Source organism: Stenella coeruleoalba (genome assembly GCF_951394435.1).
Source record: "Stenella coeruleoalba genome assembly, chromosome: 16".
In the NCBI taxonomy this organism is placed as follows: domain Eukaryota; kingdom Metazoa; phylum Chordata; class Mammalia; order Artiodactyla; family Delphinidae; genus Stenella; species Stenella coeruleoalba.
Window position 1 is genome coordinate 82,124,931 of NC_137162.1, and position 71,574 is coordinate 82,196,504.

Here is a 71,574-nt window from a genome sequence, read left to right on the forward strand (position 1 = left end):
CAGAGCTCCTCGGGGATTCCACTCGCAGGGAAGAGGGAGCTGGTGTGGGGTTGACGCAGGTGAGGGATGCCTGGGCTTCCCCGGGCTGAGCCCACAGTGCTTCGTCCCAGCTGCGTGTTGAGACCACTGGGAGACTAAAATCCCCTCCCCAGACCCCTCCCCAGGGCCACTTAGCTAGCATCTCTGGTGGGGAGGCCCAGGGCTTCATACTTTCTAAGGCTTCCCGGGTGAGCCCCCTGAGAACCGGGGGAGAGTAAGGTAGGTTGGAATCGGTTGTCTGCTCCATCCTTGCTGTATGACCTCGGGAACATTTCTCCACACCTTAGAACTCCCCTTTGTGTGTCTGCAAAGGAGGGAAACAGTTCCTTCCTTACGCGATCGTGTAATGGTTAGATAGGATGATCTATGGGAAAGGGCTTTGGTGAACTGTCACGTACCAAATGTAAGGTCTCCTTTCTTAGATTATACACCAGAGCTGGGAAACGAGGGGAACATTCCCCAGGGATACTACACAGCTGGATTGCTCTTGCCAGGCTGATTTATAACACAGGAAGAACCTCTGTGTGTGTTAGTCTTGTACTCCAAGCTGGTGTACCACCTACCCTGGGGCTTGGAGGCCCACAAAGACCTGCCGTCTGCCCCACGTTTTGTTCTCTGGGGAAAACTGATAGCCATAACCATGTGGGCATATCAGTGCCGTGGGCTGCACGAGTACCACACACCGGGGTCTTCAACAACGGAAATCTATTTTCTCCTGATTCTGGAGGCTGGAAGTCCGAGATCAAGATGTTGGCAGGGGTGGCTTCTTCTGAGGCCTCTCTCCTTGGCCTGCAGGCGGTCGGTCTCCTGGCCGTCTTCTCCTTGTATTTTCGAGCGGTCCTCCCTGTCTGTGTTTTAATCTCCTCTTCGTATAAGGACACCAGTCAGATTGGATTAGGGCCACCCCGATGGCCTCATTTAACCTACACTACTTCTTTAAAGACTCTGTCTCCAAATATAGTCACTTTAAAATATATTTTTTAAAATATTTATTTATTTTTATTTTTTTGTTTTGGCCGCATCGGGTCTGAGTTGCGGCACGTGGGATCTTTCGTTGCGGCGAGCGGGCTTCTCTCTAGTCACGGTGCGTGGGCTTAGTTGCCCTGCAGCACGTGGGATCTTAGTTCCCCGAGCAGGGATCGAACCTGCGTCCCCTGCACTGAGAGTCGGATTCTTAACCACTGGACCACCAGGGAAGTCCCCAAATATAGTCACACTTTGAGGCACTGGGGGTCAGGACTTTGTTGATGAAAATAATCAATAAACAATCTATATTAGGAATAGAAAACTCTTTGATTTGAGCCAAACTGGGGACTATAGCAGGGAGACATGGATACAGGAAGCGCTTGAATTGGGTTCCACCAGGCAACAAAATAGAGGAGGATTGTAAAGGCAAAAACTGCAAAATTACATAAGCTGTTTGTCAAGAATTAGGATGGGCACTGGCGAGAAGTAAGGGTGTTTGTTTAGCAAGGATCGGTTGGGGTCCAAAAAGGTGCATAGTTAACAAGGGGAGACCTTGAGACCATAAGGCTGCAGCTGGCCCCTGCTAGCTGATAGGATTTTGAGAATGGCTGGTGGTGTCCTTGAATCTGATAGAGTTCAGAAAATTCAAGTTCTCAGTGATGCAGGAACATGTCTGAAACCACAACCGCAGTGGCCACCCAGCTCCACTTTGGATAAGCCAGAATGACTTCCCCATACCTCAGTATGTAAACATTTCTCCCATCGACTTCAACACTTGGGTTTTTACATTTTTGCATAAATATCATGATACTTTTTTACTCAAAGTGTTCCTTTAAAAATAAGTTAAAATGTTTCCAGATTACTCTTCTGTTAAACATGTAATTATGACCAAAGCATCATATCACTAATTAGCACGAGGTAAAAATAATACAAGCCACTCACATATTCTTGAAGAAGAATTCTTGCGATATTTTGTGAAAACATTTGTTTACATTTTTTACTTGACTTCATGAGCCATTTCATATTTTTTCTTTAAAATCTACAAATGTCTTCATACTCAGGCACCCTCACCACTCTAAAATGTAAACAAAACAAAACCCAAACCCAACCCCAAAATAAAACCCCACGAAAGCACGACTCAGCCCATGACAGTGCGGTTTGCACCTGGATCATGTACATAGATATTTTCCGCAGAGCTTTGAACCACTTCCTCTCTGACATTTGTTAAGACATGGAGGGATTTCTCCTGTGCTGACTGGTTGTAGGGAATATGGCTAGAGGGCATTCAATGATCCTCTTTCACCCTTCACAAAATATTTCAGGGTCCGCAAGAGTGAGCACCCCGTCAGAGATGGTTCCTGCTGGCCTGAGCCTGGGGGCCTCCGTCCTTTGCCTCTTGGCCTGGGCTCGCCTGGCCCCTGCAGACCGGGTGTATATACACCCCTTCCACCTCCTTGTTTACAGCAAGAGCAGCTGTGACCAGCTGGAGAAACCCAGGGCGGAGTCGCCCCCAGACCCAACCTTCACACCTGTCCCGATTCAGGCCAAGTCGTCCGCCGTGGACGAGCAGGCCCTGCGGGAGCAGCTGGTTCGAGCCACCCAGCAGCTGGAGGCCGAAGAGCGGCTGCGGGCCGTGAAGGTGGGGGTGTTGCTCAACTTCATGGGCTTCCACATGTACAAGATGCTGAGCGAGACACGGAGCGCGGCCAGCGGGGCTGTGCTCTCCCCGGTGGCTCTCTTTGGCACCCTGACCTCTTTCTACCTGGGGGCCTTGGACCCCACGGCCAGCAGACTACAGGCGTTCCTGGGCGTCCCGGGGGAGGATCAGGGCTGCACCTCCCGGCTGGATGGTCACAAGGTCCTGTCCGCCCTGCAGACCATCCAGGGCCTCCTGGTGGCCCAGGGTGGGGCCGGCAGCCGGGCCAGGCTGCTCCTGTCCACGGTGGTCGGGCTGTTCACGGCCCCTGGCCTGCGCCTGAAGCAGCCATTCGTGCAGGGCCTGTCTTCCATCTCCCCTGTCACCCTCTCCCGCTCGCTAGACTTGTCCACGGACCCAGATCTCGCTGCTGAGAAGATCAACAGGTTCATGCAGGCTGTGACGGGGTGGGAGATGGGCAGGCCCCTGACAGGGGTCAACCCAGACAGCACCCTGCTCTTCAACACTTACGTCCACTTCCAAGGTAAGGCCAGCCCTCGGGGGGGCTCTGCCCCCGGCCGGTGCAGGAGGGTGGCAGGTCTTTGTCTGTACGGACTTCGTGTCCGACGTCTCGGTTCAGCTGAGCAGGGCTGGGCCTGGAGAGGGGCAGGGTAGCAGATGTGGAGAAGGACCTGGGGCCACCCTCACGGAGGATGCAGTGGCTGCCCCACTGGGCTCCGTGGATGGGCATTGGCCGAGCATCCGCCTCCCCCGCTGCTGCCCTACTATGTGCAGCTACTGCACTGCATCCTTTTACTTTCATCACTGAATCCCCTCGTGATGCGGTGAGAGGTGTGATTTGCCTTTGTTTACCAGTGAGGAAACAGACTCAGAGAAACAAAGGGGACCGGTCCCAGGTTCTAAACTCACGTCTCGTGGCCGTGGCCCAGCTCCACGCTCAGAAGGGACGGGTTCCTGTCTGTTGAGAAGATCAAGGGCTCTCGTCCTTGAGAAGGTCACTGTCCCATGCAAAAATAACCAGTGCTTACATCACTTTCATATTGAGAGAGGTTATTACCAAAAAAAATGCCTAAGACACAGGCTGTTCATTCATTCGAAAACAATCGTTGAGGATGTAGTACTTGTAGGACTCTGAGCCGGTGCCTCAGAGGGGACAAGCAGGGAGGCTGCACAGGCCCCGGCCCCAGCTTGCTGACTGCTGTTTACCAGAAAGCTGGATCCCCCGGACCAGTGCCTCAGTCCCAGAGCTGCAGGTAAGGCGCTCTGGGAAGGTGGCCCGGGGCTCAGCGCACTCGGCGAGGGGCGTCACCTGGGAGAGGACAGAAGGAAGGCCTGGGAAGTGGCACAAGGCTGCCAAGGTCAGGGCGAGGAACCAGAACAGGAGTGGCTTTGTTTGGCCCGAGCTCAGAAGGAGAGAATGGGACAGTGTTAGGCAAGGCCACAAAGATGGGTCAGGGCCAGACTTTGAGACTTTATATGTGATGCTGGGAGTTTGGAGCTGTGGGTGTCTGGGAGCTGAGTGGCAGACTTTCTGTGCAGAGGTCATCCCTGGCCTGCACTGTGGGGACTGGAGGCTGGGAGAGTGGTTGGAAGGTTACGCAATCGCCCGGCAAACTCTCCTGGGAGCAGGCCCTGAGGTCTCGGCTCTGTGAACGGAGGGGCGGGCTGAGGAGGGCTGCGCGTGAGGTGCTGTCGGGACGTGCAACCTAGCAGAGCCGAGAGACAAGGAAGGCGGTCGGAGGGCAGGGCTGTGGGGACAGGCGAAGGCTGAACAGAGCGCGGTCCTTTCCTTACTCTGACAATATCCTGGAAGGCTGAAAATCTACAAAGAAAAGGCCTCCAGCCTGCCTTTGGGAGCAGGGGGAAGGTGCTAACCCCAGGAGGGCGCAGGTCCCCGCGCTGACAGGTCCCGGGAGCAGAGTCCAGGCAGGGGCCATGCAGCCAGGGGTGGCCGCACCCCATGGAGGGTGGAGGGGGCCTGTGAGCTCGGCCCGCCGTCCCTAAGAGGAGCCCGGGAGGAGAGCTTAATGCGAAAGGCCTGCCCCCCAAAAGGCAGAGCCAGAGAGCCACTGGCGCCAGAAAGGGCCTCACCAGTTTTCCTAACTTGGCGAGACGTCCTTAATCTCTGGATGAGAACAGGGTGCTGTGTTCTTCAGTCGAGCAGAGAGTAGCGGGCAGCCACCTTCGTTTCAGACTCCCATATCTTTTTTGGAGGCAGCATCCTTCTTTCCCTTTTAGTTTGTTGGTGGAAAAAATTTAGTCCTTCTTTCCCTATACACTAACCAGCCGCCTGCCATGTCTGTGGGCCGGCGTGGAGGTGCCCTGGGGAGCCAGAGGACGGACACTGCAGCTCCTCGTGAGCAGCCCTCCCGAAGCCGAGCTTGTCTGTACACACAGGGCTCCGAGGATGGAGGACAGGGCAGAGGCTGGGTGCCCTGGCCACTCCCTCCTCACAAGACCCAGGCTCCCTGTCCCCAGCTCCCTCACCCCTCTTTCCTTGGAGACCTCGGGCTCAATAAGAAGGGACCCCTGACTCATTTAAGTCACCTCTGCTCAGATCTCCCAAGTGCCAGGTGTCCCGGGGCCACTCTGCGATGGGCTCATCTCTCAACCTCACCTGTTCTCCCAGGGACAACCACACTGGGCCATTCAAGGGCACTGGGATGACCGCAGAGGGAGGGATGTGCTGGTGCGCCCCCAGGTGCCAGCGCCTTCAGCGAGCTGCTCAGCAACAGCTCAGCTCCGCAAGCCCCATGCCACAGCCCGCCCCTGGGGGTGGCAGGGGGCAGGGAGGGCTCGGCGCCCTCAGGGCGCAGCACACAGGTAGCACGTAGCACTTCCGCTCACACCCACTGGTCACCGGATCATCTGTCCGTCCCCAGCAGCACCGAGAAACGTGGAACGATTCCGTACGCTGGTGGAACGGTGCACACGCCTTGAGCGTCTGTCCAAACCTGTAAAACATCCAGCACCAGGCGTGAACTGTGTGAACTCTGGAACCCTGGGTGACGATGATGTGGCCACATCGGTTCCTCAGTGTTACCCAACGTACCGTCTAGCGGGGATGCTGGTCGTAGGGGGGCTGTGTGCTGGGGAGGGGGGAGTAGCGGACATACAGTAAAGACCTGCCCTTTTCTCGTCATTTTGCCGTGAACCTAAACGGCTCTAAGAAATCAAGTGGTTCTTCTGGTTTGTTGTTTGTTTGTTAAAGTGAGCATGGCAGAGCCCAGGCTTGGGGCCAGGACAGCTCTGGGTCTGAGTTTACCTGGTTATTAGCGCAGTAGGGTCCTCGAGCTCAGTTCCTTTGTGGGCCTCAGGTTGGGGCCTGGTGTGGACTACGCCTTCAACATTGGCAGTTGGTGGATTTTGCAGGAGGAAGAATTGATGGTCAGGGGTCCTGGGGCTGAACTTCGGGGGCCAGGAAAGTGCAGAGCAGCCTGGGGCTGGGGCAGGGGCGAGGCTTTGGTGGGGAAGGGGAGGGGGAGGGGAGGGGAGGGGAAGGGGGTCTGCGGCCCAGCCCTGCCCCACGCCTTCCCTCTCCTGACTCTTCCCTTCCTGTCTCCTGCCGCGTCCCCAGGAAAGATGAAGGGGTTCTCCCTGCTGCCGGGGCTCCAGGAGTTCCGGGTGGACAACACCACCTCCGTGTCGGTCCCTATGCTCTCGGGCATCGGCACCTTCCACTACTGGAGCGACACCCAGAACCACCTCTCCGTGACCCGCGTGCCCCTCAGCGCCAATGCCTGCCTGCTGCTCATCCGGCCGCACCACGCTCCCGACTTGCGGCAGGTGGAGGCCCTCACCTTCCAGCACAACTTCCTGAGCCTGATGAAGAATCTCTCTCCCCGGTACGGCTCCGGGAAACTGCTTGGCCCCTCCTGGGCTGCGCCCCTGGAGTGGGGAGCTGCATGACGGCTCTGCCCGGGCGGTGGGGGGCATGGGTGGCCACTGGCGCGGTGTGGGCCGAGCCCTGGGCGCCCAGCGGGTAGGGTGGCGATGGTGCCTGAGCGCCCTCCACCCACCAGTGCACCCTCCATCCGTGGACCCAGCTCTCTGGGTCCCTCTCTGGGTGCAGGAGAGGTAGGGGAGGAGGCCCGCTTTTCCCCATGCTTCCGTTTACCTGCAGGCTTGGGTGGCCCACGGTCAGTACTCCCTCTGAGGGGACCTTTGCCGTGTGTGATCCGCTGTATTCCAACAGCTTCCTGGGGGCTGACTTTCCAGGAGCCCTGGGACCCCTTCAAGAGCCCTGGGAGTAGGCGGGCTTTCTCGGGGTGCTGCTCTTGACTCCAGGACTCCCCTAGTTTGCCGCCTGGGTCATCTGTTCCTCTTTCCTACTGCGACTGGGGCATCAGACTTGCTTACGTATCAGGCCCAGAGCAGCAGGTCCAGATTCCGAGACAGGCACCAAGGGGCACAGAGGGCCTCCTGAGGTCAACTCTTTTTAAGTCATTTTTTAAAAACTGTGGTAAACACATCACATAGACTTTACCACCCGAGCCATTTTATAGTGTGTATCTCTGTGGCATCAATACCTTCACGTTTTTGTGCTACCGACCATCTGTCTCCAGAAACTTTTCATCTTCCCAAACGGAAGCTCTGTCCCCATTAATCACTAACAACTCCTCATTTCCCCTCGCTGCAGCCCCTGGCGACCACCCTTCTACTTGGTCTCTGTGAACTCGACTCCTCTGCGTACCTCCTATAAGTGGTATCACATCGTATTTGTCCTTTTGTGTTGGGCTTATTTCACGGAGCATAACGTCCTCAAGCCTCATGCATGTTGCATCACGTGTCAGAATGTCCTTCCTCTTTGGGGCTGGGTAGTATTCCAGTGTGGCATCTGCCATAGTCTGTTTACCCAGCCATCCGCTGACGGACACCTGGGTCACTTCCACCTTTTGGCTGTTGTGAATAGCGCTGCTCTGGACATGGGTGTACTGTCAACCCTGTAAGGGTCCGGTGCATCGCTGGAAACATCTATGGGCTCTCAGGGTTGCCCAAGGAAGGCAGAGGTAGTACATGGAGGTGAACTGACTTGAACTAAGTGACATGCCCAGCACAGAGGCTGACATCGTACCTTCTCCCCCTCCCACGGGGAGCTCACCACTGAAAGGTAGTAAGACACGACACGTTATTTTAGAGGACAGCGTTTTAAAATTAACCAACGAGTATGCTTTCAATGCAGCCAACCTAAAAAAGGAGTAGAAAAAAGAATAGACAACTATTCACATCAACCCCCAGAGAGCACCGTTGTTAAATACTGTACATCCCTCCCACAGAATTTCAAAGAAAATGAAGGTTTTTTAAATTGTATTTGTTGCTGAAAATTTTCCCGAGACACCCTAGCTGGGTGAGGCTAGCAAACGCCCCCTCATTCGGGGACACATGCCACCCGGCTTCCCGGGTCTTCCGTGAGTCCGGTGTGGCCTGGGGCCTCACAGCTGGAACTTGGTAACCGTGTGTCATCTCCCCAGGGCCATCCGCCTGACCATGCCCCAGCTGACACTGAAAGGGTCCTACGACCTGCAGGACCTGCTTGCCCAGACCAAGCTGCCCGCCCTGCTGGGCGCTGAGGCAAACCTGGGCAAAATCAGCGATGCCAACCTCAGAGTTGGAAAGGTACGGTGCCGCCGGCGTCTCTGGCTGATGTGGGCTGTGTTCCCGGAGTCAGGAGGCATGGGTGGGAGGGACACAGAGGCGGCCCGGGGGCAGGAGGAGAGAGAGGAGGGCGTGGCCGGGCGGCTGGGGGCCCAGGGTGGCAGAGAAGTGACCGGAGCTCTCTGGGGCTTGCCAGGGACAGCTGGAGAGCAGCAAACCTCTTCCCACCACGTGCTCTGGGCTCTGTCCCACCTGCCCAGCCTCGGGTCCTCCCCAGATCCTACAGCAGGGTCGGGACAGGGACCCGGGGACTAGTGCCTCTAGGCCGGCTGCTGGCCCTGCCACACGGCTCCTGGCTTCAGGGACGCACTTAGCAGCAGATGGACGGTCCTGGGGCACAGGGGGCGATGGACGCCCGCAACCGAGAAATGCCTGCACGCTGGGAGGGAGGGGAGGCCGGGTGGCTCACAGACCTGGGCCCGGAGCCCTCTGCGCTGAGTTCGCAGAGAGAAGCACCTGCCCGGGACAGCAGGGGAAGGTGGAGACGGGCGGGTTTGGGGGACACTTTGGGGAGGAGCCGTCACACCGTGTGAGTCAGGCCGGGGGAGGGCGGGCAGGCTGGAGAGCGGTCCTCCCCCCGGGCCCGGGCCTTCAGGAGCAACCCCCAGGCTCGCTGCTTTGCAGGTGCTGAACAGCGTTCTCTTTGAGCTAAAAGCAGACGAGGGAGAGCAGCCCACGGAGTCTGCACCACTGCCAGCTGGGCCCGAGGTCTTGGAGGTGACCCTGAACAGCCCATTCCTGTTGGCCGTTTTGGAGCGAGACTCGGCTGCCCTGCACTTCCTGGGCCGCGTGTCCAACCCGCTGAGCGCTGCGTGAGGCCCGCTGCCCGTGTGTCACCGCCGGTGTCACCACCCGCCCCCGTTCTCTTCCACGGAGTCCACCTGGGGCCCAGAGCGGCCGCTCCTCCTGGGAGACGCGCGCTGTGTACAATGAGCATCCTTCTCAGGCGGCTGGGGGGATGCAGGGCCATGAGCCCGTGTTCGGCACAGGCCACTGCTCCTGAAAGAGCTTGAACACACCAGCTTGTTTTTGAAACCCAAAATGGTTTCCTTTTTCATCGAGGACAGAAATCGGGCTTTAAAATTAAAACATCCCTTTCTCATTGCCCCAGGCTCACCTTTGGCTTATTGAGTGTGACAATGACCTGCAAGTGGTCCATGATGCGTTCCTTTCTCTGGCTTTCTCAGCTTTTCTTTCCCCTGATACTTGTGGTTTTTGAAAAACACATTACGAAAAACAACACAAGCGTCTGAATGTACGTTAGACTGTAATCCCATGGCTGGCTATCACTGCGGTGTTAATAAATGTCTTGCAACAGTAAGCAAAAATGAAAACCTCTTTCACTCAGCAGCAGCAGCGGGACTAATGTGTGCAAGGCAGCTGACAGGCTGTACCGACAAAAGGGCCTTTTCGGCCTTGGAGCCGTGTCTGGACGGGGCTTTCGTGGAAGGCACAGGCTGTCCTCGCCTCATCTGGACAAGTTCCAGGTGCGCAGACCAGCTGCGCGGAGCCCGCTGGGAAGCACCGGGTGGCAGACAGCCAGGCCCTTCCTCCCGGACACATCCCGGATTGCTGCTTACAGAGGCTGGGCTCGGAAGGTGGAGAGAGAAACCTTCACCCGTGAACGTGGGCACATCCCTCTCCGTCTGCTGAGTGCCTGCCTGTCCCCCACTTTCTAAGTCTCAGGCAGAGCCCGAGAGGGAGGTGGGCCCTCGCAGGCTGGCCCATGCTGCTCGCCCCGAACTGTGAAATGCACGCAGAGCACCTTCAGTCCCTGCCTTCCATGAACACTGAAAGGACTAAGCTGTCTTGAAGTGTGGCCCCTACCCATAAGGGCCAAGGAGCAGGGGAGGGAGCCGGAGGCTCGAGGGCTGGGAGTGGACGGCGTCTTTGCTCTGTTTGTAGGAGCTGCCCCGCCCACCCCAGACTGGGCCCCTGCATCTGCTCCAAGGGCCCGGCTCTTCCGGACGGAACTGTGGCAACGGGGTGGGCGTCTGCTCCTCCGACCACCGAGGCCAGCAGGGGACAGCAGCTCAGCTTCTCTCCCCACACGCCCAAGCCCCCCTCTGTAGTCTAAACACCTCTCCCTAGTTTCAATGTCAGGGGAGACCGCTGTCCTTCCCAGCCGTCTAGTCTGCTGCGCCGGGCACATAAGAGGCATCCCAGAGATGGGTGGCTGGGCAGGAAGCCCAGCTCCAACACTTACGAACTGCTGTGTGCCCCAGATCCAGTTACTTTGCCTCTCTGGGCCTCCCTGCCTTTATTTGTAAAATGGGAAACACCAGAATGAATGACTGAATAACCACCACCAATACGTCAATGGCCCTCAGTCCACACAAAGGCCACGACCTCCCTGTCTGGAAGTCCTGCTCCGCAAAAGTACGGCAGGAAGGGGGTGCCTATCTGTGGGCAGCTGTGGCAGGCTAAACAATGGCACCCAAAGACGCCCAGGTCCCAATCCCTAGAACCTCTGAATGTGACCTTAGATGGCAAAGGGGGCTTTGCAGATGTGATTAAAGGTCTTCAGGCGAGAAGGTGATCCTGGATTATCTGCGTGGGCCCTGGGTGCAGTCACAGGCCTCCTTGTAAGAGGGAGGAACAGAGAGACTGGAGGAGGAGAAGGGAGATGTGACACGGGGCCACGGGGCAAGGAGTGAGGACAGCCCCGCGGAGCTGCACAGGAAGGGCAGGGTCCTCCGCTAGCGTCCGGGGGAGCATGGCCCTGGGAGCCTAGGAGAAAGGCAGGCCCGCAGGCCCCGCCCAGACCTCCTGAGTCGGAATCTGTATCTTTGCAGGAGGCCCGGGGATCACCTAGAATTTAGCACTGCTTTAAGCAATGCTCAGAACCTCCCCTCCAAGCACATGCTTCTAGACGGGAACGTGGCCACCACCCGTCAGGACCCACCACTTGGAGTTAGGGTCTCGAGGGGACAGAAGCATCTGCAAATCAGAACCACAACCATCATGGTGTCTTCCGTAATTCCTAAAACAACTTCAGACGAAAAACGGTTTTTATTTTCAAAACAGGTGCTGACTACTGGATTCAGAGCTGCCTTTCAAAACAATCCTCCCAGCACATGCCTTCCTGCATCTGCCAAATATCTGTGAGGGCCGCTGGGTGCCCAGCGTTGGCTGAAGTCGCCTGGATAGACCTGGGGCAGCCGCACCACGGCGGCCAGAGGACGAGGATGCTTGTGCTCTGGCCTTACTTCCAGAAGCAACCGGCAGGACACTAGCGGACTCGCCGCTCTCCGCTCCGGAGCTCTTTCTCAGGTGCGCAGAAGGCTCAGGATGCTGCAATACTCAGGACCGACGTCTTGTGCACCACTTGACACAAAGGATTAATGGGTTAACGGTAGGGGGTTGGTTTCTCTTACACATTTCTGCAGCCAACCGAGCGTCTTCCTGGGGTTGCGAAGTGCTTATCCAGTGACAAGGTCATCATCTGACAACTACAGGTCCCTTCAATCTGACATTCCAGCTGGGCACGAGCCCCGGCCCAAGGACGGCCAGGGAACGCACCTCACGGCCCCCAAGGGATGTCATCAGATCCCAAACCTGTTACCGACTCAACTCCTTAACTTCTGTTTCCTCACCTGCACACTGGGAACAACAGTGCTGGAGTTGGAGGGGCTAATAAACTGTATCCCTGTCCACCACGTCCTGAAACAACCGATAAAGGCAAAGCAGCCGGGGAGATGGGGACAGCGCCAGGGTCTATCGCTGACTGAGACCGGGCCACGTGGCTGCCAAGGCCCCGAGGGGGCCCGCGCGATGCGGAGGCAGTGATGCAGCGCGTGCAGCGCACCCCGTTACGCCGAGCTGCAGGCTCGCCTCCTGGCACGAGGCCGCGCCCCAACTCCCAGGTGTGCGTGCAGCTCCGGGGCGGCGCCGAGGGGCCGGCTCTCCCCACCCCGGCCCCTGCTGCCCACGGGCCCAGCACCGCACAATGGGGCGCCGGCGCCCCCGGCCAAGCGGGCTCAGCCCCTTAGCGCCAGTCCCTGCCACGGTCTCACTAGCCCTCCTGCGCCTCTGGCCAGCTTCCTAATGTTACGCAGAGTTAGGACGCCCATCCGTCCAAGGGCGGGGCCCTCCCTGCGGGGAGCGGAGGAGGCCAGAGCGCTGCCCAGCTGCGCCCGCTGCCCTCCCGGGGGCTCCCCTCCCCTCCCCTCCCCCGCCCCTGCTCTGGCTCCGCCGCCCAATCCCCGCTGATGCCTCCCAGGTCTGCTCCCTTAACTCCCGGTCACCCTTCTCCCCCACAGAGCTAACCTTCGACCAGACTGAGCCACGAGGAAACGCAAAGGCAGAGCAGGAGGCGTACCCGCTCTCGCATCGTCGTCGGGCTGAAGGGGCCCGTGCCACGGCCCGGCACGAGCGCTCGCACGCGCGTGTGAACCTGCGAACCGACGAACCAGCCACGCGCTTTCAGTACCTCTTTCCAGCACTCCCAACTCTTTTCCCTCCCCGACACGCAGGCGTCGGTTGCCAGGAAGGTGCGTCAGGTCACCCTCCCCTGGACCAGAACTGCCACGCGCCTGAAGGGAGGCTCTGGGTGGACAGGACCCTGCAGGTGCCAAGAAAAGGGGACGTGTCGTCAGAGGCATGACTGCGGAGGAGCATCTGACTTGTGCGGAATTCACACATTAGAGGTACACAGGCTTTGGCAGACTCTTCTTTTATTTAGGAGACCGATCCCCCCGCTGGTTCTTGCTCCTGACAGAGGCTTGGGTGACCTGCACTCTTCCTGAACGCCTAACGGGGGAGTGGGAGCCACCAGGACTGCGTCTTCCAGAAAGTCAGCAAGTGGGCAGTTACTTGCATCGTGGAGAAGGGCGTTTGCACACAGTATGGTCACCCCTCTGCAGCCGGCCACTTCTAACTGCAGGATCAGGGAGACGACTTTTTATATTCATATATATATTTCCTTCAATCATATTTTAGAAATCAGCTCTGCCACGCTAAGATTTACGATAAAAATAAAATAATTTGCTCTGTAAACTATAGTAGAAAGTTTCAAATGTCTTAGTTAAAAACTATCTTCCATACAACGGAAAAAGGCTTTTGTATTCTGTTTGGGTGAAAGAAAACCCAAATACGCTGCGGTGGGAGGCCGTCCTGGCGCGTTGCTGGGACCCTGTGCAAGCGCTTCGTGGCTGCAGGCCCTGAGAGGACAGAGCCGCTCTCTGCCGTGCAGGCGCCAGGCCCGACTTCCTCTCCCCTGGGCTCCTCCAAGATGCTTAAGGCTGCCCCGCCGTTGCCTGGTCCTTCGCAGCGGCAACAAGCTCTGTAAGAGCTGGAAAGCTTCTTATGTCCTTTGTCCGCAGGCCTATCTTTTCGATCTGCAAAGGCCACGGGGATGAATCAAGTTACTGCGATGTGAGCTGAACGTGGAGAAGACCCTTACAAAGAAGGAAGCAAAACACGCACCCTCACCTCACCCTCCATGGAACCAGGAAAGGGCAGCTCCCTAGTGACTGGTAGGATATTTCTTCCTTTCAAATAAATGCAGTAAAAAAAAATTTCCCTATTGTAGAATTTATTTCGGGGGGTCATTCTAAGAAGCCAGTGTTAAGTTATCTCAGTTCATTAAATCAGACTCTCACCAGGATAAGAGCCTCTTTTGCGGACTGGAAGAGAAAATTCACACTAAGAGAAATAATAAAGTGATTTTTTAACTGAAGCATTTTCAAAAAACAACCGGCCTGAGACCTTCATTTCTTAGTGTGTCATCCACAAGCCTTTCTCAGAAGCTGATGCAGTCAGAGAGCTTTGCACAGCAGCTGCTGTGGATTATTTCAGTGCCAGAGACGCAGCATGCAGCGTCCCTCCCACCTTAACCCAACAGCTGTCAGGAACTACACGCGCACGCGTGCACAAGCGGACCTGGAAAAACCCAGACGGAGTATCGAGTCTCTGCCGGCGTGCTGTGGCTCGTCTGGGGGCTGGGGTCGAGGACTGCCTTTTCCTTCCTTCCCCGGCCCACGACTCTTTTGCTTGTTTGCTCCTCATGTGTCCATAGCCAACCTTCCTGCCTGTCAAAAGACTTCTAAGTTTCTCTTGAGAAATAAAGAAACAAGGCAATGGACTTCTGCCAGAATGCATCTCTAAATTCACCCGAAAGGGGAAAAATTTAGATTTTTAGTGATGACCCTGAACTGTATGAAAGAGTGACTAGAAAACAAGGCATCTTCTGATGGGAATGTTATGATTCCACTTTTTCTCTAGCAAAAAGGTCTTCCTTGAGGATCTACTGCTATAGAAAACCTAAGCAGTTGACAAAGCCAGTTTCTGAACACCCCAAAGCTCTGACAGTCTGTGAGGACAGAAGGCCGTGCGCGGAATCCACACCTGCCCCTATGTGACGGTACCTACGTGAATGTCCACACGCCGTGACACAAAAATCTGTGTTTTATAGAAAACCTACAAAACGCAGGCAGGGAAGCAAGGAAGCTGTGCTGAAACATTTTTCAAGCACCGCACTGAGAAGTCAACGGCCTGACTCTTCTCCTGAAGTCAAACTAACAAATATCTCAAAAGACCCTCATCTGGCACAGCACGTTCCAGGCAGTGGACCAAAAGGACACCATCTCTGCCCATGGGCACAGCCCCAGTGGCTTCGGGAACATGAATGCCAGCGAGCCAAGAGGATGTCAATTCCCTGGACCTCAAAAAGCCTGTCTTTTCTTTCTCATGTTCCCTAGGGGCCCATCCTCTTCCTTCAAGCGTCTGGGGCCCTGGCCCTCATTTCCAGCACCGGGAATGGACTCCCAGCTCCTCCCAGCATCTCTGGGCTCAGGCGCACCACCAGCTGGCTGCCAGGCCCTCGGAATGTGGAGTCAGGCCCCCTGGAAGGACGGCGGCGCTCGGGTCACCTGCTCTCCTAAATATGCGACGTCCAAGGCCAACTGCAGCCTGATCTTGTCGTCGTCACTCATGCCGCCGCCACTGGGCCCGGCGGGGGTGGCGGGAGCGGTCCTCCTGGCTTGTTTCAGCCTCTTCAGGCTCTCCTCCATCTTCCTCACGGAGTTCAGGACGTCCGACACGGTCTCATAGTACCTTGAGCACGAGACACACAGACTGGTGAAAGAGACACAACGCCAAACACGCCTGCGAGCTTTGTGGACCAAAACAGGGATTTTTAAGATAAAAATTCAATTCCAGTAAAAAAAAAAAGAAAACAACCAGCCATGGTAAATACTGTTTCTCAAGACTGAAAGAAAAACAGGGTCTTGACTGTCGTCTAGCACTGCATCCTCTCGGAACATAACAACTATGTACATGAATTCTGTCTAAAATTTCAGTCCTGAACACTAAGCGAGAATCACAGGCCAAACTGTCTTTCTCATATAAAGGGTGAACAGCTGCAGCTCATTCCCCAAATGCAAGGAACAAACTCATTTACCATCAGTTCTAGGAACAGCTCATCTTCCAAAAAGTATTTCAGAACTTTTAAATAAAACTAATTGCCTTTAAATATTTTCAATATAATTTCCAAATTATAAATGAGTTATATTTCAAAATTTTGTTTACAAGCTGGTTATTTGGCATTTGGAATATATTTCCCCACAGAAATAGTATTATAACTCATTGTTACGTTCTAAGTTAACTCACAAATGCTGCTTAACTCATAACTGGTCGAAAGAAACAAAATAGTACTGCAAAATTAATAATTAAAAAAAATCCAACAATAAAATCAAATAATATACTTTCTGACATAACTCAGTGCTGGATTTGGGGAAAAGTAGGGGGAATCGGAAATGAAGAGATGCTCGACCACAGTGATACTGAACACCTCCCCTGTTCTCATTAGTTTTAGGATTTTGACACCCATCCTTCAGCAGTTGTAATTACACTGCACAATGAGTGTTTCCGCTTCCTTGATTACACGGGTCTCCCCAGCGCAAGTCTGCTGATTACGTGGCATGACTGGAGTCATCATGGACTGACAGAGCTGAAGTGAAAGGACCTGAAAGGAGAAAGCGTGCCTGGACTCGCAGAACATTCCTGCATGAAGTGACGTTAAGGACAGTCCAAGGCAGTGTGCCAGGGGGACTGTGCAATGTACCTGGGCCTCGAAAGGTGTGTGAGCTGGGAGAGGCCAGGCAGAGCCTTGGGTAGGGTGGAGCGAGCACAGTCGGGGAGGGACTGAGTGCCCGCACCCTGCCTTGTCCAGCGATGAGGCCACTGGATGTTCTTACTACCTTATCTACAAGCAGCCTGTGATGGTCCCAGTGATGTCTGACTTAGGGCTTTTCTAAGCAAGTCCAGAATAGTCCGCTTTTAAGTTACTTACTTATGCGTGCTCTCAGAGAGAGCGCCTTCTAACCACTGCTGAATTATGGCTTGTTTGAGCTTATCCTTGTGCCCGCTCTGAAGCTGGTGCAACGGCTTCAGAGCACTGTCCACATAAGAGGAGGCTGTCGTTGGCACCTCCTGGAATAACGTTGGTAGGGGTTAAAGATGAACAGAAAAAAAAAAAAAAGAAGAAAGAGAGTAAGTTACCCAAACCTCACGTTCAAAAGGGCATTACGCAGGTACCAGTTTTGAGACACATACAAGCGTTGTCCACAGAAAGACCCCTGGAGACCAAGAGGGAGCCGTGGAGAGACAGCCGGGGAGGACGATGCCCGGAGCGACTGGACTCAGGCTCCCTAACCTGCTGTCCACACAGATCACCTGGCCACCCCGTTAATTCCGGGTCTGATTCGGTGTGTGTTGCAGGGAGGGGAACGGGGCCAAGTTTTGAGATGGCACATTTCTAACAAGCTCCCACCAGCGACCGTCCGCTGCTGGCCAACAGACCACCACGTGAGAGCTTAGGATCTAGGGTGTCTGACTTTTCTTAGTTTTGGTTTCTTCATCCGTGAGTAAGGACACGGACGCTCACTCTGTAGGACTAATGAGGGTATAAAGTCTTTAGCACGGATGCAAGCGCTCGGTAAATGTAACACCCCGTTGAAGAGAAAAGGAAAAGTTGCCAGATTCCTAAAGGAAAAGTAATGAATTTGGCAAAATAAAACAGGTCTCTCCCACTTCAGACCAGAAAATCGGGAGATAAGGTACTCTTGCTAGAAATGGGAATTCTGCTGGAGTGTCCCAGATTTTAAAAGGAAAAGGAGAAGAGCCCCAGCGGAGGTGAGCTGGGTCTCAGCTCAGCACTCAGCCCAGCCGCTCGCTGCACCCAGAACATGGGCAGGGCGGGACGAGTAACCCCGACAGCAGCAGACCAGACAGCAGCAGACCAGGCCGCAGGCTCAGCGCACAACAAAGACGCGGCCCCGCCCAGGCGTGTCTGTAGGAACTCCGGGATGTTCCAAAGGAGCACAATGCTGCAGGAGATTCTCACAGTTCCTGAGAATAATTTCAGTTGTAAATGGCCTAAAATCCAACTATCAAACTGGGAGAAAAGAAAATCTAGAGGGAAAATAAGTGAGAACTGACAAGAATAAAATGAGCATAAATAAACGCATGAAAATGGGAGTTCAAGAGGGAAAATTAAAACGCTGGTAAAAACAAATCCCCCCAAATCCCCACTCTACAAAGTGAGGACACAGAACTCGACTCTGAACACCAGTGTGAGCTTAATTTTTCACCTTATAAATGCCTTTAATATTTTTTAATGCAGCTTTTTTTATACCTTACCTAGTAAAAGACAGGAGAAAGCAGGTACTTCCAATGACAATATAAAAGAAATAAGGTAAATTCAAATCTTTTCAAGTATAAGATATGAAGACCAAAAGAAGGGTCGGACTTCAAAGTATTTTATGAAAATGCTTTCTCTGAAGATACGGTTTTTCCTTAAGGCCAGAAGTCCGTGCTGTGCAAGTCCAGCTGCCTCAGCTGTGTCTGTGCCACATCTACTGAGGAGCCCCCTTCTCACGAATAGGGTTTCTCTCCAGGAGACGGATTCTCCCCCCGAGCACCTATTTCTGTCCCTCGCCTAACCAATTCCTCCCTCTCTGGCCTTCCTGATATATACTTCCCAACCTCGAAACCCTTTTCAGTGAGGGCACTGACCTTGTTGGTTCTTCGGTACAGCCTGGGAACCTCCAGGGCACTTTTCAGGTGACTGAAGCAAGACTCACTCAAGTCCTGGGTGACTCTGTCACTCAAGGCAGGCACACAGGCAGACAGAGATAGCCGGGAGTCCTCCAGGGCTGCTGCACAGACAGAAGCATGTGTTTAATCACACTATCCAGGCCCAGGGGTGAATTCTATTTTAAACACCGTCAACAGATTTAGAGAGCATACTACACCAAACCAAATCAAATCAAATCATTAGAATTAAACAAAATATCTCATTCAAGGAAGTTATAAACACAGAACAGAATACAGAAACCACCAAGGACTTACAACTAGAGAAGAAAATGGTTAGTTAAAATTTATCCTACGGTCTCTAAAATTCTATTGTAAATTATTTCTTATTCAAAGATTTGCTGAATCTAAAGATTCATTTTTACCTGAGATAGAAGAAAAATTCTTAAAGCCAATCACTTCAAGTTTTGGCCTGATTGTTTCCAAGAGCTCTGGAAGCTGAAATAAATATGCACTTTATATATTCAGTTACTTTTTATAAATCAAAGGAAGAGTCAATTCTTTATGCATCTACGAACTCTAGAATATTATTAATGAACGATAAAACTAAACTCAGAACTTCCAGTGGTTTTCATCAGAAGAAAACAAAATTCCTAATTAATGCTTTCACTATGAAAGAATCCAACAGCATGGAAAATAGCATTTTCACGGCTATTAACAGACCCAGAAAACATGCGAAATCCTTTTCTATTCTGCAGCTCTCCCCAGTACCAAAAAAACACATGGTAAAGACCACGTTTTTGCTCCAAACATACAATATCTGTCCAAGCACCACAAAATATTCAAACTTGAGAAAAGCAGAATTGCATATCACAGCGCTTAAACACATTCATCCCACAAAGTTCTGTTAATGGTAAAAGCAAGAACATGGAATCTATTTGGAGAAAACAGGAAGACGTGTTAATAGGTCAGCACTTTCAAAGTATAACTGAAGATTACATATTACCCTGAAATACTGGGTAAGTGAATTAGAAACGATTAAAATCCAACCACTAAAGGTCATGCCTGCACAGAGTAAGCGGAGCTAACGCAAGAAACGGCGGTGCCTGGCGTGCTGCTAGACTGTGGCGTCACTGCTGAAGGGAAGCCGAGGCTCCGGGCTAGCACATCCTAGGCGGGACTGGCAAGCACGGGGGAGCGAGCACGCCGGGCAGGGAAACGAGAGCAACACCCAGAAGCGAGGTGAACGGACGTGCTCTCAGGGTGCCCTGGGCCCACAGTTCTGAGCCCCGTGAGGCCAGCCGCTGCGAACATTGAAGCCGGTACTTAGAACTCCTCCGGGACACAGGCTCACCTGCTCCTGAAGCCTGTCCAGGTCTGCGACCACGTAAACAAGCTGAGTGCTGGAGACGGGGACGACGGGCTTCGTCTCGGAAGGGCCGCTTCCTCGGTCTTCGCAGTTTCCTTGGGCGACGGAAGGATCTTTGCTGCCAGTTCCCGAAGGCTTTTTAATATCCTTGGCACTTTCATTAGAGATGGGCCTGAGTAAAAGCTGAACAAAAGGGTTTCAACGATTAAATGTGTTTCCACCAGCAAGATACATGCGCACTTATACAGGTCAGTGACTCACCATAAAATGTCAGCTGTCTACAAAGGATCCAGTGAAAGTTTACTCATGACAAACACCACAGCCCTCTCCCCAGGCAGGCGTGGAAAACAGAGAAACAGGACGAACTGCAACCCCCTGTGCATTTCCCCTCCTTAGGTAACAGGCAGAAATGAAACCACAGGCCTCTAAACTAAAGGAAAATTAAGATGTGGAACATCATAGGTTTTAAAAAATTAATTAACTGCTTAAGGTAAATAATGTACGGTATCTGCTTAATAAACTTATCATCATCATAAGGGTAAAAAAATCAAAATCTAAACCTTAATTATGCTTCAAATAACACAAACGACAGAAGTGTTCTTTGCATAATGGAGTTTTGCTACAAGGGGAAAAAACCTATGAGACGTGCACTGGGATCGAGAAAAGAACGGAATATTCTGGATGTGAGAAGAACTGCTGGCTAGCATCTTGCTTGGGCGTGGCGTAGCAGGCCCAGGCCTAACAGAAGTGTACCAACCCGACCGTGCCCAGGAACGGCACGGTCTTCGTGAACAGTTTCATGGAGCACGGTGGTCTCCTGAGACCCCTCTGAGCAGAGAGAGGCAAAGGCGGAGGAGGAAAGGAAGTGCCGTGGAGCGCCCCTGTCTGCCAGGCCCCTGGGTTATCAGTTTGCTGGTCAAACCTCTCTCTACTCCTCACGACAAGCACAGACAGAAGCTGTTTTCCTCCTTTACAGATGAAGAATCTGAGACTCAATTTCCCTAAGACCACGAAATTAGATAAGGAGTGGCAGAGCCAAGGTCTGACGCTGTCACAAGCCTGCGCTCTTTCCGCTGAGACCCTCTGCTCCAGATGACAGAGTGCTTTCCTCTCCACGGATGAGGCCTTCCTCGTGTCGTCTTCCCTAAGCTTCTGCTCACATCTCTTTTACACTCATCACCTTGCCGTGGCCGGGGGGTGCGTCTGTCACTGAGCTGTCCGTGCAGCAGGCATCTCTGAGACACGGGCGCAGGGCCTGGCGGGGCTGGGGGCTCGGCAGGGGCCACACGAGCACTCCCGTGGCTTTACGCACAGTATCTAATAAGCCGTCAGAGGCGTGCGGACGCCGAATGCATCCAACTACTACTTCTGAAATGGAGGGAAGGTAATTAATTTTACTACCTTTTAATCTCAACCACTTGGAGTTTTTACACTTCCAAAGACTAGGTACTAAAGTACGCATTTTAAAAATCATTTTCATTAGAATCATTTCATTAGAAATTTTCATTTCTGTTTTAGTCTGGAGGCAAAGATCCTGGTTTTCAGAAGGGAAAAGTGAGGTGGCCGGTGAGGGCTTTTCCAAACCACAAACCACTGACCACGTGACAGCAGACGCCCCTCGAGGCCACACGCACGAGTGAAAAGGAAACCCAGAAGCGAAACTGGGTAGCAACTGAGAAGCTGGCCTGCAGTCCCCGCATCAACCTCTCATGACAACACGGCCTTTAAGACTCTCAGCACGTTCGGCTTCACCCATCTTTAATTTGTTTCAGTCTCGATTAGGGATGAGCCACCCGCCAGCCCTCACCTCCTTGACAAACACGGAGTACCGTGCGAGAATCTGCAGAGTGAGTCTCCACAGACGATGCACCAGCAACGGCAAGAACATCTGGTCAGACCAACACCTCTGCAGGCTGCTCCACGTCCTGTGAGAAGCCAAGAGGCAATACGAACTTCCAGCTAGACAAAAAACATACGGTTAAGGAATCTCAGCTGAAGGGCCAACGGCTAAAATCTTCCACGTACACCCCAAGGGTGAAGGCAGCAGCCTTCTTGTCAGCAAAGCTTTAGGGAGGTCCTTCTACTTTTACATGGCTCCCCCTCCCAGGCATCTGACAGGCATTAGACATAAGCGGCGTTCAGAATCGCCAGCCAGCAGACACTTCGTACCAGATCAACAAGCACAAGCTGGAGAGACAGCCACTGGCAAGGGTTTCACCTTCGGTTCTGAATTTGTCCTGTCTTCTCCTTCCCTCCTGAATACGCTATTTCAACACAGGATGTCGATTACATATGGCCATTTTGGGCAAAAACAGCTGGAAACTAACTTTGAGGCTAAAAGAGTGCAGTTTAGATGGAACTTGGCTGCACGAAAGGGAGCAGAAAGCGGAGTGGAGCTGCCCCAAGACCCTTGCGGCTATAGGAACAGCCACCTACTAGGTGAGTGGCTACCGGGCATGGCTACAACGTGACACAGGTGAACGAGGCTGTAGGGATGCAAATGATGCAAACGTGTCTGCAAAGTGTATCCTAACCCCGGTCACCTGCGCGCTGTCCCAGGACTGGCCCAAGGGCTCTGGAGGCCCGGGGCAAGGAGCCCCCGCTGTGAGCCATCGCCCCCCACCCCCCCCGCCCAGAGGGAAGGCCACCCTGGTCCTTCACCTCAGCTTCAGAGAGAAGTGGAGCGTGGCCACTTGGCTACAAAACGGGCTGCTCCCTAAGCACAGCAGCAGTTACATCCCCTTGACACGTTACACTGAGGAATGAAAATGAGGTCTCCTTCCTGTGTTCTTAAAGCAGCGTTTTTATCATCTCTGCACAGCAAGAAGCTCTATAAACCTTTTTTTTTTTGCGGTACGCGGGCCTCTCACTGCCGTGGCCTCTCCCGTTGCGGAGCACAGGCTCCGGAAGCACAGGCTCAGCGGCCATGGCTCACGGGGCACGAACCCGTGTCCCCTGCATCGGCAGGCGGACTCTCAACCACTGCGCCACCAGGGAAGCCCTATAAACCCTTTTTAAAAAAAGAAGTTAAAGTACACCTTTGGGTCTAACTTACTGGAAGACAGGACAAGGTGAAAGAGCCCCCAGGGTACTGAGGTCCCCAAGATGACTTGGTGAGCCTACTTAACTCAGTGACAGCCTGTCATTTGTCACTTTGAGGAAGTTACCTGGTGCGTCTTCCAGGACATCTGTAAGTGCTGCTTCTAAGGATCCCGCTATTTCTCTAAATCTGAGAGAAAAACAAGAGTGTAAACTGTTGTTTTCTCTGCTGCAGGCGGCTGTCCCACCCATCCTCCCCTCTCCCCACGAAACAGGACCTTCCTCCACTGGCTTGTTGGTGAGGCCAGCACTGTCAGAGATGCCGCACCAGCCCTGATGCCTGTTCTCCAGACTTTTTTTTACCGAGCAGGAAATAAACGTGTCTCAATTAATCCACTAGGAAGCCATTTCTGGCAAGTCCCACCAGCTATAATCAGGTAATCACTTCAAGGCCGTAAGACTGGTTTTTCCAATCCCCTTACATCAGCCGTATCAGAAGAAAGTGAATGTCCCCCAAACTAAGAAATGAGAAAGCTGTATTCTGTGTCTTTGATCGCAGCTTGAGAAAGATCACTGAAGGTAGAGGCAGTTACACCAGAACAGCTCTCTGCCTGGCGCTCCTCGAACATCTGCTGCCCTGCTGCCGGTCTCTCACGTTGTCATGGTAACTGGCCCGCCGGCCCCGAGGCTCAAGATCTGCTTCCTGATGGGTTTTCTTTTTCCTCTGCTGGCCCACTTGTCCCCTCATACCATCCTGTCACAGACTTCTATTTTAATGACTAGTGTGGACACGTTTTTATGACTCTGAAATGAAAACTTTGTGTGTGTGTGCGTGTGTATTTCCTTAACTAGCTGCTTACGTAGCATCTTTCTTCCCAACTATATAGCTCTTCCATCCTCATACTTTCTTTACCATACACTCTTCTGTCACCTGCTAGTTCCTTTGCTAGCAATAAATTCTGACACATGCTTCAATTTACTGAAGTCGTAATTCTGGTTTTTGGATAGCACTCACGTGCTTTTTAAAAGCAGTTCAGAGGCTGGTTTTCAGGAGTAAAAGCACTTCACACAAGGAGCAGCCACCCCGTCCGCCACAAAGGTGCGAGTGGCTGACAGCGGAGGACTCTGGACCGCCCTGGCCACTGGAGCTGGCCGGTGCCTGCAGCGTCCCTACACCACAGGGAGGGAAAGGACTCGCCCTCTGCCCCGCGAAGCCTGCGAAAGGCTAGTCTCTCCAAGCAGCAGGGAGAGGCAGAGAGAGAGCAAGTGATAGAAGGCAAGCGGGGAACAGAACAGAGCGCCGGGGCCCAGCGAAGGAGGCGGTGGCCCCGAGCACAGTGAGGACGGGGAGGGGCTGCCCCGCAGTGGAGGGAGCAAACCAGCACCTGCGTCAGCCTCAGACCCTCAGCCCACCTTTCCTCCAAATCCGCAAAACACGGAAAAGGCCTGACAGCTAACACAGCACCATTTACAACGGGAACACCAGGCCCCAAGGAAGGGAAGGGCCTGTAAACGCGCAGCACATCCACGCTGAGCGCAGCATGAAGAGAGGTCAGCTCGAAGCTCTGCAGCCATGGGAAGAGCAGGTATAGTTCAGTGTAAGGAAAGACACGGGATAAAATTACATGTACGTCTGTGACAATTCTGATAAACACACAAACGACAAAGCGCAAGAAAAATGCAGCAGACCCGACAGCAGTGCATTTCACACAGACGTGCTGACTGCGTGGGACCAGCTGTTGGACCCTTGAAAGGAAAGCTGTCTATGTCACGTGACCCAGCTGTCCCCTTAGCCCCAAGGGCCAGGAGCCCAGCACCAGCCCCTGGCACAGCCTTGCTGAGCAGTAGCTTCCAGGATTGAAGTGATACGTTATACTTCTTAGAAAAGAAACAAAGTGAGATGTTACTTTGGTGGAATTTGAAAAGTTGTGCTGTAGTCTTCATGTGTCTATGGGATGCTATTCTACTCTTGATAGGAGATTTGTAAGAAAGGCAACCCCAAATACAAACACTCCCAAATTCTTACACTTGGGTTTGGGGAGGGTCTGGAGACGCACTTCCCAACGCATGTCTCTACTTCGCGCAGGCACACGCTTGCGGAGGGTGGAGGGAAAGGAAGGTACGTTAGTGCCACACGGACTCCATGTCATAAAGGAGCTACACCATGCTCAGCGCGTGCTGAACGTCACAGACACAGAACACACGTGTGACCGTCCTGGGAGCATATAACATTCTAGCGAGATTTCAATTAAAAAAGACCTAACGCTTTGCCTGTGGCATTTAAAGGGCAACCAGCCCAGTTTCCAGGCAGCCACTGATTCGCTACCATTTGAGACTGCTCTGCGCACATGTACATTTAATCTCTTCCTATGAGAAACGGAGTCCTAACCCTACTTTCCGATACTCCTGTAAGAACAAATGAAGCGCAGACACAGTAGGGTACCAGGGGCAGGAGGGATGCACAAGTGCTCACAGAACGGTGTGTGTGGGCCAGGGCTGCCTTTTTCCTGAAGGTGACGGGGATGCAGGCATAGAGTCAGACCCGGGAGCATCCACCTGTTACTGAGGGTGCAATATTAATACTTCTTCCTAGAAACATGTCAACACACCATCACCCCACTGGCTTTAGGCTTACTTTAAATGACCCTGAGGTGAATCAGGTAACACTACAACTCTGACCCCAGCGGTGTTCGCAAAACATTCTGTCATCCCTCAGAATAAACAATCTAATGCCTGATAAAAATCAACAGAACGGTGTCCCATAAAGTATTACTTGAATTTATTTCTTAAACGGAAAAGCAGATGTATTGAAAGTTATGAAGTTCCACACTTCATAACTCAAGCATAATTTTTTTAAAATTTTACACATTTTAAATAAAACTGTTTACAAAGAAAAGTTAACCAATCCCTTTGAATGCTATGACTAAAATCTGCTGAAGGTGAAAACGTCTTTCAGGGAACTGGCTGAGTTCCGACAGAGTTTAAGGCTCAATCACCAGCTTTGAGAGAACGTATAATGAGAGGAGAACCTGCCGAGGCCGGGCTGTGCCGCCCCTGCGGGGCCCAGAGCTCCAGGAAGCAAGGTGACAGTGCAAGATTACCAAGCAAGGGCCCCTGGGGTCTGGGGAAAACGACTAGAAAAGAGGGGTTCGGAGGCAGTAGACTGGAGTATGGGCTGATGGCATTGGATATCTAAAGCAATCTAACTTTGAACCTGGACTACAAAAGACATGGGACAGTTGAAACATTATTTCTCTACTGCAGTCTTATGCTATAAAGTGATGCTTCACCATTTTAAATTCTTCTCACAAACCAAAAGGGCTTCTTGCCCTGGCTTAGTTTTGATCATCACGTAACGACTACTTCCCATGCAGTCCATGAGTATCTTACACAAAAAAAATCCTTAATTTCCTACCTACAGGATAATGTAACCTTGAAAAATTAAGCATAAAACCCAGTATTGTGTGTAAAAGGGCATCTTACTAACAGTCTGACAGCTACGATTTCACTATCAAAAGATGATTACATACATTCTCAATCATGGCGAGTAATTACAAATCAAGGTATCTAGTTCTTAGTATATCTCCCTCCGTAATTATTCCTTAGAACCCTGGGGAAGGACTGCATCATAATTAATGAAAACATCCAACAATTTAAACAAAAAGCCTGAGTCTTGAAAGAGCATTCCAGCTCAAATGCTCTCGTTAACGCCGTGATCTCACTCAAGAGAAGCTGCACAAATGGCTATTATCACCTATTCTTCTAAGGGAACACATATTGTTGAGAATTTATCCTAAATTTCCCCAAACAGTCTACAGAACCACTTACTGACACAGGTGATATCATTATGACATCTGGAAGAAACATGTCAGCGTTTTCCAGAATAGAGAGAAAAAATGTCACAAAGTATTATAAAGGAATCCAAAACAATAGGTAGAATTACTATCAATTGCTAAGACGGAATCAGCTACAGAGACTACTTTAAGAGAGAATACTTCTCCCGACTCCCTCTGAGGACAAAAAATGTTCCAGATGAGCAAAACAACAAATGCAGGGTAGGTCTGCTATTTGAAGCAGGTGATGAGAGAGGAAAACGGGGAGAAAGAGCTGCCAGGTGACCCGCTCTTCCTGTCTCTTCAGGACGAACAAGGACGTAGCACGTGGGAATGAAGCCAGGCCTGGTCTAGCTCACTCTGAGTCTAGTGTTCTCAGTTGTCTAATGACCAAGGAGTAAGACTTATCTTTCTGTCATACAAGCCAGAACTTTGGCAATCACGATACTTCTGTGCACTTCCACTCTACATTTTGTTTCCCAAAGAACAGTATGATGATCAAGAAGGGGCTGTTAGCTGGAGCCAACATACTTAACTGGTGCTCAAATTCTGTTTTAGAAGGGTGGAGGTGGGGGGGGGGGTAAATTACTGACCTTATTTGAAAATACACAGGCAAGTTCCACTTATTATTGAAGCTGTGATAGGCGGGATGTGCTCTTAATCTTTTTACACTGGCCTGTGATCCACATTGCCGTTCAAATGTTCTTACAAAATCCATACTTATGGTATATTTCTAAAATAAGAACAAACAGGTGGCATTTTCATTTTAAGTGAACTAACCAGAACTGGGATCATATAGCGAAAAAAGCTGTAATCAAGATAAAGATCAACACACAGAATCATAGTTTCTGGATCTGATAAGGACCTTATGGGATCTTCCTTCCAAGGTCCCCGCTTAAAGATCAAGTAATGCCCGAAGTGGTTCTGTGACGTGCTCAAGGTCCTAGGTGGCAAGCCCGTCAGGAGACCCAGGCATCCTAAGTCCAGTGGTCTTTAAGCGACAGCTCTCCCCCATCTTCTAGGGCACCCCTAACCCAGTCCATTGGAATCACAAGAGATTGCAGATTAAGTGGTATAATTTTCATTGCCTCTCCAGAAGAAGAAGAAGTAGAAAATTTTAAAAAGGAAAGAAAGACTCAAACCATGTGAGTAATTACATCCTTTTTATAGATGGCACAGCGCGAAGATTGACAGGAGGAATCTAAAAACACCATTAAGAGCAGAAGCTAACACTTACTTAATATTTATCATCCTCACACAGTGCTTAAAATTGTCTTTCTTACTTTAACCCAGAAAACTGCCCTACCCGGTAACTACTTTTATATCATCCCCTATTTTATAAATGACGCTTCCTCTTCTGCTTAGGCTCAGAGAGAATTTACCCAGAAACAAAGCAAGGAAATGGGGGAAACAGAACCCTCGCCAGTCAGCAGTGCAAAACTGCAGTTGACCATTCCTTCGGCAAGGGCTCTATTCCCCAGTCCCCAGGCTCTGGGGAGGACACTGCAGGACTTCCCATGTACTTCTCATTAAGAGGGACTCTGTTCTGGGTCACCAAACCAATCACCTGAATATGATGATGTCTGTGCTTATGTGGGAATTTTAGTGCAGTAACACTACCACAGGTGTTCAATTTCTTTCAACTGGTTTTGAGCTACACTTACTGAATCCCCTGAGTGTGGTCTACATGTGTGGAGTTGAGACAAAGAAAGGTATTACTCATCCCTTTTGGGATAAAACTATACCCCTGCAATGGGTGTTGAAAAAATACAAAAATATTTTTCTCTTCACAAAAGCATGTCCCATTAAAACTGAAAGCTGAAAGCATTTCTTGCAAGAAATGTTCGTACCCGCAAACGTTAAGTATTGGTTTAGAATTCTAAAGTCGACACTCTAGCAGAAAGCTTCGTTTCTGAGCTGAAAAATCTCCTGAGCCTAACACGATCAAAATGATTCTCTAAAGAGGAATGAAAAGGGTCTTAAACTGCTAATGCTCAAGACCTCATATTGTTCAGTACACTGTACCATGGGCCAGGAGAACAGATCGGTGGTATTTCTGGGATAATAAAGCTCCCAGTTTGTTGTCTTCCCTGTTTTGAAGTCTACCAGGCCCCAGGCTCACCACACTCACCTTGTGCCTCTCTACACTTTAAAATTTAATAGGCAATTTGACCAAGCAGAGTTAGAAAAAGAAGCAAACAGAACTTCTAGAAACGAAAATAAGGGTAAATTGGAAACAGGTGAAAAGGAGTTTAGACAAATCTGAAGAAGGAATCAGTGAACTAGGAGAAAAGTCCCAAGAAATTACCCAGAATGAGCACAAAGAGACAAAAAATTAAAAAGTGAATTCAGGAAACACAAAGGATAAAGTGAGGAAGTCTAATCAAAAGTTCTAGAAGAAAATAATAGAGGAATGAGAGAAAAGCACAACTGAAGAGTTAATGAATAAAAATGAGACAGAGCTGATTAAAAAACCACCAATCCTCAGATCCAGGAAAGCCAACAAATCCTAAATACGATAAAGAAAAAGAAGCCCACACTAGATTCTCATAATGAAACAGCACACTAGAGTCGCAGGCAAGATTTGGGAGAGACGGCATGATAACTACAAAGAAACAACAGTAACTATTTTCATAACGGAAGTCAAGAGACAATGTTCAAAGTGCAGAGAATTCTACTTCCATCAAAACTACCTTTCAAACACAAAAGGTATAAAGTTATTGTCAGACATACAAACTGAGGGTTTATCACAAAAAAGTGAAACTTATTATCAACAGGCCCTGCTAATAGATGAATTTCAGGAAGAAGGAAAATGATCCAAGAAAAAAGGTCTAACATCCAAGAAGGAACAGGAAGCAAAGGAAATGATAAACACGTGGAATAATTCTGAGAGGAGAACGATGACCACGTAAAACAATAAAAATAACGCCCAATTTGGGGGATAAAAAAAATCAAAATAGAAATAAGACCCTGGAAACAGTAATAGATACTATGGAATGGGGTGACTGGCATCAAAGTCCTCGAAGATCCCTGTGCTGTTTGGGGGGCTGAAGAACACCAGTGAGCTTTAGATTCTGTTAAGTAACCACTAAGGTTACTTAATACATAAAGAAATAAAGGGTAGAACTTCCAAATTAGTAGAGGGGAGAAACAGAATAAATGAGGAAAACAAATCCCCAAAAGTCCAAAATACAGAGAAGGCGGAAAAGGAATGAAAAAAAGAAGGGAGAAAGGAAAAGAAGGAAGAAAAATGGGACAAATAGGAAGAACCAAAGAAACCCCAAATATATCAGTCACTACGATCATTGTAAATTTAACAAATTACCTAAGCGAAAGACAAAGATTGTCATGTTGAATAAAACAATCGAAAACCCAAAAATCAAAATCCAGAGCAGGAAGGAGAGGAGAGGCACCAAGGGGCTGAGCAACACGAGTACTGAGCAGGCGAGCTGGGCACGGACTCAGGCCACCTGGCCGAGAGCCTTTATTCTTCTCCAGGACACTACGTACTGTCTTTAAAAAATGGTACAACGGAAAATTAACATACGAGTCTACTGAAATATCAACCATGAAGTCTTTTAAATGATTTTTTTTTTTAAAATGAAAATATCGAGGCCTCCTAATCTTTCAAATTATAGAGGACACTTATATATTGCATTTTAAAATCCAATCCAATACTTCGTTTTCCTTCAAAACGATACAGTAGATATCTACAAACTTAATTTTTCATGGAAAACAACTGCAAACAGCCTTGTTTTTAATGGTCCTTAGGATCTTTTTAAAAACTAGAATATTCAGATCTAGTCCCAATTGCATCTAGACTGAATTTTACTTTACATTCTAAAAAATATTCTTAGTCCTTGAAGTTATCAGAGACTATCTATGACTTGAATAAAACAGTGCGTGTTTTAAGGTAAATGCTTGCTACGTAACTCAGACTGTGGTTTTTCCTAAAACCACAGAACCAAGACTGTGCAGAAAAGATACGATTATCCTAAAGTCTCAGGTTAACATCTTCAAGAATCAAGACGATGGAGGAAAAGGTACCTGGTGAAAGGCATCGGGATTCCCAGCATTAAAAAGTGAGGGCAATTTTTCTTCTAATCCTCGTACTATTTCTGGCCAGACAGAATTCACCAAAAAATCATATCCGGGAACAGTATTGCCTTTTTCACTGTAAGATAAGAGGAAAATTTCAGTCAAATACACCAGAATCTTCCACTTCCAAAAAGCAAAATTCCACTGTGGTGCTTTTATTAAAATAAAAGTTCCTCAGGCTAAAATTTATTTCAACCTTTTTAAAAAAACGGTATCTGTCAATTAGTTTGTTCTTAGACCCAAACATCTATTTCACTCCTTGATCTCATTCTCACCTTGAACCTGACACATCCTCTGTGTCCTGACTCCTACATCTATCTATCAAGTAGTAAGCAAGCTGGGGTCAAGGGTAATGGAAAACTACATCGACTTAACTTGGCACAATTTTCTCCCCTAAAATGGGCTACCATGTTTATACTCTGTCTTGAAAAAGAAGCAGTTTAATACCACAGGAAAAGCAGTCTTTGCGGGACTTCCCTGGTGGCGCAGTGGTTAAGAATCCGCCTGCCAATGCAGGAGACGCGGGTGCGAGCCCTGGTCCAGGAAGATCCCACACGCCGTGGAGCAACTAAGCCCGTGCGCCACAGCACCTGAGCCTGCGCTCTAGAGCCCACGAGCCACAACTACCGAGCCTGTGCGCCGCAACTACTGAAGCCCGCGCGCCTAGAGCCCGTGCTCGGCAACAAGAGAAGCCACCTCAATGAGAAGCCCGCGCACCGCAACAAAGAGTAGCCCCCGCTTGCCGCAACTAGAGAAAGCCCGCACGCAGTAACAAAGCCCGAACGCAGACAAAAATAAATAAATTTTTTTAAAAAAAGAAGAATTATGTTACATCTACTCTGCCTGTGCTCTGTAAATGGAACAATAATGCCTACAGGACAGCACATATATTTTAAAAAAAAAGAAAAGCAGTCTTGTATTCAACCTTAACACCACTCAACTCTAAAGCACTATAAATCACGCTAATTGCCCAATTACTAACAACTTCAGCTATCCCTAAGATTACCCTCAGTTCTAAAGTTCTATGACTATTTTACGTAAAATCTCGATCACAAATCTTAATACAAAAAACTGATAACGGTAATGTTTTTTGTGTGTTTTTTGCGTGTGCATGCTTTATTCTGCATTTTTAGCCAAAAGGCTGGACTCTGGGTTTCTAATTCACAAACGTAGATGAGAGACAACACTGAGATAGAAGCATGCACTTGGGAGCCAGAGTACGTGAGTTCAAATCTTGGGTCATTTACCTTCTCTGTGTTTTGGTTTCTTCATCTTCAAAACAGGGATGATAATGATACGTACCTCACAGGGTCATTATATGGATTAATATTTGTAAAGCATTTAGGATGGTGCCTAGCATACAATGAGTGCTATGTTAATAGTGGTTAAATACACAAGTACATAAACAAAAAAAGCAGGTTCCTTAAGTTTCTCTTGAACTTAAAGACCTGTAAGTAGCTTTAAGCAACACCATCTCACTGATCGGCCCACTTTGACTGCTCCGTTATTGATATGCTCTATATTAAGATAACTGTCTTTAAAATTGATCATCCATGCAATATACGGTCTCATTTTTTTAGTAAAACGGGGAGTTGTGTAGCTAAGTGGGGATAACAAATTGGCATTTAACATTCTGATAAGTATTAAAAATAAACAGTAAAAAGTTTTCATAATTTTCCTGCTTAGCAGAAACTATCAAGACAAATAGCTTATTCAGCTTTACTGTTCAGAAAGAGCTATCAGATAATCTCATTCTATAATAGGTAGGAACTGATGAGAAATTACTGGTGGGATTGGAGGAGGGTCCAGGAGGGAAAGAAGATGCCTGTGTCCCACATACCCAATTCCATGTATCATATCATATACTTTTAATCATAATAAGAAGTAGCTCTATTAAGGTATCGGAAGAAAGAAGGAACAGAATTGAAGATTTTAAAATACAAATGCACATAATCTGAACAACACTGAAGGACAAGATCGCCTCATTCCCAAAGTAAATGTCTAACTAAAGCCCCGAAGAGAAAACTTAAATCTGTGAGATCAACAGTTAGAAAAGCTAACCCACATTCTTCGGAAGATAAATCTTGAACGTCGCTGGTGTCCCCAGCTCTAAAGGGCACCTGGAGGCAGAAGCTGAGCAAGGGAAGGTGAGGAGTGGCGGGACGACGGGGCCTCAAGCAAATGCAGATGGCCCACCAAGGTGCAGTTTAGATTCCTCAGATTTCTGAGGCGTCTGCATGAGCTCTGCCACCCTGAAAACCATGGAAAAGGGCGCGTGAGGCTCTGTAACTTGACAGTTCAGGACCAAGACTAGGCCTGTCAAATCTAATGACTGGTTGTTTCATAACTGTGGCTTCTTTCAATTTACCCCATGACTTCTATTAAATTCTTACCCCAAATCCAAATCCAACTAAATCTTCATGGTTACTAAGCAAAAGTGGCAAAACAAGGCTTCATCTAAAATCGTGTACTGGAAATAGGGTACTTCACAAGTCAAGCAGCGTATTTGTTCCCCAGATTTTTTTTTCTTTTCAAAGAACAAAAATTCAAGACCAAATATAATGTTCACTCCATGAAGACAGGTACCTCATCTGCCTTTCTAATGCTGTAAATAGGTTAAGTCTTTCATCCTGCAAACACTGGGTAGTTACTGCCTTCAAGACACTGTGCCAGGAGGGAGGTGTGGGCCGTGCGGGAGGGGAGCACACTGTTGAGATGGAAAAAGTGAGAGTGACGTGCAATGGCCTGCAGAGAACAGGATTAAAGGTAGACATCAGGGTAAAAGATGGTCTCTTGAAGGAAGTGGCATCTGAGCTGGGGCTTCACGTGGAGTGACAGGTCAACAAAAAGAGGGATTAGGAAAGGCGGAGGGGACTCCGAGGAAAAACACAGACCCGCCCAGCGTGTGCTGGGGTGGGCAAGTGCAGCTGTGTGCTGGAAAACTGCAGGGCGAGGGTACCACAGAGCAGAGTGCCCCACCCAAGGACCACCGGGGCCAGAGCACAAGGGGCCTTGTGTGCTGATCAAGAAGCCTGCATTTTCCACAATGAGCAATAGGAAGCCACGAAAGACTTAGGAAGACAGGGCATGAATCTCAGCACTGTGGGTAAATGTGCCAGCAGAGGGGCAGACTGAGACGCGCGAGCAGGTGGGGAAAACCTGTTACTGTGGACAGAGAAATGACAAAGGCCTGGACCAGGACAGTGGCAGTGGTGGAAGGCAGTGGGGTATTTACAAAACAGAACTGAAAACCATGGAAATCAGACAAAAGGAGGGAAAACTGAAGATGACTTTAACCACAATTAACATCTTATAAAACTTGTTGAATTAAACTGAATTGATATTTATTAACAGATTATGACATTAGGATAATGGAAGGAAACCAACTTTTATTTCAAACCTAGTTTAGGGAACTGACAGTGTAGGAAAGGGCAAAGCATGGGCTGTGGATTCAAGAGAGACACACCATTCTCCTCCGTTCCACCCACTACAGTTTCCTTCTCTGTAAGACGAGGCTAATGGCCCCTGCCCAGCTCAGAGCACTGTGCTCACACACAGACAGGAAAGGGCATCTGAACCCGGTCCACACGAGACAGCAAGAACCAGCAGGGCACGAGCGGCTCCCAGGCGCAGCCCCGGGCCGCGGGAGCTCTGAGAACAGCTGCTCAGACTACCTTGAGGTGGCTCCTCCCGTGACCTCTCGAAGGAGGCGGCAGTGGTGGGGAACGAACTCCAGGAGCTTCCTGTACATGAGCTGAAGATCACTCGGATGAGCATCGGCCATCTGCTCTACAATCACCTAGTAAAAGGAGCATCATTTTTAAAAAAGACAAGTATGAGTTACATACCACAGGGAAAAGAACAAAGAAAACCTGCAAAGTGTGTTTCCTCTCGCCCCCCTCCTCCCCAGCTGACATGTTTCCTAACAGCAACAGCCTCACTCAGAGCTAGTTCCAGGATTCGGGTGCATAGCTCTGACCTGGGGGAGACACAGGCTGGGTGCCAGAGACTGGCCTGAAGCTGAAAAGCCAGACACATTCGCCTGTTTCCCTCCTGAGCTTGAAAACGAAATAAAACGATGATTTCCCATGACAACAGCTCCTTGCTGTCTTGACCGTGGCCTTTTCTTCTAAATACCATTATTCAGATTAGGGGAAGCTTTGAGACAGAGAAAGACGGAAGGGAGTATATTTTATTTTACTTTATTATTATTTTATCTTTTGTGTTAAGGTTGAGAATCAAGAGGCGAATGACAAACATACGAATTTAAATAAAATTAAAATGTGGCCACAGTTTATTTAATATGCCACTGAAACATCAAACGTTTCTTTAATTTAGCACATTAGGTTCAGTTCAATGAAAAACAAAGGCATAAATTAGTAACCATTTTCACTTAGTGATAAGAAATAGTGTAGGTAATTTGTCTTTTTCACTCCTATAGAGGACAGCTGTGAAATACAACAGGATACAAACAGAGGAAGATGACAGATCATTTATTTTTAGTAATCCTAATGAAAGCTGACTGGACTATTGAAATTAATCCTTAAGTTTCATTTTTATCAATGACATTCAATTTTCCCCATTTATAAATGGGAGACTTTTACCCCAAAGTCATGGTGAGTAGGGCTTTGTACTTACTGGACAGAAAGAGCGTCCACACTGATGTGGCACTGAAGAAAGTCTGCAAACACTGAGGACGGGCCTGTGACTTCCACCAGTTTGAACCAGACAAAGCTGCCATTTTTGCGCGTCGGAAAATGCTGAGTATTGGCAACTTCACATGGTACAATCTGTAATATATTCTGGCTGCTCAAAGGCAGAACGTGCTTACTTCCCAAATTTTAACTGTGTCCTCGTAGGTGAAGGACACTGGATAGCCAAGTTCTGGATTTAAGGTATTATGCTGCTAATTTGCCTATGAAAGCCCTTCATCTGTGAACATTCCCTCCCTCCCACCTTCCTGGCCCACACACTCCTCAGCAGTCTGTGAAGACAGCCCTCCACGCAGACCTTCCACGCTCAGGGCTCTTGGCCCGCTGTCCCACCACGAGGCACTTGAGCTGCGGTGCTGGCATCTGCTTTACTTGTTCCACTCTACCCACCAGACCAGTAGTTGAAAGATTCGTTTTAAAAACTTTATTAGCAAATAATCTACATAGCATAAAACTGACCTAAAAATGTTGATACACACCTTCTCCCTAGGGAAGACCTGTCCCCTACTAAATTAAGATAATCCCTGGGCTACAGCATCACTAGAAAATACGAGAGAGGGTGCCTGACTCCTGCACGCTGGCTGTAACCACCAGGGACCAACCTTTTCTTACAGCTGATGCTGCAGTAACTATGAGACTCTTCACAGAAGGACCTCTGATCCACCCTCACGCCCAGTGAAGCATCCGGGACACAGCAGACGCTCTCTGAACGCCTGCCGAATGGAGGCCTGGGGATGCACAAACCTCATCGACGTATGGTTTCACCAGGACTTGACCAACTAGCGCCTCCGCGTCCCGCGCCTTGTCGATCGTGGCGTAAGTCCGTAAGCAGTGCCGGATCACATCGACACTGGAAGTCCGCAGGCCTTCCAGAAGGAGGCCTTCCAGTGACTGCTGTAACATGGCCGTAATGCCAGCTATACGCTGCAAGAAAAACAGGTAAGAAAGCAGCTGGAACAATTTCTAAAGACTCAAATACATACATAACAAATCTCTGGCGGCACTAGAAGAGAATATGTGTAAAATTAAAATATTAACATTTTCTGGAGCGTAACAATGAATCTTTCCTCCACCCCACATCTCTTTATAAGTAAATCTTTGCTATATCAAAGGAGGACTTAGACAGAATTGCAGAATGAGAAAAAAAGTTATTTTCCTCTTAAGCTACAGAGTCAATCTGACAAACATCATGAATCTAAAGCCCAGTCGAGAGTTGCAGATAAATTAACTCTGACTACATCATACGGTGTGTCAAGTTACATGAAGTTTAGAATTAATTTTACCCTTATAATTCGGAGAATATGCCTGTGTCTTCACACAAAATCTACAATGTGTGACACTTAGGGGGCAGGGGTCCAAAAAGCAAAAACTGAAGGAAAAAATTCAAAGCTAGTTTCAGAATCCCGCAGATCAACAGTTATCACAGGCATGACAGGCATGCCTTGGAGATGCTGCGAGTGTGGCTCCAGACCACAGTAAACCGAGCAGGACCACAGTGAAGCGGGGCACTGGGATTTCCTGGTCTCTCAGTGCACGTAAGAGAAATGTTTACACCATACTGCAGTACGTTGTCTGCAATAGCATTATGTCTAAAAAAACAATTAAAAAATACTTTATTGCTAAAAGATGTTAATCATAATCTGAGCCTTCAGTGAGCTGTAATCATTTTGCTGGTGGAGGGTTTGAAATACTGTGAAAATTACCAGAATGTGATACAAAGACATGAAGTGAGCAAATGCTGCTGGAATGGCACTGGTAGGCTGATAGACTTGCTTGATGCAGAGCTGCCATAAACCTTCAATTTGTTAAAAAAACAAAACAAAACAAAAACATATCTGTGAAGTGCAATAAAGTGAAGGGCAATAAAATGAGGTATGCCTGTATCAGGTAAAACCAAAATTATTTAGCAAATTCCTAAATACCAAAGTGTGGAAATCTAAAACAACACTTACTGGTCTTATTTTGTCCAAAAGAGGCATGCCTTTGCTTTGAACAGCATGAAACTGTAACTGGTTAAATTCTGTGGCAATTCTCTCCAAAATCTGTCCAGTCAGAAGTGGGCTAGTAGAGACAATTAGAGAAATTTAACTCCTAAAGGTTTTACATTTCCGAGAGAACACATCACATGATCAGCAATGCTGACGCTTTAGCCCCACTGTGTTTCCCACAGCCCCCGTTACAAGGTAGCAGCTAAGGCATCCTTCGTGCCATCAGCTTTCACAAGTCACATGCACAGCATGTTCTAGGACAGTGGGCAACTACTTCAGTATAAGCCACTGACGCTGCCTGGCCTCAGCCACAGGGTCCAAGCAAGAAGCAGGAGCTGGACCAGGCCACTGTGGGTGTGACGGGTGTTTCCACCTCCTCCCCCAGGCTCTCCTGTCCATGGCCTTCTTCATCTTTAACCTCCCTTCCCTCTCTTGCCCTATCCTATTATTTACACCTGAATCCCCTTCTACTGCTCTGTCTCATTCTCTCTTCCTCTAAAATACCTCCAGTACTTCTAAAATACCAAACACTGCTGTCTCCTTGATAAAATAAAAGCGGCCCTCTAGCGGCAATACATCAAGTAAGTCAGAAGAGCTCTACATTTTCATGTACCAAAGAGCTGAAAGAGCAGTCGACCTGTATTCTCTGGGTCCTAGTGGAAGGACATTCATTGTGTATCTGCCACAAGTGTAATAAATGCACTTCTTTCCTCTAAAATACACTGCAACAATACCACTCAAAGGGAAGCTAAACAGCAAAAGAAGAAAAATGTAAAGGCACTGAAGCGCCTGCTGGGCTTCTCTTGAGGCATCCTGTATCTAATGGTGACCTATCAGTGAATGAGGGGAAAAAGTCCACATCACAAGGAAATGAAATGCTGTCCATTTCAGGTCTATCCAGTCCTGGATCTGTAGCATTCAAACTAGTTTAGGGTTTCCCTGGTGGCGCAGTGGTTGAGAGTCCACCTGCCAATGCAAGGGACACGGGTTCGTGGCCCAGTCCGGGAAGATTCCACATGCCGCGGAGCGGCTGGGCCCGTGAGCCATGGCCGCTGAGCCTGCGCGTCCGGAGCCTGTGCTCCGCAACGGGAGAGGCCACAACAGTGAGAGGCCTGCGTACCGCAAAAAAAAAAAAAAAAAAAACACACACACAAAAAACTAGTTTAGAGGGAGAGCAATTCCCCTGCAAGACCAACCCAAAAGGTTAATCCCTCTTTCCTGAGTAACCTAGTGTGGATCTATTAATTATAAATTATCTAAACGTTTCTTGTACTAAGAAGCATGCTGTAGTTACCATTCACTTACATTGCCCTGGTTTTCCTCTCTCTACAGCTCAAAGTTGCTGATCTGAATTTTAAAAAGTACTCAAAGGTGATTCTGAGCAAGAAACAGCATAATATCTATTACATTGAAGATGGAACATTGAGGGACTTCCCTGGCGGTCCAGCAGTTAAGACTCTGCGCTTCCACTGCAGGGGGCCACAGGTCGATCCCTGGTTGGGGAACTGAGATACCACATGCCACGCGGTGCGGCCAAAAAGGAGAAAAAAAAAAAAAAGATGGAACACCGCAAAGGAATAGTATCATAGAAAAAGACATCAGTGAGGAAGGGAGTAGGAACGGACCCAAGTGGAAAGAAAACAGGGAGGCAGGTATGGCGGATGTCGAGTGCAGACAAGTTGGCAGGAGCTGCCAATGCTGCTGAGGGTGAGAGAGACGCGGAGCAGCTCAAGACAAACGGCTCCACCGGACGGGTCAGAAGGGACGGGTCAGAAAGGACGGCAGCGGAGACCCTGGCCAGCGGAGGTAAGGGCAGCAGCGCGAGGACGGGGGGGCTGAAGGGACAGAGACAGCAAGTGCTGACCACTTGTTTGTACATCTTGATTATGAAAGGAAGTAGAGACCCAGGGCAGGAGAATCACTTCCTTTTTGGATGCCGCATTCCTCAATCTATACAACGAGAGATATGGAGCGTACTGCCTTTAAGGTGCTCCCAAATCTAACATTTTGATCCCTAAAATTAAGAAATCCAACATGCCTTTATCGTGTGGTAAGACTTTGGTATAGGTATATTCAATTTGGCTTTGGTTGGCTTTGCAGCAGATTATCCAATATTACTCAGGGAAGAATGTTACGGCTGTCCACGCGACTTTAGGAGAAGCTCTTGTCAGACCCAAATTAGATGTGTGAAGGCCTACGACATGCCGGGTGCGGGCTGCCGAGCTGTCAGACAGCCCTGCCAGCGGAGTTCCTATTAGCCTTACGCTGCCCATGACACAGGGAGCTGAGGTGCCATGACTCAGGCTGCCCAATGGAAGACGCAGCACAAACTTGTGCTCCTCCCAAGGCACCACGGTGCTGGTGTGACCTACTCATTTTCTGAGCCACTCATCCACCTGGCTGATTTAGAATTCACACTAGCAAGGTAGTAAGACGGTCACAGCGTAACAAAGGAAATGGTCATTTTTTTCTAACTTCACAAGGTTTCTTTCCCTTGTTTATAAATTTTAACTAAATGTGTCCTGTACTGTTTCTTAACGCTACAATGCTAGTGCAAGATACATGAATGGTGATACTCTGGGCATGTCTACATAAATTTATGAAAGATAAAAGCCATTCCATACCTGGAAGGTCAAAGGATTTTGCCAGTGCTTACATAAGGCGATTCCAAAGATAAAAATCTTCCACTGAAAGCACACTCCTCTGACTCCCCGTAAGGTGATGTGTTGGAACAGTGGTCCATCACCACAAAGGTTTTAGAAGGATGTATTATAAACTTGACCATCTCATGCCCTCCACTTTTCATAAGCTACGTTCAAAAACACTGAGCCATAGACTTGCCTTTTCTTCTTTATCAGAAATGCGTTTTAACTGAAAAAAAAAAGTAGCCTGGGTGTGAAGTACTAATTTATGTGATATTTAGTGAAAAATACTTACCTGCTTGCTTCTAGTGCAGATGTTTCTTTAGAATGTTGAGAATTTAAGATTTTTTCAATTTTCTCAACTGATCGAATAACCTGTATAAGCCTCAACACACATATCTATAAAAATAAAAATGAAGCCAAAAAGAAGTTATCATGATGTTTAATCTTAATTATCTTATTTTCCCTTTCTAAATGCAGGGAAATACAAAGCCAAAAGTCACCTTAAAGTGTGTGGAGCACTCTACAGTTTGAATACTTCTACATAACACTGAATTCCCAAGAACGTAAAACTTAATGTTAGCTGCCCAGAAGAAGCGTATTTCAATATTCTATTACAAGGTAATAGTTAAAAAAAAAAAAAACTAGACTTCTTTTGTTTTCTCATTTCCTGCATTTTTATTTCTTCTTTCTTTTCCCCATCTTAAATGAACCCCTGTATAGGCACTACATTTATTTTCTTATGACCCTTTTCTCATGTTTTAATTTTAGTTTCCGATCATCTTTATCCTATTTACATGTATACGACACAATTATATGCCTAAGCGTCAATTCATTAAAGACATTATTACACAATAAATATTATCGAAGAGGTTGAGGAATATTATAAAAACTCTCATCCTTAAAAGAACAAAAAGAAAGTCATTCGTTAAACAAACAGTTACTAGAACCTACTGTACAGCACAGGGAACTCTACTCAATGCTCTGTGGTGACCTAAATGGGAAGGAAATCGAAAGAAGATGGATATATGTATAACTAATTCACTCTGCTGCACAGCAGAAACTAACACTACACTGTAAAGCAACTACACTCCAATAAAAATTAATTTTAAAAAAAGACAAAAAAAAAATTAAACAAATAGTTCCTGAGCACCTATTGTGCACCAGACATTCTTCTAGACAGTGAGGACATGGGTGAATAAAACAGGCAAAAATTCCCTGCTCTCACAAAGCTTACAATCTTTTCTAGAAAGGCACTGCATTCTTGAAATCTTTGGACCAAAGCTGATATTTAAAGGAGAATTAAACAGAAGGTTTCAAAATAGGCTTCTTTCCCTTGAGATTTTGAAAAATATGCTAATAAATTTAGAAAACACTGACCGAGCACCAGGCTAGAATCAGAAGACTCAAATGCTAATCCTAACTCTGCCATTACATCCTTAAAGCCAGATAATAAAATTAAAACACAGGACCAGTAAAATGTAAAAGCAGTGCATGCAGAGGTACAGTTAACAAGTGGAAACAAAAGAAGAAATAAACGTGGCAGAATGAGAGCAACACACTAGTTTTTCAACCTGCAGTAGAACACTGGAAGAGTTGGTCTTAGAAAGCCCACTTACTCCCTAATGTCTAAAATTTTAATATTTTCTTTATAGGGGTGCTGAGAAATTAGTTATATGCCTGTTAAACTGTAAAGTGTTTCACGGATACCAGTTATTACTGTTTCTTCTTTTGGAAAAATTGAGGAATGTTAATTTTGTGACCACTTGGGTACATCTAAAATTCTGTCTTACTATTTCAAACAGTTGACATGACATTATAAGTGTAAGTATATATAGATACATAGAAAAAGGCTTTGAGAAAAACCACTTTCATAGTACTGAAAAGTGTGAGAAGACATGAGGGAAGGGCTTTTAGCTGGCACGCAGCATAAGAAATCTACAGTTTTCTTTAAAAGTTTTAATGCCGTCATGAATAAATTAACGCACGAGAAGAATACGCGATTTTCTTTGTCTTTTTCTTCTATTAGTTACTTTAGCACACCTCTCTTATTAACAGGACCTTAATCAGCCCAGGAGTGAGAAGACCTGGGCTCCAGCTCTGGCTCGACCCCTCGCGAACTTTGCTGAACACTGATGCCTAAAAATAAGGAGAGACCCCACACTTCCTCTCTGCCAAGGTACCAAGAGAAATAAATCAGACCACATGCGCGGAAGTGCCGTTAACTCCAAGGTGCTACCATGAAGCCATGTACAACCTACCTTTTTTTTCCTAATGTCCTCTTGTTTAGACATTCGTTCATCTACTGCCCGAATTCCTTCACTGACAGATGACCTAAGACTCTTTAAAAGAATAAAGAAAACATACAGCAGAAACTGTTTTGTGACATTACGAAACTTACACATTTAATTAAATTCCACAGAACTTAATTTTATCTTCGAGCCAGTATTATGCAGATATTGACAAAAATACATAATATCAGATACAACTGCTGTCGAGGGCACTCATGGTTTGGGGGCAAAATGACATATAAAGCCAAGGTTATGGAGGATTAACGGCCGAAGGAATAATAATACATGTACCGTCAATGTCGTTCAAGAAATCATCTGAATCAAAGGAGAGTCTGGCACAGGGGATGGGACTTGAGTCTGACCCTGAGAACCTGTGGAAGCTGACGATGGTGGAGAGGAGGTTATCAGAAGACAAAGGTGGGAAGACACAACTGACGGCGCACACTCAGGGTGGGTGAGGCATGCACCCGGGTGCACTGCAGGCTTCATTTTGCAGAGGAGTAGAAATAAACAGGGAGGGGCTGATTTAGGAGGACGTTAGATTCTACACATTTTAGGGAACTAGAGAATCCCGAAGCACTGATATTTCCTGATGAAATGCTGTTTGGGGGATGGTAGGAATCAAGAAGTAAGGAACAGAATGGCCAGGAAAAGCCAGAGGTCATAGGTGGAGAAACATGTCCAGAAGCTAATAAATTAAGCCAAGTATGAAGAATTGAGGCCAAAACGAAGGTAATGGAAACGATCAGAATAAACTAGATAAATCACAAAAGTTTTATAGAGAGGTGAATTCATTCATTCAATAAACATTATGAAATGTCTATTAAATGTCAGCTACCGTGGTAGCCAGTGAGGCTACAATGATGAATTAGACAGAAACAGTCTTATCCCTCAATGATCGTAGAATCTCAGAGCAGCGTCGTGAGTTGAGGTCAAAAAGGCAGGTGAGGAGAAAGGTGGCTATAAAGACAGCTGCAGAATAAGGGAGGCGACGTGGTACTGGCAGGTGGCAGGGCTGGACTAGAGCCCGGAGGCGTGAGAGCAACCCAGGAAGTTCAAAGCACAGGTCAGCAGAGCGGAGAGAGCGCACAGAGAAGAGTGGGAGGTTACCACAGGCTGAGGCCCAGGAGACGCCAGCCACGAGGCTAGGAGGTGAGGGAGCACCGAGGAGGAGGCAGGAGAGCCACGCAGAAGCTGCCGCGCAGCCCAGCAGCGGGCCACAAACCCCTTTCCTTCCACTCCAAGGAAAAGCACTGTAATGAGCTTTTGTAAAATTCAAAAACATACACTTTCAAACACATCTGCTAGTTCAAGGCACAGCTCAACACTTATCTGTCTTACGAAGTCTTCCCCGCCTACCCCTCCCCTCCTCGGGACTTCTCAGCTCTGACACTCCCATTACCCTGCACTTCCTTCAGTTCTCTCCAGGCAGGGCCTCTTTACCTACGTTACCTATTGAGAGCCTCGCACGTGCCAGGCGCGGTCTCGGGGGCAAGGTGCATGAGGCCACTTGGTCTGGCGTGGTCCAGTGGTGACACACACAGGAAGCGATGGTGCAGTGCATCACAACTAAGGGACAATGGAGGTCGGGGTGCCTAGCACAGACGAGTGGGTGAGGGGAGGGCAGGCCACACGGTCTCCTGTCAGAGGTGATGCCAAAACTCCCGCTCCACTGTTCATCCAGATGGGGTCGCTGTCCTCAAGGCTTACAGGCAGACACTCCCATTCCCACGGGAGAGAGTTTCTCCCAGAAACTAGGCGTTACATGATATTTATATTATCCTTCAGTTACATACAGGGGTTGAACAGCTTTTGTAGACTGGTCCAGGAACCTAACCACATGTAAAACACTGTCTGGGAAAACACTTGTAAAATTACAAATTTTAAACTATACGTCAGCCAGTTCTAAGTTGGAGACCACTTACAGATGGGGGAGGTGGTATGAACAAGTTAAATTTTGAAATACCCTTCTTTTCCGCCCTGACATTTAAAAGTGTCTACTCTTTGACGATCTGTCGTCTTCAAACCAAACACGTTTTCAGTCTGTAATATCACATGCAAAAAGTAGAGAATCATTTTCACCAGTTTTGAAGGTGAGTACTATAATCATGGACCATTAAACCACCACCACAACAACCTAACACATTAAAGGAGTTCTTCTTGGAGAAGGCAAACGAGCGTAACGTGCTTTATACATATAGACTGTTTACCGGCACCTGGGGACTTACCAGAACCTCTTCCCGTAACTGTCCCAAAGGCACAGAAAGCTGGCTGAGGGCTCTGTCCATGCCAACCTAAAGGCAAAATCACGTTGGCACAAGCACGTCAGAGTCAGGAGTGACAGTGAAGCTTCTGTTTAACGAGCAAAGCAGTACTAGACTTAGGTTATTCTTTCCGTACAATCACATATTGCTAATAACTAGATAAATAACAGAAATGCTATCTTACCACAAATATTGCTCACAGAAAGTGAAAAAATCTGTTGATATACATGAAACTATGCAAATAGGGAAAGTCGTAATAAATCAAAGATTCCTCGTGTACAGTTTGCCTCTGGATGAAATTTTAAATGAATTAAAAAAACTTTAACAGGAAACATCGCTATCTCTGTACTTATGATGTTCAGCCAGCTGATGTGGAAGTCTGATGAGCTATATCTCTCCTAAGTATTATCAGAGCCTTTGAGAAAAATACAAATTAAATAGAATGGAAATAAAATTTTCAGGGTTTCTAATCCTACTGGAACATTTATCTTACTGGTGTACTTCCCAAAAGCAAACACAGCTCGTTATTCTTAATGCTTCCTGAAATTCCCATGGAGATGGCGACTTTCTATACTTCTTTGGATAAACAGATTTAACAAAAAATAAAGTATGAACAAGAAGACTTTTCCCAGTATTAAAACTCAAGCATTTCTAAACAACTTTTCCAAGTAACTGATGCGCTTCTCACAAACCATTCCTATGTTTTTATAAAACCAGGCCACCTAAAGGTCAATATTGGCCAACGTTTCCTCAACCTATGTCTGGCTAGCACAGTACCTGAAAGTAAATTAAGCACTTCCTTAAGAACAGTTGGTATCTGCTCTAGCAAATTAGTCTAAACCAGTGAGATTTCATGGTAATCACTTAGCAACTAACAAAAACAACCACTCTTGAGATGGTTATCCTTTACTTTTCACTACTTCTTAATAAGTCATTCAAAATATAATCAAACTAAACTCAAACACAAAAAATGTGTATCAAGAAAGTTTAGTTCTTTTATTAATAAGATTAGTAATCTCTCCAAGTTTCTGGGGGAAAAATCAACTAAAAGGTTTCTAAAAACACTCAGCACTTTTAAGAATAAACATGAGTGAGAAAGAGAGTGTGCAGCACGTATGTAAATACACTGACTGGTAGGAACTCTGGATTTAAAGTTTACCAGGTTCGTTGACAGGTTGACGAAGTCTGCATAGTCCTTGTTGATGAGCTCGACCATGGCCGTTTTAAGCAGCTTATAGTAGAGCTCCAGGTCATCTCTCAGTGCTTCCAGCTGGACCCGCTTCCGACAGTCGGACACAAAGTGATCGACATCGAAGTCTTCCTGAAAATAAAACCAGAAAAAAGAATTACTGCAACGATATCACATTTTACACACAGAAATAAAAGGAGAGAAAGAATAAGAGATAAACGCCATTCTACTCATTTGAAAGGCTACTGCCGTTGGGAGAAAGTCCTTTTCAGTACACGTGACATAAAGGTGCTTGTGCACTATCAAGGCGCCAAGAGGGTGGCCCCTGACCAAGAGCATTCTCTCCTGTCGCCTACATTCTACAAGGGATTTAATTTTTTTTAACTACACATGTTAAATAGGCTCCTCACAAAACAGAAATTGCTCCTTTTCCCTTAGTTTTAAAAGTAACAAATGTTCACTGTGAAACTTTCAACCAACAAAGAAATACAGCCATCCCGCAGCATCCACGGGGGCCTGGTTCCAGGACCCCCTAGGACACCAAAATCCGGGGATGCCCAAGTCCCTAACATAAAATGGCGCAGTATTTGCGTATACTTTAAATCATCTCTAGATTACATAATACCTAATAAGATGTAAATGTTATGCAGATAATTGTAAATACAATGTTAATACTATGTAAATAGTTGCTAACTCAGCAAATTCAAGTTTTGCATTTTGAAACTTTCTGGAATTTTTTTTCCCAAATATTTCTGATGCATGGTTGGTCGAATCCACAGATGTGGAACCCGAGGAGAAGGAGGGTGGGCTATAATGACACAAAAGACAGACAGTAAAAAAAAAAAAAAAATCACTCAGTCCTGATGCTCTACAGATACGCACTATTAATGTTTTTCTCACTGTTTAACATCATGATTCACATCCTTCCAGAATTTTTTTGACTTTCTCTTTAAAATATAAATTATATTTTAAATTGAGATACAGTTGACATATAACATTATATGGCTTTTAGGTGCACAACATAATGATTCCACATTTGTATCTATTATAAAATGATCACCACAGTAAGTCTAGTTAAAATCCATCACACACCATTACACATTTCCTTTTCTCGCTATGAGAACTTTTAAGATTACAAAGTGAAAAAAGCTAATCTGGAAAGGGTATATCCTATAGGATTCCAACTATATGGCATTCTGGAAAAGGCAAGACTATGGACGCAGTAAAAAGATGAGCGGCTGCCTGGGGTCGGAGGGAGAAAAGGATGGACAGGCAGAGCACAGAGGGGCTTTAGGGCTATTACATACAACACTGTGACTGTACATACAGGTCACTATCCATTTGTCAAAACTCATAGAATGTACAACACCAGGAATGAATCTTAATGTAAATTATGCACTTTGGGTGATAATAATTGTACCAACTCTCCGCTGCCTAGGATTTGTTGCTGTTTATCGTTGTTGTTATTGTTTAATGACTTCTCTAAACAGACTGAAAAAAAAAAAGGTTCACTCCCTTCAACTTTCAAATACACAACACGGTATTAACTACAGTCACCATGCTGTACACCACATGCCCAGGCTTACTTACCTAATTAACTGCAAGTCTGTACCATCTGCCCCCCTTCACCCATTTTGCCCACTCCCCACTGGATGCCTCTGGTAACCACCCATGTGAACAGTACCTGTGGGTCCATTTTTTCTTGCTTTGCTTTTTAGATCCCACACACAAGTGAGACCATGATCATCTTTTCTCTAACTTATGTCACTGAGCACTAACGCCCTCAAGGTCCATCCGCGTTGCCACCACAGAGGGCAAGAGTTCTTTCTTTTTCGTGGCTGAATAACATCCCAGTGTGTGGTGTGTGTATCAGTTTCTTTATCCATTCATCCATCCATGGACACTTAGGCTGCTTCCACGTCTTGACTATTGCAAATAATACTGCAATGAACACTGGGGACCTACAAGCGTAAACCTCACTGGCCACCAGAGCCAGGTGACCTAAGAGGTGTCCCCAGGCAGCAGCTGCAAAAATCAGGGCGCCAGACCAAGTACACACGTTCCTTTCCAGGAGATACTGTTGAGCGGAGCAAGGAGAGAGAGAGCACAGATGGCCCCGCCAGCCTCCAAGCCCCCAGACGTGGGCGAGGTTAGAAGCCTGCCCCTCAGGCCGATGCTTTAAGATAAACAAGCCTCTTTCACAGCAAGTCTGGGCCCTTTTCAGTTGCTGTGTCTGTGTCAGGCCCTGGGGAGGGTAAGTTCATGCTGCCCCTTCAAGAACTGTTTCTCAGGTCACTGTAGCCTCATGGGTCTTCCAGATGCCAGCTCCATCGACTTTCAAAGCTAGATGTTTTGGGGGCTCATCTCCCAGGTGCAAGTCTTGAAAGTAGGGGTGCCAGGGGTGGGGTTCACACCCTTCGCTCCTCGGGGAGCAGCCTGGGATGGGAGTTCCCCGATTGTGGGTCACCACACTGGCGGAGGGGTGTATGGTGAGACTGTGTCTCAGCCTCTCCTACCCACTCTGATGTGGGTTTTTTCTTGTTTGCCAGATGTGCAGGAGTTGCTCAGCTAGTTTTGGGGGGTTTTCTCAGAGGAGGTTGTTCCATTAAGTAGCTGTCGATTTCGTGTGTCCATGCGAGGAGGTGAGTTCAGGATCCTCCTACGTCACCATCTTCAGCGAAACCCCAGACCTCTTCCTGTGTTCACACACACACACTCTTAATAAGCCTTTTCTAAGCTACTTTTCCCCATATAGAGATATAACTCCCATGTCTTTCCATAATACATATAAACTTGTACTGACATTTTATATGGATGTGAGTATTCCACTGAACAGATGTTCAGAATCTTTCAAAACCAACTTCCAAGTACTGGTCTCACAGGTTCGCTATGCCATCTCCCTTTGTAACATTCTGATGCCCCTGGTAGGCAGACATGCATACAGCCAGCAGGTTACTGTCCATTGCACCTATGACTCTGCTACTAGCTGAGCTGTTTAGTCATCAAGAATCAGATGTGATGATTCCCGAACTTGTTAAGGTCACTTGTACTTATCATCAAAATTACAGAATTTTATTAAACATTATATAAACCAACAAAATATAAGTGCAAGAAGATAACTGTTCTCATGAAAACTATGATGCTCTGTGAAGACCCGATGCTGAGAAATTGATAAGACAATTTTTCCTCAATTATGTATCACATGACCATGAACCAGGTAGGGCAGCTGGAAGGAGGGTCATACAAATCCTGAAGGATTCTATACCAGATTCTTTGCAGATGCCTTAGGGTTCTCACCGACTTAAAGGACAATCTAGAAATCGAATCAGCAGACGAATTTTCAGAGAGAAGAGCTTGGCGCCACATCAATGGAGAATAAATGTACACATGTATGAGTGAAAATAGAACGTTAAGGACTCAAGCACCATCCCTCGAGTACTTGTAAAAACTGACTTTCTTAATTAATCACCCAGACACCTGCTCTGATAGTGTCAGATACGAGGATTTCTTACCAAACTGTAATTTCACAGCCACTGAGTGAAAACCATCTGCTTCTTTACCTAGAGCCAGAATTAGCCCAGACATCTTGCTGCTTGAGAGGACCCCAGGTAACACCTTATATTCATAGTTACACAGCAATCGCAGCAAGAACGTGTGGGCAGGCCTCAGCCTGACATCCTGGCCTTGCTATTAACCAGCTGTATGACTGTGCAGAGCACTCTGCTTGCCTCAGGTACATAATCTTTGAAGGTATGAAATTCAGATGGATGAAGTTCAGGTGTGAACTTCATGGTGACATTCTAAATCATATAACTCAACTCTCACAAACAAATGCTATTAGGTAACATTAGCGCTCAACTTGCCATTTATATATTTGTTCTTAAACAAGCGTTGCATTGCACAAGACTAAATTACTTAGAACATCTGTGAATACTGGATTAGGAAGCTTTTGCTATGACAGCAAACAACCCCAAACTCAGTGGTATGTAACAACAGCCACATTTCATTTCTCAGAAATAGTTTTACTTTACACTGTAGATTTCCTAAACATTTAAAAAGAAAGAACTTAAAACCCATACATTTATAGTCAACTGATTTCTTACAAGGGCGCCAAGACCATTCAATGGGGAAAGAAGAGTCTCTTCAACAACTGACGTTAAGACAAGAGAATATCTACACGGAAGAGAATGAATTTGGACACCAACCTCACACCATAAACGAAAATTTAAGTCAAGATAGATCAAAAGACTTCAACAGAAGAGCTAAAACTATAAAACTCTTAGAAGAAAACAGGTGAAAGTCCGTGTGACCTTGAATTAGACAGTCATTTCTTAGATATGACACAAAAAGCATCAAGATAATAGAAAAATTGAACGCGATCAAAATAAGAACTTTTATGTGTCAAAAGACACTATTAAAAAAGTGAAAAGACAACCCACTGAATTGGAGAAAATATCTGCAAGTCATATATGTGATGAGGGTCTAATATCCAGAATATACAAAAACTCTTACAACTCAACAATAAAAAGACAAACAACCCAATTAAAAAATGAGCGAAGGATCTGAACAGACACTTCTCCAAAGAAGACACACAAATGGCCAAAAAGCGCAGAAGGAAGTAACAACAACTGGACCATTTGGCTGTAATGTGGAAGAGTGTGACAGGACAGACTAGAGGCAGCAGGGTCAAGGGGAAGAGACCAAAGCAAGCGTGTTTGAAAGCCAGTGGGGAGAGTGCAGGAGGGCCTGGGCTCCAAGCACGGGCGGAAGGAAGGAAGGAAGGAAAACCCCTCTACGTAACAGGCGAGGAGGAGAAAGAGAACGGGCACAAATACAAGAATGAGCCGTCATCGTCAGCAAGATGAAGGAGTTCCCATTCGATGGCACTATTTTTGCTATAAAACAGGAAGCGAAGTCGTACGCTGGGCTAGAAGGGGAAAGCTACGATTCCAATAGCACTCCTAGGTAAAGGGATCTAATTTATCTCTGTTAGCAGGCCGCTTTCTCTCCCTGATACCAAGATCTTAGGTCCTATTTCATCTGATAGCTGGCTATCAACGCGCGCTAAAGATTTCTGCAAGGTGACGAAGCTAACGGTATGATGTCACCACCACCTCTGCCCCAAGTGATTCTTCCATCTGCCACTCCTGTCTTTTGATCACCTCCATCTTCCACAAATCTGTCCCCTCCTCTTTCTCATTAGATTTCACAAGGACCACTGAAATAACTTTTTAGTAGTCTCTTTTTTTTCTGTGTTCAGAAAGGTAGTTTGCTATTTATTAAGAATTTATTAAATACTTTCCTAAAGGTCTGAGGTACCACTAAGACACTGAGTTAGGACTGAAACACATGTGCAAGAACGGTCCATATCAAAATATTAGCTCATCAGTTCAAATCCAACACAATTTTCCCTTGAGCTGGAACCCGATATCCACCTGAAGGAACGAGTGGCACAGCGCCCTCTAACGCTGCTCCAATGCAACAGACATGCCCACATCATCTGCTTTAACCGTGAAGGCAGCTCATGGAGCACAAGGCCCTCGGTGTAGCACACAGGGCCCCGTCCAACTTGCAACCCTCCCAGCTGCCCTCCTACCTTTGCGGTCTCACTCCTGGCCAGCCTTCCAGCCTCTCTGGACTAGGTCCAGTTTCTCAGCACACACGGTGGTCTTCCTGTGACCATACTCAACAGCCCAAACCATATCTTATGTACCCTTGTACTATCCCGTCTAGACTGCTGGTTGACACAAAGCAGGTGATCAATGAATGACTGTTTATTAAGTGAGCAAGAGCAACTGCTACCACTGTCCTAACAGGCCCTCGTCATGTCTGGCAGACTAATGACACAGTTTCCAACCCAACGACTGGATTTCAAGTAATCTCAACTCTCCTAATGCAAATAGGATATTCCCTAACTTTCCCACAGGAACAAATTACAAAATGTGCTGAATGAGACATAGAGGTAGAAATATAACCCCGACAGCAAGCTCTCCACCCACCATTTCTGCCATGGAACTAAAACTTATAAAATGTCTCTTTGAAGGAAACACAAATTGCAAATAACCTTTATCTCCAGGTCTCACCTAGAAAATCAACATTTAACACAGGAGAGCTGTCCTAGGTATTTTTCTTCTACATGTGAAGTGGTCACATTTATTAGCACTACAAACTGTAGGGCACGTTCAGAGGCTTAGGAGCCGTGAAAGAATAGGGCCATTCCAGCCACCTTCCCAGTTTGCCCTCTCCTTACTGCAGGTTCTACTTTAGAACTTATATTTTGAGGTTTCTGCTTTCTGCTTTCTGCAGCTGCTCTTGCCAAAGGCATTCTGCCATCTCAGAGCAAGAAACATGGTGGGGCTAGCAAGTCCGAAAGAATGCTGGTACTGAGCCTGAAGGAAGCCTTGAAGAAGGCAAAAGTTGGACAAGTTACGTTTTCTGTATTCTGAGACTCCTGAAATCAGAAGTCAGAACAAAGCCCCTGATCTCTGCTTGTGCCTTTTCTTCTTCCAGTGCGCCTCTTCTCATCATGGTCTTTCTTTCTACCCTCGCTCCAGGGCAGCTCTCAGCCAGGGGGTGGAACAAAGCGTTCCTGGATCAGCAAGTTCACTCCGCGGTCCCTTTCACACATCCCTGACAAGTTATGCTCTTCCTTGCCGTGGTTTAGCAGAAACACCACTGTACGAGAACAAGAGTACGTTATTCCTGGGTCTAGACAGCCCCACATACTAAAAATGATATGGCCACACTGGAGAGAATCCAGATGGAAATACTGTTTTTTACCACATTAAAAAAAAAATTTTTATTGGAGTATAGTTGACTTACAATGTTGTGTTAGTTTCAGGTGTACAGCAAAGTGAATCAGTTATACTTATATCCACTCTTTTGGATTCTTTTCCCGTATAGTTCATTACAGAATATTGAGTAGAGTTCCCTGTGCTATACAGTAGGTCCTTATTAGTTACCTATTTTATACACAGTAGTAAGTATATGTCAATCCCAATCTCCCATCTTATCACTTCCCCGGCATGTTTCCCCTTTGGTAACCATAAGTATGCTTTTAAGATCTGTGAGTGTGTTTCTGTTTTGTAAATAAGTTCATTTGTATCATTTTTTAAAATTAGATTCCACATATAAGTGATATCATATGATATTTGTGTTTCTCTGTCTGACTTACTTCACTTAGCATGATAATCTCTAGGTCCATCCATGTTGCTACAAATGGCATTATTTCGTTCTTTTTTAGGAACAGTATAGAGGCGCCTTAAAAAGCTGAATATAGAACTACTATATGATCCAGCAATCCCACTCCTGGGCATGTATCTGAAGAAAACCATAATTTGAAAAGTTATGTGCACCCCAATGTTCACTGCAGCACTATTTATAATAGCCAGGACATGGAAGCAACCTAAATGTCCATCAACACAGGAATGGATAAAGAAGGTGTGGTACATATATACAATGGAATATTACTCAGCCATAAAGAAATGAGATATAAATACTTTTAAAAACCAGAGATGTGATCTGAATGCAAATAACAAAAAGATTGAGAGACTGATGAACCTAAAATGAGAAAAAGCATAGTATGACTTAAAGTCATCAAAAAAGAACAGTAAGGGACTTACACTCACTTCCTTAAAAGTTTAGCGTCTACTGAGCCAAAACGTTTACCTTTTTAACACTGAAAACAGCCACTTAGTGGTATCAAACCCCCCAATCCTTAGATATAAAACATAAATATGTTTCTTGGTAGTTTTAAGTACAGACCGAGAGGGTTACACCAAATAGGTATGCAAAGTTCCTCCTAGCTCTGATTCAAATCTTGGATATTTTCAAGGCTGTGCCTGATGAACCTTTATTATCCATAAAATGTTTTCGGTTTATATTGCTATTCTGCTTATGTAAGTTTATGTCCTACAATGACCTGCAGACCAACTTCGAGGTCACCCTATAAAGAGCAGTAGAGCAACTTTAGAAAAGGAGAATAGCTTGCTTTGTTGTATCGCAACAAAATGAGAAAATTCTCATCTTTTAAATATCTCATTCAGAAGCTTTAGACGAACGTTAAGGAAAAACTTTCGATTTAGTGCCTTTTCCCCCCACCTGATCCCTCGGTATGGGCGTGGGTTCGGAGATTTGGTCAATGCATTAGTACTGAGCTTTTAGGTGCAAGGCGCTGGTCAACAAGCTTCTGTCTGGCCAGGGGACTGGCACTCCTACTGCACTGCATGCTAACGGGGTCGGGTAATAATAGGGGCTTTTTATACTTAGCTCAAAACCACTTGCACACAACTTCGAGGCCTTTTCGCTCACTACGCACGATTTCACAGTGGTGCTTTCTCTAGGCTGCCCCGGCCACACCTGAGGCCAAGAGACCCACTGCGAGGAGCAGCGAGGTCCCGCCGGGGGCCGGTCCGGAACGGGCGCGGCCCGAGGAGGCCCCGGAGCGAAAGGAGGGCAGGCCCCCCGCCGCCGGCTCGGGAAGCGGAGCCCCAGCGCGCACCTTCATGAACTCGTCCTTGTCGAAGCAGAGCGTGTCCGGCCCCTTAGGTAGGTTCATCCTACTTTTCTCCATCCCGCCAGCCGCCGCCGCCTCTCAGCGCCGAGACCCGGACGAGGCGAGGAAGCAGGACGCCGCGCGCACGGACTCGGCGGCCGCAGCCAAGGTACAGAAGGCGCCGCTTCCGCCAACATGGCAGAGCCCGCGCCGCGGCCAATCAGCGAGCGCGCCGCGGGCCGGCCTCCGCCCGCCGCCGCCAAGAGGGGCGCCGGGACGGCCGCCGCCGCCGCCGCCGCGCTGCAGGTGCTGCTGCCCCCGTGCGGCGGAGGGCGGCCCTGCAGCTCGGGCCGGCTCCGACCGGGCGGTCTAGGCGGGGGCTGAGCGCTAAGAGCACGGGCTGGAGGACTCCGGGGCTCCCTCTCGACCCGCTGGCAAAAATCGACCTGCAAGCTCTTCCAGGGCGGAGGGAACAACCACGGCCGCAGTCGGCCATTCGGTCCTCAGGTCCAGGGTTGGGCTCAGATCCAGGTGGGCGGTCTGAGTGCAACTTTGGGTCTTTAAGGTTCTTAAAGGAGCGCCTCATCACCTGCCTAGTCGGGACACAGCCGACAAATACATGTGCATACATATTCATTTTTAATGTAAACCAGGAATGGGCAAATTTTTGTGTTTGTGGCCAGTATCGGTGCGATTACATCCCCCTCCCCCATTTCTCAGACTTTCTCCCTCCTCCTGCCCTCGTACATCCCAGTTTTATTTTGACGGTTTCTTTGTGTTTCTCTTTTTCCCATTGTCCCTCCCTCTGGCTGTGAATACCATGATCAAATGATGATGATTCATTTCTCTTTTTTCTCCTTAAGACCCTGATAACCCTAACCACGAACCTCAGTAAACACTCTTCACCCTGCCACGTCTTTCCTTCCTGCAGCCCGTTGCCTTTATACACCAGGGTGTAGGCTGTTCCTCCCAAGGCTATTTTCTCCTTGGAGATAACGCTAACCCCTAAGAGTCCTTAAAAAGGAGATCAGCTCAGTGCTTCGTGACCACCTAGAGGGATGGGATAGGGAGGGTGGGAGGGAGGCTCCAGAGGGAGGGGATATGGGGATGTGTGTATACATATAGCTGATTCACTTCGTTATACAGCAGAAACTAACACAACATTGTAAAGCAATTATACTCCAATAAAGGTGTATGAAAATGAAAAAAAAGAAATGGCAAGCCTACCGGGGGAAAAAAAAAAAAAAGGAGTGGGACAGAGGAAAGCAACACCTTAAGATAAGACACTTGCATTCAAGTTACTCCAAATAGGAAACTGGTGACATTTTTAAAATGTAGGTATAGAATCCAAAACAATATACTCCCTACCACTGGGACTGGCAAGTCTTGTCAAAGGGAATGTTCCCTGCTAATGTCTAGAGAAGCTGATGGATAGGATGAGAGGTGGGATCTATCTGGAAAATCAAAATAAATTACAATCATGAAAAGTACATCCTGCTATTCTTTTTAAAATGTGGAGCCAGAAAGGCTCATTATTTGTTTTTGGTTTGTTTACCTTATTATGAAAATTTTCAAGCGCACACAAAAGTCTGGAGAGCACAGGATACCTCACGCCCTTCCACGTATTCATCACCTTGCTTCAACAATCATCTGTCTTCTCCTACCACGGCACTACCACTCCCGTTTTTTCATCTGGAATGTATTTTGAGACAAATTGCAAACACCACATCATTTCCTGCTCCCCAAATACCTCTGTTTACAAATCAAAGAAAAAGAAGAAAAAAGATACTTCCTTACAAGCCCCCAATGCCATCATCACACCTAATAAAAATCACCAGTTCTAATACTGGCTCTGAGAGGCGTGACTTTTAGCCCAATGCCACGAGGTTACTGAGTGACAGTTGCAAAACCAGAAAGCACAGACTGCAAAGCCCACCCTTAACCAAGGCACCAAGATGGGGGGTTGCGGGGAAGGTGCTGGGTAGACCAAGTAAAAATGTCTGGGAAACCCTGCCTTTTCTAGAACTCTAAATGAACTAGAACTTGAACTCATTCCTTCCTTCATTATAATTGCCTTCTGAAATTGTTCCCAGGCCTTTAGTAAAGAAATGTACCTAAATTTATACAGGCTGGCATGCTAATCATGGGGATGCTGAAGGGATTAGGGGGTAAAGGAGAACAAGGGTCCCTGCTGCTGCCCGCCGTGGTTTTGGACGCATGCAGCAGTGAGCGAGCAGCGGCTTGAAGCGAGACCTTAGTTCCCTGACCAGGGGATTAAACCCTGGTCGCCTGGGTGGAAACCAGGAATCCTAAGCGCTAGACCACGGGGGCCAGCGGCTAGAATTTAAACCCCCAGTCCTTGTCTACCTTGAAAGGAAGAATCTGACAAGGAGACGGAAGGTATAGAGGAAAGTAAAGCGTTTATTAGAAAAGCAGAGTACATGCGGAAAGACGCACGGGCGAACTCAGCGAGAGAGTCAGGAGGGTCATGCCTTTGGGAAGGTTAAATCCTTTCTAAGGGGTCAGTCTTCTGGGTCTTTGCCTTCTTGGCTAATCATCTTGCTTTGACCCCATGGCTACTTTGTCCTGGGACCCTCCCCTAGGTGAGCATGCACCCCTCAGTCAAGAGGATTTCATCACACAGGCGTCTGGCATGGGCAAAGGCAACACTTATTATGGTCTGGCATCCCTGCCTTTTTGACCCCATGAGGCCGTTAGGGCATGGGTAGTGTCTCCCTTGCCTCAAGGACGGGAAATGTGTGATCTCTTGATCTCTTAACAGGCTTTAGCCCCTCTCTCCTCCTGCCATAAAAGTGTCCAATGTCCAGTTACCTACCCTATTCCTGTTGTTGTTTCTTATATCAACGTGCAGATCTTTAAATGCAGACAGGAGCCTGGTCATAAATACGTAGCCAGGAGCCCATTTGTCTCTTGTCTCAGGAAATGTAAATAAGAGGCTGGTAGTGAACAGTAGGCCTGCGGCCCATCTTCTTCTCACCCCAGGAGGTGTGACCTGGAGGCCGGTTGTAAATGACTAGTCTGGAGCCCATCTATCTCCGGCCTCTGCAGGAGCGGCAGGGAAGACCCCTGATGCTAGTGGAGCATCATGGGAAGGACAAAGTGAAGACGGAGATTAGGCCTGAACCTGCCCAGAGGACAGGTGTCACTCAGAGCTGATGTTCAGTTGGTACACATCATTTCACTCATGCAAATGTGGGTGCGTGGCCTCTGTCTAGAGCCTGCTTCCTGTCCCCTTGCTGCCTTGAGCCCTTCCCAAGATCTCTACTGTGGCCTGGGGAGTCGATTGATGAAGGGTTAAGGCCTAGCTCAGCAGGGGTCCTCTGGCCAGCTTCTGATTGGTTCATTGTCTGTGCTGCTAAACATTTGAATATCGTCTTTAGTGAGATAGCTATTTCATAGGAAATAGGAACTGAAAGATTAAATTAAAAGTAGATATAAAGTTCCTAATCAGTGCAAGACATAATAAGCAGTCAGCGTATCCTAATTTTCTTCTCTCATTCTCCTTTATTTAAAAATATTTATTTATTTATTTGGTTGCACTGGGTCTTAGTTGCAGCAGGCAGGCTCTTTAGTTGCGGCTCGAGGGCTCCTTAGTTGTGGCACATGAACTCTTAGTGCGGCATGCATGTGGGATCTAGTTCCCTGACCAGAGATCAAACCCGGGCCCCCTGTCTTGGGAGAATGGAGTCTTAACCACTGTGCCACCAGGGAAGTCCCCTTTTCCCTCATTCTTTGATCTGTACTTTTCGTAAGAGCAGGACTTCAATTTGACACATTTTTCTATCTTCAAGTTTCTCTCTTCTATTCCCTAATTTCACTCCTCTGCCTTTCATTTCATGCTAAAGCTCATGCCTGCTACTCCATTTCTAAGTAAATATTAGCCCCCTTTGACTTTGGATCTCAGGAAAGTTCTTAGTTCCCTATTTTCAGTGGCGTCGTGACAGGTCCCCATTTTTCCTTCCCACTCTTCCCTATTTATACTTCTCACACTTTTGGCAGACTTGCCATGGAACACTTAAAACTTGCAAAGAGAAATACTGTGCTCAGGGAATTCATATGAGCATTTTCTCCAGTAATCATCAACGTGCTTTCTTTCTGATCCCTCCTGAACTGTTGTGCTAGAGCAGTGAAAGCTTCCAACAGCAACTGGAGTCATCCTTGTCCGCTACCGCAGGAGAGGAGGGTTTCCATTTTTATATGGATCATACGCTTGAACTGAAGGCTACGTATATAGTCTGACACTCTTTCATTCCAAGAGGAAGGCAGGCATGGGCTGGGGCAGGGGCGGGGGTGGAACCAGCATCACGCTCCAGGCCTCCAACGAACTTGGCAAGCTCGCAGCGAGCTCACAGGACCATTTCAACATCTTCTGTATTTGATTGATATCCCACTACGTTCCAGAGTAGATTTGAGGTGGTTTGGTTTGAATCTTAGAATTTCCCATTCTAACTAAGAGACAGATTAATCCTAAGGTATCCCAAATTTAGCCTCATCTCCCTAATCAATTAGTACCCATGTTTGGGTATGGTAGTACTGGAGTATTCTTCCATGTGTATTTTATAACAGACCCAACTAATAAAAGTGGTAAGGCTAATTCTTTTTTTTGTTTTTAACATTATAGGGAAAAACATGAAAGACTTTGAAATAAACGTGGAAGAAAATAGAGTCCAAAGGAAACATAGGTGTTTTCTAGCACACCCTTCTGGGCCGATTCTGTGGGAGTGTTGTGTGCCTTTCTTGTCTTTGAGCTATGGACAATCCTGTAAACTGTAGCTAATTGATATCAATGCAAATTATTCTTATCTGCAGCTATACAAATGAATTTTGTCCATGGGAAGTACAACTGATCCCTTCTTTCCTTTGGAAGAATCCAGTTTTGCATCTATTTGCATCTATAAAAGCAAATTCTTTTAAGCATTCCTGTTTGTTTATGTGTCTACTCTTTGGATTCTCCCTTGGAGTGGTGGTAATGTCTTACTGACTTCCTTGTTAATTAATGAATTAAATAAAATCTTTACAAGTGTTCATTTTATATTTGTATGAAAGTCATAATTTTACCTTCAAAAAAATTTTCCCCTAGCAGCATTTCAAATAATAAGCTGTGATAGGATTCTAGCCAATGAAAGTGCGGAGAAATCAAATCAGGGTGAATTTTAGAATTAACTTCTGTGTGGCCAGCACTGCGTCAGAGGTGGGGAATGAATGAGGCTCCAGACCTGGCATCTGGCCCTGGGAAGCTGTGACCTGCTTTGTCATTGTCATGCATGACCAATGATGTGACTTTCCCACCAGGGTTCCTCCAGGCTCAGTTAACCTTCCTCTTCTGTGCTACCCTCTCCTGTAGTGATCTTAACTATGCCTTTGGTTTCAGCTCCCACCCACAAGGCAGCTCCTCTCCTATTGCCTCCCCACTATCCACTTCTTTCTTCCCCACCATGGCCAAGTAACGGACCACCTACTTGTGCTATTTCACGGTGATGTCCCACCAGTGCCTCAAACTCAGCACGTTCAAACCTTGATTCAACATCTTTTCGGAAAGACCTGCTTATCCTCCTTCATTTTGTTTCTTGATAAATGGCTTCACCAGATGCCAGCTGCATAGGCCAGGCACCCAGGAATCATTCACACAACTGAGCCAACCTGCTGTACCACGACCTCAAACGGATGCTCAGCCCTGACTGTAGACTCCTCTGTCTCTCCAGTGGTTTGCTTCCTTTCCAATGGAAATGACCATTTCCCACCTAGGGGTTTGCCTCAACACCTAACCCCGCCCTTTCTGAACAACACCCCCTCACTCTCAGCTCATGCCTAGTGTCAACTTTGAGAAAATAAAAGCAAATTAGGCAGGAATTCCCTTATCCTCACCATCAGATAAAATCTATAGCGGCATCTGTACCCATTTTAGTCTGTTTTTTTAACATTTATTCAAGAAATATTTATTAAGCACCCACTGTGTGCTGGGTACTGCCCTGAGTGTTGGTAATTCAGGGATGAACAGTACGGAAAAGTCCCTGTCATCATGGGTTTACGTTGTAATCAGAGAAATGTACCATAAACAAAGAAAAAGAGGGTGTTTGCTAAAGATAAAGCAGGTTGATGGAGAAGAGCCATGATAGACTATTATGGGGGAGCATGTTTCCCAGCTGTCACCAGGGGGGCCCTCCTTGTGTTTAGGATTCATTCCTTCCAACCCTTTCAAGGCTTCCACGCCCAGAGTTAGCATCAACATCTCCTTCCTAAGGGAGCATTCCCATCAGCATACAAACCAGCTTCCATCTTTAAAAAAAACCAAAAAGCTTCCTTTGACCCAACATCTTCTCATTCACAGTTTAACTTCTAAAATGTTTGCCTATACCTGTGGTTGCCCAACTAGAGTAACATGCACTTGAAAACTCTCTAAAGAACCCTGTGAACACAGCAAAGGAAACTATCAACAAAACACAAAGACAACCTACAGACTGGGAAAAAATATTTGCAAACTATGCAACTGACAAGGGATTAATTTCCAAAATATAGGAAAAGCTCATACAGTCTCAATAGCAAAAAAAACAAACAACCTAATAAAAATGGGCAGAAGATCTAAATAGACATTTCTCCAAAGATGACATACAGATGGCCAACAGGCACATGAAAAAAATGCTCAACATTGCTAACTATTAGAGAAATGCAAATCAGAGCTACAAGAGGTATCACCTCACTCCAGACAGAACGGCCATCATTAAAAAGCCTACAATTAATAAATGCTGAAGAGGGTGTGGAGAAAAAGGAACCCTCCTACACCGTTGGTGGGAATGTACAGCCACTATGGAGAACAGTATGGATGTTCTTTTAAAAACTAAAATTAGAGCTACCATATGATCCTGCAATCCCACTCCTGGGCATATGTTCAGAGAAAACTACAATTCAAAAAGATACTTGCACCCCAATGTTCATAGCAGCACTATTTACAATAGCCAAGACATGGAAGTAACCTAAGTGCCCATCGCCAGAGGAATGCATAAAGAAGATGTGGTACAGGGACTTCCCTGGTGGTCCAGTGGCTATCTGTGCTCCCAATGCAGGGGGCCCGAGTTCGATCCCTGGTCAGGGAACTAGATCCCATGTGCTGCAACTAAGAGTTCGCATGCCACAACTAAAGATCCCACATGCCGCAACTGAAGATCCTGTACATGGCAACAAAGATCCCACGTGCTGCAGCTAAGACCCAGGGCAGACAAAAAGAAAAAAAGATGTGGTACATATATACAATGAAATACTACTCAGCCATAAAAAAAAAATAATGCCATTTGCAGCAACATGGATGGACCTAGAGATTATCGTACTAAGTGAAGTCAGACAGAGAAACGCAAATATCATATGATATGATATCACTTATATGTGGCATCTGATAAATGAACTTATTTACAAAACAGAAATAGACCCACAGACATAGAAAAAAAAAACCTTATGGTTAACAAAGGGGAAAAGGGGGGGTGGATATATTAGGAGTTTGGGATGAACACATACCCACTACTATGTATAACATAGATAACCAACAAGGACCTACTGTATAGCACAGGGAACTATACTCAATATTTTTAATAACCTATAAGGAAAAAGAATCTGAAAAAGAATGTATATGTAATATATATGTGTGTGTGCGTGTGTGTATAACTGAATCACTGTTGTACACCTGAAACTTATACGACATTGTAAATCAACTATACTTCAACTGAAAAAGAAAGAATCCTGTGCACAGACCATTTTAAGGGAGTCCATTTCCAGATCCTCTACTCCTCTAATGCTCTTTAGTAAACCTGATATGCCCAAGTCAGACATCACAATTCTCCTTCTCTCACTTTACAAGAGAGCAGTACACCCCCTTCCTTCCAAATCTTATTACAGCGTTTGCCTTGGGGTGACCCCAAATTTGAAATATTGGTTTCATCTCAACTAACCTCCTTCAGTGGTTAATCTTGGTGACTCCCACCCTTAGGGCTTCCTCTCCTTCTAGTTAAGGTTGAAAGTTAGCATTAGAAAGAGGGCATTTGGGCCGATGTTGAAAGGCTGTGAAATCAGAAAAGCAGACTCAGTTTGGGTCAGTGACACTGATTCTTTTCAACTCTATTGTTTTGAGGGATTAAGATGTTTCCAGATACAATAGGAAAAAACCCAAACAAGCATTTCAACTGATTTCTTTCAGATTCAGTGTGGCTTAGTACATGATACAGTAGAAAACTAGGTTGTTGGTATTTTTAAAAACTCAAATTGTAACAGGAAAATTTTATTTCAATTAAGTCAATCCTTTCCTATTTCATTTTTTAATGTTTAATATTTCAACCTCTAATCAATAAGAATATGTAAACTTACGATGAAAAGTTTGTGATGAAAAATTTCAGGCGTCAACCTAGAACTGTTTGCAGTGGTGCACAGAGTCTCTTAGCAAGCACAGGGAGGCACTCGGGGCTCCAGGCACTCACGTCCCCTTCTCTCCTTAGTGCCCTCTTGTCCTGGGTTTCTCTTCCCACCATCTGGACCTTCATTCTCACCCTTCTTCTCTAACTGGCCTCTACACTCTTAAAAACCCAAAGCTTGATCCTGGGTCTTCTCCTGTAGCCGTGCTCTCTCTGGATCAGGGTTGCACAACCTGGGCACTGTTGACACCTGGGACTGGATTGTTCTTTGTTATGGGGCTGTCCTGTGCCCTGTAGGGTGTTGAGCAACGTCCCTGGCCTCCACCCACCAGATGCCTCTAGCACCTTTTCCCTCAGCTATGACATCCCAAAGTGTCTGCACGTGCCCTGCAACAACCCCCCTACCCTCAGCCCCCAGTTTAAGAACCACTGCTCTAGATGATTCCATCCAGTGTCGTTGAGCTCTAGACGATTCCATCCAGTGTCGTTGATTGAAGTACTTTCTATAAACTGAAGTTAGTACTTCAAACCCTAGCCTTTCCTTGGAGCTGAGACCCGTATGCCCCACTGCCCACAGCGCGGCTCCATGTGAATACACAGTAGCCATCTTACTTTCAACATAATTTCTAACCTGCTTCCTCCTGCTCCTGGCCTTCTCCAGTCTCCCTGGTATCCCCACCTGCTTAGTGGCCAAAGCCCCAGCCCCCGGGACGATTCCTCCCTTTCCCTTATCTTGATTTTGCCTCCAAAACAGAACTCAGACTCTGCCACTGCTCTTCATAGCCACTGCTCCCGTTCAAATATATTTTAAACTCAGATACTGCCGTCAGGCTCTGGCCCTGCTACCACGCTTACACAGGTGTTTCACAAGGTCACTAATAACCACCACAGGGCCAAATCCAGTGGCCCTGGATCTAATTCTCAGGTCTCATATGACTCCACCTGTCGGTCCTAAACGACAGGCAGTCCATTCATTTAAACTTGCTATACGTGATTATATTGTGTGCATCTGGCGCTTCTGACCCTCCCTTTGTGTCCACTTTGTCCCTTTCAGTCTTCTTTGTTGGTCTTCCTGGCCTTTAAACATCGGTGTGCCCTGGATGAGGGCCTTCAGGTTTAGTTTTCTGTGGTGTTAAAAAACAAAATTCAGCGGAGTAAGTTTTAGAGCTCTTATTGGCTTTATTCAACAATTTGCGAGCCGGACAGCATCCAACCAGGCAGAGAGAAAGGAGCTCCGAGGAGCCGTACGAAGTAAGACTTTTATAGGCAGAAGGGAGCGGGAACAAGAAGGTTATTCTAAGTAAAAATGGATCGGTTATTGCAAGGTGGCTTTCCTTTAGGGGAGGGCAGGGGTCTATCGGACAGATGACCTCACTAGTGCTGACCACGCGATTCCTGACTGACTGGTTTAAGATTCCATTTCAGGGAGAGCAGAAGTTGTAATTCCGTTGTTTTGGTTTGGTGACATGGGGCTTAGCATAAGCGACTCCATTTGGGGCCTACTGTCCTGTTTTTAACAGTTACTTCCCAACAAATGACTACAAGCTTCGTAGCTTTGAACAGCAGACGTGTATCGTCTCATAATTTCTGTATGCCAGGAGTCAGGGCACACTTAGCTGGGTCCTCAGCTCAGGGTCTCACTCAAGGCAGAAATGGAGATGTTGCCCAGACTGCATTCTCATTTGAAGGCTCGACTAGGGAAGAGTCTTCTTCCAAACTCACTTGGGGTGTTGGTAGAATTCACTTCCTTGGACTTGTATGATTTGAGGTGGAGGGGACCTTCTTCTGGCTCTTAAGTGGAGACCGTCCTCAGCTCCTAGAGGCTGCCTGCAGTTCTCTGCCACACAGCTCACTCCACAGGTGGTTTGAAACACATCTCTTTGCTTCTTCAAGTCCAGCAAGAGGGCCTCTCCCTCCAATCAGCAAAAACACAGTCTTATATAATAGAATGTAATCACAGAAGTGACAGCCCCTTACCTTGCCAAATTCTACTGGTTAGAAGGAAGTCCTAGATTCTGTCCACTCTCCAAAGACCTATAACAGAAGGGGAGAGTTGTCACAAGGCTGTCTTAGAATGCTCCCTAACACACCTTCTCTGATAGATATGTACATTGCTTTGCTCATTGTCTGGCCCTCCTCTTAAAATGGAACTTCACGGGGGGCAGCAACTTTTTCTTCTCTATTCCATCTCCTGGCACAGGGCAGGTGTTGCATAAATACTGAAGAATAATTTGTTTCTATTTTTGCCTTCCTTCTATTTGTTCTCTACATAGCAACCAAAGTGATCTTTTAAAATGTGAAATGTATCTTACCACCATCCACTGACCCAGTGTAAACCCTTTCCGTGACCTTTCTTTTCTTCTTTATTCCCTCCCCAAGGGACACCAGAGGGTGCTACCTAGTCCAGGCTGTGGACTTGGTGTCATGGGAGCTACAGAAAAACCTGGCCCCTCTTGTCTGGGGCTATGTCAGGATTTCCTCGGCTTTCTGTTTTTTAACTCGATCCACAGTAAGAAATAAGTTTTACTTTGAGACCCAGTACATGTATTCATATTGTGTGTGTACATGTAGGTAGAGATAGGTATATATATATATTTACACATATACATATATACTTATACTGCAATAGCTAATTGCATGTGTCAACTTGACTGGCCATGGGGTGCCCAGATCAAACGTTATTTCTGGGTGTGTCTGTGAGGGTATTTCTGGATGTGATGAGCATTTGAATCTGTGCACTCAGTAAGGCAGACGGCCCTCCCCAGTGCAAGTGGGCACCATCTAATCCGTTGAGGGCCTGAACGGAACAAAAGGTGGAGGAAGGAGGCATTCACCCCTTTTCTCCTCACTGCTCAAGCTAAGGCATCTCATCTCATTTTTTCCTGCCCTCAAACTGGGGTTTATAGTGTGGTAAATCCCCTGGTTCTAAAGCCTTTGGGCTCGGACTGAATCACACCGCCAGCTCTCCTGGTCTCTAGCCTGCAGATGGCAGAGCCTGGGACTTCTCAGCCCCCCTACTCGCATGACTCAGTTCCTTATAATAAATCAATCTCTCTGTCTCTCTTTGGTAAATATATATGTGTGTCCATTAATGTCTCTATCTCTAGCTCTCTCTCTATCTATCTAACTGGACCCAAAATTGCAAGATTTGCAGTGAAAACCATGAGAGTAAGTGGTCGATAACGTCCCCTCCCCCCTTTTAAGATGCAATTTATTTAAAGTAAAAAAAACAAAAGCTTATCCATTTTCCCATCCCCTACTCCCTGCTTCTGGTAACCACCAACCTGTTCATCTGTTCTCTGTATCTATGAGTTTGGTTTTCATGTATATATATATAAATATATATATATATACACACATATATGTACACACACACATATATATACACACATACATATACATGTATATATATTCCACATATAAAAGGTCGTATGTAATTTGTCTTTGTCTGACCTATTTCACTTAGCATGATGACTTCAAGGTCCACCCACGTTGTTGCAAAAGGTAAGATTTCATTTTTTTTATGGTTGAGTAATATCCCACTGTTTTATAAATATATGACACAATTCCTTATCCATTCTTTCATCCGTGGCCACCCTGGCGGCCCAGGTCACTTCCCCGGTGTTCGTCTGTCCCATCTAATCCATCACAACCGCTGGTGTTTCTCTCCTCCGCACACCTGTCCAGTCTGCCTCTGTGCCACCTCCATGCTGTCACCCAGGGCAGGTCACGTGGAAGCGCGCCGAGGTCATTACAGTAGCGTCGTAACTGCTCGCCCCCGCCGCAGCCTGCGTGACCAAGTCCTCACACTGCATCCACCACACACCAATATGATCGCACACGTTCTGCTGAGAAACCCGCAGCATCTCCCCAGGGCCTGTGGACAGAGCCCAGACTCCGCATGCACTGAGCTGTCTCAGTGTGGCCACACCACCGCTGAGCTGGGGACCGTGGGGCTGACCTCCCTGAAAAGCCTCACGGAGGCCCTGCCTGAAGCGGACCCCTCCCTCTGCACCTCCACTGGACCCAGCATTTTCCCACTCTGGCTGTGCTGGCCTCCCTCACCTGGCCTGCACACTCCTCCCGTCCTGTGGGGTCCAAGACGTGGAGGTCTGTGCAGGTGCTCCCCCAGCCCCCTGTCCCCCCTTACAGCACAGCGCACATCCCACTTGGGTCTGCACGCCCTCCAGACGCTTGCCCCTGTACCTCCACAGCTGAGCACAGGGCTAGTAACTAACAGTAAGCACTCAAATATGCTGAATGAATGAATGAAATGAAGACTTGATCCCAAACTCTGATACGAATAAATCAGGCCTGAGAGGTACAAAGAAGGACGAACTGAACAAGATTCTGAGAGGAGAGAAAGTAATATTCGTGGAGTACGCAGCACTTTCATGTTATTTAGTCCTTACAACAATCCTTTGAAGTAGGTAGTACTACGTCCACTTTACTAGCAGGAAAACTGAAGAATAAAGACTGAACACCTGTCCCTGGGTTGCAGGGGCCAGCCGTCCCCTTCAGATTTCTTACCTCTCTCCTGTACCCTTAATCCTCACTCCGTGCTTTATTCAGATTTCCTTAGTTTTGACTAATGCCCCTCTTCTGTTCCAGGACCCCATCCAGGACACCACATTGCATTTAGTAGTCATGTCCCCTTGGCCTCCTTTTGGCTGTGACAGTTTCTCAAACTTTCCTTGCTTTAGGTGACTTTGTCAGTTTTTTAAAATTGAAGTATAATTGACCTACAATATTTCATTAGTTCCAGGTGTACAACATAGTGATTCAATATTTCTATAAATTACAAAATGATCACCATGATAAGTCTAGTAATCACCTGTCACCATAAAATGTTATACAATTGACTATATTCCCCATGCTGTACACGTCATCCCTGTGACTCATTTATTTTGTAACTAGAAATTTTGTAACTAGAAGATATATATATATCTTCTTTATCCATTCATCTATTGATGGGCACTTAGATTGCTTCCATGTCTTGGCTATTGTGAATAATGTTGCAATGAACATTGGGGTGTATATATCTTTTTGAATTAGTGGTCTTTTTTCTTCAGAAAAATACCCAGAAGTGGAATTGTTGCATCATATGGTAGTTCTATTTTTAACTTTTTTGGGGAAACTCCATACTGCTTTCCACAGTGGCTGCACCAATTTACATTCCCACCAACACTGCACAAGTATTCCTTTTCTCCGCATCCTAACCAACACCTGTTATTTGTTGTCTTTTTGCTGATAACCATTCCAACAGGTGTGAGGTGATATCTCATTGTAGTTTTGATTTGCATTCCCCTGATGATTAGTGATGTTGAGCATCTTTTCATGTGTCTGTTCACCATTCATACATCTTCTTTGGAAAAGTGACTTATCAGGTCCTCTGCCCATTTTTTAATGGGGTTGTTTGTTTTTATGATGTTTATTTGTATGTATTGATGTGTATTTTGAATATTAACCCTTTATCAGGAATATGATTTGCAAATATCTTCTCCCTTTCATTAGATGGCCTTTTCATTTTCCCAATACTTAATTGTGCAAAAGCTTTTCAGTTTGATGTAGTCCCATTTGTTTATTTTTGCTTCTGTTTCCCTTGCCTAAGGAGACATATCCAAAAAATATTGCTAAGACTGATGTCAAAGAGCATACTGCCTATGTTTTCTTCTAGGAGTTTAATGGTTTCAGGTCATATGTTTAAGTCTTTAATCCATTTTGAGTTTATTTTTATATAGGGTGAGAGAAAATGGTCCAGTGTGATTCTTTCACATGTAGTTGTTCGGTTTTCCCAGCACCATTTATTGAAGAGGCTGTCTTTTCCCTGTTATATATTCTTGACTCCTTTGTCATAGATTAATTGACCATTTAAGTGTGTGTTAATTTCTGGCCTCTCTACCTTTTTCCCTTGATCTATGTGTCTGTTTTTATGTCAATACCATACTGTTTTAATTACTATAGCTTTGTGATATAGTTTGAAATCAGGGCGTATGATACCTCCAGCTTTGTTCTTCTTTCTCAAGATTGCTTTTGCTATTAGTGGTCTTTTATGGTTTCATACAATTTTAGGATTTTTTGGTTATATTTCCATGAAAAATGCCATTGAAATTTTGATAAAGATTGCATTTAGGGCTTCCCTGGTGGCGCAGTTGTTGAGAGTCTGCCTGCCAATGCAGGGGACACGGGTTCGTACCCCGGTCCGGGAAGATCCCACATGCCACGGAGTGGCTGGGCCCGTGAGCCATGGCTGCTGAGCCTGTGCGTCCAGAGCCTGTGCTCTGCAATGGGAGAGGCCACAACAGTGAGAGGCCCGTGTACTGCAAAAAAAAAAAAAAAGATTGCATTTAATCTGTATATTGCTTTGGGTAGCATGAACATTTTAACAATATTAATTTTCCAACCCACGATCATGGAATATCTTTCCATTTATTTGTGTCTTCTTCGGTCTCTTTTGTTAATGTCATGTAGTTATTAAATTTATTCCTACATATTTAATTATTTTTGATGCAATTATAGATGGGATTGTTTCCTTAATTTCTCTTTCTGATAGTTTATTATTGTATTATCTGGTGCCCCAATTCTTGTGGCTGTGTCCTAGGGGACACCACTTTATTTCCTGGCTCTGGAGGCTGGGGGTGCTTGCGTTCCTGGTCCCATGGAACTTTAATAACTGGTGTCACCTGAAAGGCACTCATACCCTTTTCTGTTGCCCTGATTTTATGACTGCTGTCAGGGGACACCTGTACATCTACCTCTAGTGGATAGCAGGGTTTATACTAATGGGTCACCAGGGCTGTAACCACTGGAGAAAGAGTTCTTAAACAACTATCATCCCCAGGGCACAGCAAGAGGCAGCAGACCCAGGAGCTGGGTCTTTCTTTGAAGGAGGTCTATTAGCTGATCACCATGACTGTGGCCTGAGGGGCAGGATTATAATTAAACACACATTTAGGGGCTTATTGAAATCCTTTCCAGAAACCTTGGGGGGGTGGCTGTTATCTTTGCACTCATTCTCTGCCACACTCCAGAGCACCACTGTCTTCTGGGGGATGGGGCAGAAGCTTTCTATGTGTCTAGTGCCCTGGTTTTTATGTGTCTGGTGCCCCAGTGTTTGTAGCTGCAGCCCAAATGACACCCCTTGATCACCTGGCTCTAGTGGTTAGGTGGGGCTTGCATTCCTTGGGGTCCCACAAGACTGTGGCAATTGAAGAGACAGTTCTTGGCAGGATATGCCCCCAGAGTACTGCACAGACAGTGGAATGAAGCATACTACACAGTTTTTCTGTGAAGGAGGTCTCTTTGCTTATCTTGGAGCTTCAGCTGGAGGGGCAGGCTTCAGATTTGGCACACATTTAGGGACATATGGAGCTGCTCTCCAGGAACATAGTCTGTGGATGCTCTTTTGGTTCCATCTCTCTGCCTTGCCCCAGCTCACCAGTATTACCCAGAAAAGAGATTATATACTCATCTAGAGCCCCAATTTCTGTAACTGCTGCCCAAGGCAGATTGCCTGGCTCCAGTGGCCAATAGGTCTTAAGCCTGTGGTCCCACAAGACTGTATATACTTACATACCTTTAAAAGCTGATGCTTTCTAGTCAGCCTGAATCTAGGTGCTGAGGTCCTCCCGTTTAGGACACTGACAGGTTTAGCACATCCTCAACTACTGGGAGCTATTAAAAATATAATAGGCTGGTTGGAAAAACACAAAGGTTTGAGAGACAACCAAGAGCTGGGGCAGGGTTGGACAACAAGGTTCATCTCTTACATGGTGCCACACTTTCACATCTAGGAGAAGTAACTGTTTCATCTATTGTATAGAAACCAGCACAGAGAGTCAAACAAAGTGAAGAAATAGAGGAATATGTTCCAAATGAAAGAATAAGATAAAACCTCAGAAAAAAACCTTAATGAAATGGAAATAAGTAATTTACCTGATAGAGTTCAAAGTAACAGACATAAAGATGTTGTTCACTGAACTGAGGAGAAGAATGGATGAACACAGTAAGAACTTCAAAAAAGGTATGGAAAATATTTTAAAAATATTAAAATATCTTATTTTAAAAATATTTTAATATTTTTAAATTAAATTAATTAATTAAATTAAATTAATATTTTAAAAATATTTTAAAATATCTATCTAATAGAAGTCACAGAGCTGAAGAATACAATAACTTAACAGAAAAATACACTAGAGGGATTCAACAACAGACTAGATGAAGCAGAAGAAAGGATCAGTCAGCTTGAAGACGAGGCAGTGGAACTCACTCAGAGCAGCAAAAAGAAAAAAAATGAAAAACGTGAAGATAGCTAAAGGGATTTATGCAACTACATCAAATGGATTAACATTCACGTCATAGGGCTCCCATAAAAAGAAGAGATAGAGAAAGGGGAAGAAATCTTATTTGAAGAAAAAATGGATGAAAATATTCCCTAAGCTGGGAAAGGAAATGGACATCCAGATCCAGAAAGCCCACAGAGCTCCAAATAAGAGGAATCCAAGGATATCCACACCAAGACACATTATAATGAAAATTTCAAAATTCAAGGAAAAAAAAAGAGGATTAAAAGCAGCCAGGCTATAAGCATATTTTTCAGTAAAAACTTTGCAGGTTAGAAGGGAGTAGCATGAAATATTCAAAGTGCTAAAGGAAAACATTCCATTAAAGAATACTCTACTCAGCAAAGTTATCATTCAGAAATGAAGAATAGATAAATAGTTTTCCAGACAAGCAAAAGCTAAAGGAGTTCATCACCACTAAACTGGTCTTACAAGAAATGTTAAAGATCCTTCATTAAGCTGCAAAGAAAGGATGCTAATTAGTAACAAGAATACATATGAAAGAATAGCCCAAAACCCACCTATATGCTGCCTATAAGAAACCCAT

The 71,574-nt window shown here is 46.6% G+C and overlaps 2 protein-coding genes across 4 annotated transcripts; one reads left to right on the forward strand and one right to left on the reverse strand.

Annotated features, from left to right (window-relative positions):
* Positions 1-2,356: 2,356 nt before the first annotated feature.
* Positions 2,357-9,453, forward strand: AGT (angiotensinogen; the record flags this gene model as incomplete). Its single annotated transcript, XM_079900454.1, has 4 exons — positions 2,357-3,185; positions 6,240-6,507; positions 8,134-8,278; positions 8,942-9,453. 4 exons carry the CDS (start codon positions 2,357-2,359, stop codon positions 9,131-9,133), a joined length of 1,434 nt encoding a protein of 477 aa, XP_079756580.1. The 3' UTR covers positions 9,134-9,453.
* A 3,044-nt stretch (positions 9,454-12,497) lies between these two features.
* COG2 (component of oligomeric golgi complex 2) lies at positions 12,498-54,538 on the reverse strand. 3 transcript variants are annotated; one of them, XM_079900431.1, is made up of 18 exons: positions 54,278-54,538; positions 45,748-45,909; positions 44,553-44,618; positions 42,295-42,375; positions 40,329-40,432; positions 37,356-37,464; positions 36,148-36,327; positions 34,366-34,490; positions 30,641-30,767; positions 27,187-27,326; positions 22,889-22,950; positions 21,529-21,680; positions 19,707-19,904; positions 18,778-18,850; positions 18,335-18,477; positions 16,611-16,750; positions 15,190-15,373; positions 12,498-12,881 (listed from the first exon to the last, which is right to left on the reverse strand). In XM_079900431.1, the coding sequence occupies exons 1-18, from the start codon at positions 54,347-54,349 to the stop codon at positions 12,816-12,818; spliced, it is 2,184 nt and encodes a 727-aa protein (XP_079756557.1). In that variant the 5' UTR covers positions 54,350-54,538; the 3' UTR covers positions 12,498-12,815. The 3 variants fall into 3 exon arrangements, with proteins under 3 accessions (XP_079756557.1, XP_079756556.1, XP_079756555.1); XM_079900430.1 differs by lacking the exon at positions 12,498-12,881 and adding an exon at positions 12,911-13,656 and having other exon boundaries at positions 18,335-18,474; XM_079900429.1 differs by lacking the exon at positions 12,498-12,881 and adding an exon at positions 12,911-13,656.
* Positions 54,539-71,574: the final 17,036 nt, after the last annotated feature.

Excerpts from the sequence above, each read along its gene's own strand:
- COG2 (XM_079900429.1), bottom strand. The coding sequence starts at position 54,349 with ATGGAGAAAAGTAGGATGAACCTACCTAAGGGGCCGGACACGCTCTGC. Across the intron at positions 42,376-44,552 it reads AGTTACGGGAAGAGGTTCTG|AGTCTTAGGTCATCTGTCAG; the intron begins GTAAGTCCCCAG and ends ATTCTTTTAAAG. Across the intron at positions 37,465-40,328 it reads TCTGCACTAGAAGCAAGCAG|CCCACTTCTGACTGGACAGA; the intron begins GTAAGTATTTTT and ends TGTCTCTACTAG.